The following is a 60,948-nucleotide window of genomic DNA, read 5'->3' on the forward strand; positions in this document are numbered from 1 at the left end:
AACATGTGAGTCTCTTACAGTTACTGAGGCCGGTAAACCTAAGCACTGAAAGCAGTGGAAGCTTTCAGTGCTTAGGTTGAAAAACCTTTAGTTTAATATTTCAAATGAGAATGAGCTTCTTTATTGGTTAGGAGGGCTACATACAACACATTGCATGATGTTCTTTATTTTACAGTTTTGATGGCATTTATCCATTCCAATATACTAAAACTGTTTTAGCTAAAGCACAACAGGAAATGGAGTATAGAAACGTCATAGCATTATTTTGTCAATTTTTTTTGTCTTGTTTATGCAGGCTGGGCTCCCACCTGAGTCCCTCTGGAACGGAGTGCTACATCACAATGGACATGTTTTATGTGGAGGTGCAGCTAGACACCAGTGGCCAGCTAGTGGATGTTAAAGTGGCTCATCAAGGAGAAAGCCCCACGGTCAGTCTAATCACTATGTAGTTCCATAAATTAGTAATAGAAGGCCTTGGTAACACAGGTCTAGAGACCATTCAGTGCACCATTGCAACCTCCACCTGCTAGGAAAAAAACTAACCAATCACAAGGAGGTTTCCAATAAAGCGCAGTGCCAGGAATCTTTGGCAACCGTTTGGAATACACATATTTTCCCTTACAACCAGTGGTTGCCGTGGGTTGCCAACTGGTCTCTAGGCTTGTGTGACTGGGAGAGGCAAATTACATTAATCTAATTCCACTAGTGAAGATTCAGTAATCTTTTTTTGCATTTAATTTTTGGTCACAGAGTTGTCCTGAGCTTTTTCAGCATTTAAGGTGAGTAGAAAGCACATGTGTAATTGAAACTCTTGTGGATGATAAGAGACAAACCTGTAGTGCATGGTGTTTCATTTCTGTTAATGATTAAAAGTTAAAATTGCAGTTACCTGTTAGAGATTCCTGTTTAATAGCTGATTGAGCCACTTTTGTTTTCTTTTTAACAGGGAAAAGAACTTTGAAGAGTTTTCTAAACATCTCAAGGGACTTGTTGATTTATACAAGCTTCCTGGAGACAAGTAAGTAGGCTTGCAGGCTTTGACGTTTGGTTTAGGCTTATCTAAAAGCACGAGTAGATATTTCGTTCCACGTATAAAATTGAATTTACATGTGCTATCTTCCAGATTATGAAAATTATCTTTTCTTAAATTGTTGAGTTATGAATATGTAATGTATTTAGGCTTTTTAACTGCTGAGAGACAGGAGAGCTGAAAAGAAAGCAATCAAAGACCAGATTAGTGATATTATTTTTTTTATAAGATGCATATGCCATACATCTCTGAATATTGTTTTCATATGTCTAATAATATTTCCTTTCTGTGTATCAGTAAACTGAAAACCAAGATGTACATAGCACTCCAGTCTTTGGAGCTTGATCTTACAAAGATGATGCACATGTTTAGGTAAGTTCAATAAGTCTTTGATTTACTGTTTAAGTTGCCTTTGGGATCTTTGGACTTTTCATATTCATCACATTTCTGAGGACTTTGGTTGTATGCTATATGTATGTGCTTCTAGAAAATGCATGTTAAATAATAAATCCCTGAAGATTTAATCAGTTTGAACCTGTGGTACTGTTAAAAGACTAAGTACACTAATTTTATGAGGTGTTGGGACACCTATTGTTAAAGATCGCAAGGGTCACCTCTTATTATAAGAGACTGTATCTCTGTACATTTGCCTAAATTGTATAAATTAATAATTATGACCGAAGCACTTAATTTGATCATCTCTATTTTAATGCAGTCTTCTTTGTTTTTATGTTTTTTAGGTTAGCTACCAATGCTAATACAGTAGAAACTATTCTGCATGGGAGTGTGGGCTTGCTGACAGCCAGAAGTGGTGGTCACCTTGTTTCTCTCCAGTGCTATGTGTCCCCTTATGACATATTTGAAGAGGGAACAGGCACACAGCTCAACCTAATGGACAACAATGGCAAGTGCATGCAGGGCATTGATGACCTTATCAAGAATCATCTACCAGTCACGACCTATGTAACTTACTGGATGCTTGTTGTTACAGTGCCGCGCTCTCTGGGTGTCAGTGTCTCTGTTACAATTGAAGGAACCTCCTCTGTCTATAAGCTCCCAATTGCTCCACTGATCACAGGATCCCACCCTGTTGACAACAAGGGGTAAGAACATGTTCACCAGTGTTTACAAAGTCCTCCAGTGAGCAACTCTAATCTGTGTAAAACCTGCAATTATGCTATACTGGGAATTGTTTACAAATTCACCACTCTTGCAAATATTAGGCAGTTATCATGGGTAATTGATTTTTTTCTCTTTATTTTAGGACACCTTCCTTTTCCACTGTGACCAACTCCAACTGTGTGGACCTGCCAGCTTGTTTTTTCCTTAAGATGAACCAACCCACACCCTTTTCACTCTCTTTTATCCAGAGGATGGGCAATGCTACTTGTGAGTTTACCTAATGCATGTTGTATTCACTATTCATTAACACACATAGAAAATATTATTCTTTATTTGAACGGTTTAACCTTAATCTCTGTCAATTTTTCCCCCAGCCATCCCAGTGTTTGAGACCCCACCAATCTTGTCACCTCTCTACCAGTTAATTGTCCAGAGCCAGCTCCAACGTCTTGAGGAGGGCAGCTCCCAGCCTCCACCCCCACACAACATGCACTTTTATTCTGTGAGCAGACATTACTTGCCTCCACAAATATCAGCGATGTGTTGTAAATCTCTAGAATCTTTCAACTTGCACATTATTTGGTTTAGTTAAAGGTCTGTCCACCCTCGGTGGTTACCCCCAACCTCTTCTTTTGGCTTTAGAATTGTCTCCATTACTTGTATTTATATATCACAATTATCACAATTTCTGTCATTGGAAGTATCTGAAAACTTCTATTTTGCTGTCTAAGGTGTTACCTGATCAGCAGCACTGTTACTTCCTGAATGGCGATGCTCCAGTGCAAGATGGTCGATCTCTTCAAGGAGCACTGGTGTCCAAGATCCCCTTCCGCCACCCGGCACAAGTACCATTCTTGTTGGATATCATTCGGCATCAGGCAGCCTATAACACCTTGATTGGCAGCTGTGTGAAGCGGACTTCTATCAAAGAAGGTAGGTGGCTTCTGATTTCCTGTATTTATCTTATTAACATGTGCTCTGTTTTCTATCATATTAAATTACTTATAATAAGTGTCATTGTTATTTCAGACAGTGCAGGCCTGCTGCAGTTTGAGGTGTGTCCTCTTACTGACTCAAGTTTCAGCGTTTCTTTCCAGCATCCAGTGAATGAGTCCCTGGTCTGTGGTAAGCACATACTTTTTCTCTTTTTTTTTTTTTTTCTTTCTTTTTTTTGGGAGGTTTCGGGGAATAAAGGTGTTTCACTAAGATAGATGCATTTAAAAAAACATCACAGCAAACATGATGTTTTGTAACAAGTGGATTTGACACAAATGTCTTTATACTACTTTTTTTTTCTCCCCAGTAGTCACTTGCTACAAATACTTGAAATCCTGATAGAGAGCTTGAAGTTGAACTTTAATTTGTTTATATTTCATATATTCATTTTTAAGTCAGAAGTTCTGACTACTGAAATTGATGTGACACTGTTGGAGTGGTTGATATTAATTAATTATGTGGGAAATTGGTCTTTTCTGATTGTATAGTGGTTTTACAGAGAACTGTTTTTTTACATGGTAAATTATCTTTGGTTGAGTATATAAAGGTTTCCCCAACTCATTGCCCAGAAACACAAAACCAACAATTGCAAAGTTTTTATAAAATTGCCATTGCGTTAAAGTTCAGCTAAACTGGTATTTATTATTTTAACTGGAGGACTCAACACATGACTGCAGCATGTTGAACCTTTATCTCAAACCTATGTTTGCTGTCTGTCTTTTCACTGTTGGCTAATATAAAATGTTGACTGAAAAAAAAAATCCTCTAAGTCACTTCAAGGTTGATTAGCAGGCAGCCACTTTACACTTTTAGCTTTGGAGTAGATTGCAGTCTAAAGGGGTTCATGTGTTAATCTGCTGGAATATCTTTTGTTTTTTGTGTAACTCTATTCTATGTGATCTTTTTCCTTTAGTGGTGATGGAGGTGATTGACTCCAGACAGGTATCCTGCAAGCTATATAAAGGAGTGTCAGATGCTCTAATCTGCACTGATGAATTCATCACCAAAGTGGTCCAGAGGTGAGATACTCACCATAACACCATAACTGTGTGGTTATGCACAGTTTAGTACATGGTTGGTAATTGTTTCCTTCCTCTTGTAGATGCATGTCCATCCCTGTAACCATGAGAGCAATTCGAAGGAAAGCAGAAACCATTCAAGCAGACACTCCAGCCCTTTCCCTAATTGCACAAACCGTGGAGACTATGGTGAAAAACAACCTTCCACCCTCTGGCAGTCCCACCTATAATATGGTAACAGCTGATGGATCTAATCCCATGGGACTGCCTGGGCTTACAGGGGGCAACACACCTACTGGAGGAGGGCCCAATTTTACAGGTCCAATCACTTCTCTGTATGGGATGTCCCGAACTGACAGGCAAGCTCAAGGAGGAGAGTGCCTAACCCCAGGAGCTGTGGCTAGCCAGCAACAGATGCAGCAACAACAGCAGCAAGGTCAAGGCCATTCAGATGACTATAGCAAAGTCACACAAAATCCCATACTAACAAGTCTGTTACAGATAACTGGAAGTGTGGGTTCTAGTCCCAGCTCCCAGAATGCACCACAGCCCCACCAAACTCCACCTCCAACATCTTCCCCTGCCAGCAACACCAAGAATCACCCCATGCTGATGAACTTGTTGAAAGACAATCCCACTCAAGATTTTGCTTCCCTGTATGGGTCTAGTCCATTAGAGAGACAGAATTCTTCTGGTTCTCCACGGACAGAAGGCATGGGCGGAACCTGCCCTGGAGGTAGCACGAAGGGAAAAAAGAAGCGCCCACGGGGGAATGAAAAGGGTGGCATGCTGCCTGGAACAGCTGCTGGTGTTGGAGGCGGTAGCTTAGGCATGAAATCTCAACAGTCATCTTCCATGCCACAGCACCACCAGCACCATCAAGTCACTCACGAGGATGATTTCCACCGTGAGCTCCTCTCTATGGATGTGGACGCATCTCAGAATTCTATCTATGATGTTAACCTGACCAGTGATGGCTTAGACACGCCCCATAGCATTACTCCTGCACCAAGCCAGTGTGGAACACCACCATCTGGTCCCAGCATGCCTTATTCACAGTCTCATGTCCAGTCTCAGCAACAGCAGCCACCAGGTACCGTACCACCTCGTATGGTCCGTCTCTCCAGCTCTGATAGTATTGGACCTGATATCACAGAAATCTTGTCAGATTTACCTGAACAAACTGGCAAAGGCAGTGGTGGGAGCCATGGGCAGCATCTAATGGGCAGCGGTGGGGAGGATGGAGGCGCACTAGGTACCCCTATCCGTGACTCTTCGAGTTCAGGTCAGGGTAGTGCAGTGTTTGACTCAGCAGATATTTTCAATACCAACAGCAATGAGAATCCCTTCACAGACCCCGCTGACCTGATTGCTGAGGCGGCCGGAACTGTTACCACTCCCACCAGTGACTCTTCTTCTACCAACTTCTTCCCTGATGCCGCGGACTTCAACCCTGACCTTCTTACCTCAGGCCATGGTTTCTCCCAGAGCTACTTTGATGACAGTTCTCCAAGTGCTGATGGAGACATGGACCTTGTCAAGAGTTTTGGGGGAGGTAGCCAGCAGAATACCCCATCAGGAACGCCTCAAAATCCTACTCCACATGGACAGAGCACTCCAGAGCCTTCACTAAAGGAGCCTTTTGATATTGGGATGGTGTTTGGAGGCAACAGTGGTAGTGGTAAACCACTTCTGGGACAAGCTCCTGATTTAGGAGACACACATGGTGGAGGGTCCCAGAGCCCCCTTTTGAGCATGGGCCTTGGAGGAGCATCTGGTGAACCAAAAGTTAAACAACAACAGGTTCTCATGCGGCCAAAAGATGAGAATGGGGGCAGCGGTGGGAGCAGTTCTGGGATGGGAATCGGGAGCAGCTCAACAGAGGGAAAACAGGTGAAGCGTAGCAGGACGCCATCCAGTGAGGGAAAATCTAAAGATAAACCTCCCAAACGCAAAAAGCTCGATCCTGATGGAAAATCCCCTTCTCACAGCTCAGGGGGACGGCCTTATACACCACCTAGTGGTGGCTCAGGCTCTGGTAGCAGCATAAGTGGAGGCGGTTCCAAGTCTCCTGGTAGCTCAGGACGGTCACAAACCCCCCCTGGAGGTGCCACACCTCCAATTCCCAAAATCACTATTCAGATCCCCAAAGGGACCATAACTGGGGGCAAAACCTCTTCCCATAGTGGATACACCTCCAGCAGTTCAGCCACAAGCAGCACAGGAGGAACTGGAGGAACCAGCAGCAGCAAAAGCCATCATTCACACTCATCGTCCTCTGGAAAGATCAAATCCAAGGAAGGCTCCATGACACAAGGCAACAGCTCCAAACCAGGGAGTGGAGGAAGTGGGCCATCCCAGTCTAAAGGCTCCTCCCAAGGGATGGGTGTTGGCAAGCCAGGATCTTCACCAATCACCAAACATGGCCTGTCTGGGCCTGGAGGTACTGGCGGAGGAATAGGAAGTAGTAATAAAGTTAAGCCTCAGGGGGGCAAGCCTCCTGGTTCACTTATGAATCCCAACATAAAGCCCAACATTTCACCTTCCCATTCTCGTTCCAGTAGCTCTGGTGAAAAATTATCCTCCCCTATGAAGATGCAGCAGTCCCAGGTTCCAGGAACTCCACCTTCTTCCAAGGCCAAATCCCCCATGGGCTCAGGAGGTGGCAGCTCCGGAGGGTCCAAGTCTTCTTCTGGTGGAGGCATGAGCTCACAGAAACCAGCTGGGGGAAGCTCTTCATCTGGTTCTTCATCTTCTTCATCATCCTCCAGTTCCTCGTCATCTTCAGGTTCAGTTGGCTTCTCAGGAGGCTCTCAGTCTCAGTATGGCAGTGGTGGAGGGGGAAGTGGTGGAGGTGGTGGAGGTGGTGGAGGAGGCAGTGCAAGTGGGGGTGGAGGTGGCAGTGGTGGAGGGGCTGGCCAGAATAATGCAAATAACCCAAACGCCAAAGGAAAGTCTCCTAGCCGTAACAAGAAACCCTCTCTAACAGCAGTCATAGACAAGCTGAAGAGTGTTGGAGGAGGAGGAGTAGGGGAGGATGGTTGTGAGGTAGGGCCACCAGTAGGGGGAGCTGGTTCGTCATCTACTCCTGGCGGTGGGTCTGGAAATGTTCCCAGTGGGCCTTCAAACATGGCACCATCCAAGCATGTCTCATCCTCTCAAAGTGGTGACTATAAGCGGGAAAAGTCTGATAAAGAGGCAAAGGCAAAAGTGTCAGTGTCAGGGGGGAGCAGTGGGGATAAAAAGTTGATGGACCCAAAAACAGGTGGGGTAGGTTCGACTGCTTTGGCCAAGATTATAATTAGCAAACCAGACGGTGGCTCTCCAAGTATCAAGGCTAAAGTGACCCTACAGAAAGCAGGAGAAGGATCTGGTGACAATATGCGTCCTCAGATTTCTAGCCTGAAAGCTTCTCCACTCTTCAGTGGCTCGACTCCCAAACATGACCGCTCCTCCCCCAGTCACAGCCGCTCACCAGGATATACCCCACTTAACCAGGATAGTGAGAGCGAGTCAGGAAGCAGCTCAGTGGCTGAAAAGTCTCACCAGAACAGCCCCAGCTCGGACGATGACCAGACCATGCGCCCACTTCCTCCCCAGGACTACATGAGCTCTATTCCCCTTAGCTCAGGTGAGAAACATAAGAAACACAAGAAGGAGAAAAAGAAGCAGAAGGAGAGGGAACGGGAGAGGGACAGAGACCGAGAACGGGACAGGGACAAAGAGAAAAAGAAATCTATGTCAATGGGGCCGTCTTCTCATCCAATAAAATCGGACAGTTGGTCAAGGTCTCCCATCTCAGCTTCAGATTCATCTTTGTCCATGTTAAGTTCAGATCGGCCTTCCCGGCCGAGCCCAATGTATATGAGAAATGAAGATGATGACCTCATGGACTCAGCCCTCACCGGCAACCTTTAATTTGATGTAGAAAGTGCTTTGATTTCACTCATTTGTTGTCAAATTTTAACCCATTCCTTTTAAAACGTAAAGTAAACTTCTATTTATTTCAATCAAGCTGCAGATTAGAGCTGGATATAGGAATATTAAAGCTCTGTAGCTGATCATTGAACTGTTAAAGCTGTATTTTAGTTTTGTATTTTACTGTATGAATACCGATGTATGATGTCGGGGTGGTTAGGATGCCAGGTGTATGTGAATGTGAACACTACACATAAAAAGCCACCTCCGAATTGAGAAATTAACCATTTTTGTCTTTCCTGTGATGTCAGATGTTTTTATTTTTTTTAGTACGTTTCCCCATTTCTTTATCCATGTAATCCATGTACATTCTGCTTCTGTCATAAAAAACAATGGGTTGCTATTATACAGTATGACATCTATTGGAAGTTATTGTAAAGACAGAAAGGTACAGCATTTACTTGCCTTGTTTTTCACAAAACCTTCAAATTTGTAGATTTTTGATACATTTTAAATTGTTAACGAGTAAATTAGTGAAGGTAAAAAGACTGTAACTGATAATGATGATGATGATGATGCTGATGGTGGAGTAAAAGAGACATGCAGTTATTTTTTATAACTGGAATTGTTTTTGAAGGTTGGAATAAAAATTTCACATGTGAACCCTATGTGGCACTAGATGGCAGCAGTGTATCAGGCTCTATTTCTGGCTGCAGAATTACAGGGTGCGTTATAATGAGTCATTTTCCCAAAGGTAATGTGTGGAGGTTAAATGGATTTTCACATCTTTATTCACAGGTATTATAAAGGATGATTTGTAGATTCAGAGTGCAACTAAAGGGTTTTTCTTTGCTCACAATGGGCTCATTTTGAGCCTCCAAATTGACAGAACTAAGAGATGTTTATACTGTCATGTTTAATATCAGCAAAAAATACTTGTGTTGAGGCAATCTTATTAGGAAACTAACCGGCATTAAGACCTAACAGTACAGATATGCCAGAATGAGTTGGTGTAGTTTTTTGATTTGGTGCTATAAAGTAGTATGACTTTGTAGCTCCAGATACATTTAAATCAAAGCAACGTCTGTGTATCACTGTATGCACAGTGGACATTTAATCTAAAGAGATTAAATGGCCACTGTGCGTTCTTTTTTTCGTCATTGCATTTTCTGCTTTGTCTTTGTGAAATGATTAGATGTAAGACATACAGTCTTTAACAAGCAGCTGAGGTGTACTCAGTAAAGCAAATATCTAATCAACCAATAAGATGGTAGCTCAACTCCATGAACTTATACATGTAGATGGCCTGCTGAAGTTCAAACTGAGCATCAGAATGAGGAAGAATAGTGACTGAAGGGACTTTGAATGTGGCACAGTTGTTGGTCTCGAGGGTTTAAAGTGAATGGTCTGAAAAAGAGGGTGGCGTAATGGTGTGGGAAATATTTTCTTGGCACGCTTTGGGCCCCTTATTATCAACTGAGCATTACTTAAACACAGCCTAGCTGAGTATTGTTGCTGACCATGTCCGTCTCTTTATAATCACAATGTACCCATTTTCTGATGGAGCTACATATAAAGCAAGGTGATCACCCAAGACTAAAGTTGTGGTCAGACCAACATCACCATCCATAGTAGCAAACTTCCAGCACAGCTCAAAAATGTGTTTGCTAAATTAGACTTTAAAAAATGGGGCAGTCTGAAATGTTGGGTTGCTGAGTACTCTGTAATAAAATTTGAAATTGTCAGGACTTTAAATTTGTATCTACATTGCACTGAAGAATGGGATTGTTCATGCCAAAGTAATCAATTAATAGAGGAGAAATATAAATAAATATTATGTGTCACATGACCAGTTCTAAACCTTCCAGTAACATTGCAGTCAAAGGAGCTTGGAAAAACTGACTGAGAACCTTCACAGACATATTCCAGTAACATTGCACGGACCTTTAGTCAACATCAGGCTTGTGCCCGAGAGACGATAAAAGACTTTGCACAGAATGAGAGGATTATGGGAAGAAAAGGAAATATGTGGATATATTCCAAGCAGTCAGAAAGTGTGAGTGACAGGGTCAACAATAGAGAAATTAGCTGTGCTGGAGAAAAAAGGCAGATCAGCAGTTTCAAAAGGTTGGTAGGGAATATAAAGTCAAAGAGCCACAAAGGGAGGAATGGAGAGAAGCTCGCAGCTGGAGGATGGCGAAAAGATGGCCTGGTAGAAATGAGAATGTTGATTATAAAAACTTTGACTGAAAATGCCACTTTAGAGGCTCAAAAAGGAGTTCAGCTCTGGGCTACTGTTCCCATAATGAGGGCACACATTCAACATATCGTTTTAGGATGCTGTTTTCTCTTTTGGTGTAAATGCAATGATTTACATTGATTCCCATGACTAAATATATAAACTGTGTTTAAGGCTATCAGCAAACTGTCTCTACAACATGTCTCTACATACACTGAATTAAATAAGGTGAAAATAAATGCATCTCACAGTTTTGTTTAGTTTTGAAGCCAAAATGTAAAAAAAAAAAAAAAACACAAGTCAAATTCCTAGCAGTCATGAAGAAAAGATGCAAATAGGTGCTTCTGAAAGCTGAGACAGAAGAGGAACAGACTGTGCTGCAGCTCAATAGCAGAAAGACTTGATTCCTTTATTATTCACAAGGACATGATAAACCACATTGGCAGTAATGACATTCAAGCAACCTCCTGCTGTGGTGTCGTAGGGTACTTAGCTGCATATGACACTCTGCATTTATCCTTTGCAAATATACAGTACAAAGGATCAGATGACTTTGCTTTGGGGCCCTTCAGATGGGGCACTGGGGACATAGACAGGAATGTGAAGCCAATCAAGGTGCACATGGTTGACAATAGCGTTTTTTCTTATTCTTTTTCTAAATCATTTTTTTAAATCATAAAATAACCCTATTAATTTGTGGAAGCTATAAAGTTTAGCACTGGCTTCTGGGGGGGAAAAAAATCTTCAAAAAACAGCCCAGTCAGCAAACCCAAGGAAAAGTGAGGTAATGTTTCAGAGGATCAGCTTGCTAAAAGGTTTGTATCAAAACTTGGTTTCATGTGTCATTTGAGACATGAGGGGAGGCAAAGGTTAAAAAGATATTTTTTCCATCCATACAGGAATATGTCTTATTGATTTTGTAGAATATCAGCAAAATGATGAAGTGATTTGATTCATCAAAGTGCTGAAACTTACTGAAAGTTACTGCAGATTTGTTGGCTGCACATCTGTGATGTGAATCTCCTATTCACCACAATCCAAATGTGATCTATTGGATTGAGATCTGGTGACTGTGGAGGTCATTTGAGTACATTGAACTCATAGTCATGTTCCAGAAACCAGTTTGAGATTATTTGAGCTTTGTGACATGGTGTGTTATCCTGCTGGAAGCAGCCATCAGAAGATCGGTACAGAGTGGTCATAAAGGGACAGACGCGGTCAGCAACAATACTCAGACTGTGGTGTTTAACAAATGCTTAATCTGTACTAAAGGAGTCAAATTGTGACAAGAAACTATCCACCACACCATCAAACCACCTGGAGCCTGAACCACTGATACAAACTACAATGGATCCACGCTTTCATCTTGTTAACACTAGATTCTTACCCTACCAACTAAATATTAAACACTGATGTAGACCAGGCAATGTTTTTCCAGTCTTTTGTTCTTAAATTTGGTGAGGCTTCAACATGCATACCATTCTTTCTCCTTTGTGATTATTATGTGGAAAAATCTCAGCAGCAGTTTCTGAAAAATTAAACCATGCTACACTTAACGTCACTAAAATCACCCTTTTTTTTTTATCCATTTTGATGCTCAGTTTGAACTTCAGCAGGTTGTCCTGACCGAATCTATATGCTTATAGTGAAAACACCAAATGTAAAAAGGCTCATTTACACCACTGAACCCTGCTCTCAAAAACTGACATAGACATAACACTAACTTTCACCACTTATTTCTCAAATCCAGATACACAAAGTTTTAAAAACATGTTTAGTGACTTCTTCTGTAAGTTTGGAGCTTTACGTCACCGTCTTGGTTGGCTGGTTGCGGTCAATAGACTTACATCAGCTAGCTTCTGTTACCTACCTAGTAACAGAACCAATAACTTGGGGGGATATAAGGACACTAAAACTAAAAATCAGCTTAAGGGGATCACTTTTGTGCTGTCCCTGGCTGCAACCAAGGTTAAATATAACCCTGGTGTCCACTTTAACACTCTGTCTCTTAAGCAGTAAGTGTTGTTTCGTTGTTTGGCTTGATGCACTGACAGGGGAAACTACACCTGGATGATTAGATACTATTTTGTGTCCCCTGGAGCTTTATTCTTTTACTCTGCAGCACCACCACCAGCCAAAAGCTTAATGACAAGATACAAATTACCTGCCAATTGTTAGCATTCTGATGTTGTTGTTAAGCTAGTGCCACTGTAGCTGATTGCAGCCTGGGGTGCTAAGAATCTTTGCAGCCCAGAAAGGATGCTGGCCAGATTTCATGTTCTGCTGATTCTCTTCACTCCTGATCCTGTAGTACTCATAATTAATTTCATTTCTAATTCCACCATTATTCTGTTCTACATAATATGATTAAAAATTCACTCTCCTCTCCTTTTGAGTTCCCACGTCTGTTTGGTTTCTTCCTGTAGCTCATCCTACACCATCCCTCTCTCCTTCAGTGGCTCTACTTTTGGTTTCTTTTGGACTCCTTGCCTGTCTTCGTGTGCTGCAGTCAGGCTCATCTGTCTCACTTGCTGTTATGCAGCACTGTGCATCATTTTCTTTTCTTCCCAGTTGTAGCAGATTCCTTCAATTTCAGGTGTGTAAGACACATAAGGTGCAGGAGATGACTTCAGCAAACTGCGGTTTACCCTCGAGCACACAAGGAAGAGCTGCAGTTCACGACTGTTGATGAGCTGTATAGCATGGAAATAACCTCCCAGCTTATCCTGTAGATAAGCAAGCAAGAGGGAGGCAGTCATTTGCCAGTTAGTTAAGCTTTATAGCTGCACACAGTCAGCTTTTGGAGGCAATGGAGGAGGAGAAGGGGTTAGAAGAGGATGAAAAGAAGTAAGAAGTCAAAGGAAAGATGGAGGAGAAGAGAGAGATTTATTTATGCTGCATCCTTAACTAGGGATGTTATTATAGCACAATAAGAGCTGCAGACAAAGTCCAGATTATACTGTTTGGAGTATGCAGCAGCTTATAGGCTGAATCATTTTATCAGTACTGAGCGTAACCCGCCAAAAAAAGAGTTTTATATTTATCAAGAATATTCTTAATTTTTCTCCATGTTGCAGTGGTTTCACTGTGCCAGTAATTTACATATTTGTGTGTGCAGAGATGTAGATCAGCATCACTGAATATTAATTGTTCTGTTGAGAAAGGGTAACTGAATGGGCTGCAAGTGAAATTGAATTTAACCGCTTTTCTTAGGCAAGTTGCTGCAACTGAAGCATGAAAGCTGTGGATTAATTTGTTGATGCGAATTCCATTATTCAAACCGCTTATGCAAGTTCATCAGCCGTTTGCAATTTCATTTTCTGTCCGATAGTAAAGTAATCATTCTTGCTTTGACCGAAAAACAACGGCGAGCAGAATCACGTTTCCTTCATGGCATAACATGCTTTGAGGGAAAAATTTATGGTTGTGTAGCTTTGCAGGTCTTTTTAAAATGCTGTGCTGAGGAAATTTTCCCTAACTGCATCAAGTTTTCAAGTAATGCTGAGGCAAACTGAAGTAAGCGGCTGTAAAACTGTGTCGCTTGTGAAACATCAGCAAAAAGGAAGGAAGTGAAGGTACATCTACAGTTCATAGCCACCGTGTCACTATGCATTTCACTGTGTGCTTTCCCTTTTTTAAGAGCTGTTTACAGTGAGAAATCAGGATGAAATATGCACATGACTCAGTTAAGTGACTGTAATACTAGTCTATACTGTCATGAGTGGCAGAAGAGGACCTAAATGTAGACTTCTGAGGCAAAAAGCAATAAACAAACAAACAAACAAAATCAACATTTATTTAGCTGGACTATTGAGTCCATAGCAGAAAATTAATTGCAGAATCCAAAGAAGCCTAACAAACAATAAAACAAAGGCAGACAGCAACTCTGCAAACACAGAATAGCAATTGGGGCAGAGTGGAGACATCTGAGAGACACAGCTGAACTAAATCAGATAACAAGAGGTGGTGAGGTAAAACTAAAACATGGCACCGGAGACAAATGACTATCAAAATAAAAACAGGAAGTAACAAGACAGAAAAACACCACACAGAGACTCTAAGACTTGACAGGGAACAGAGGGCAGGTAAAACACAATGTAGCCTCAAGGACTTAAATCTATTTTATGATAACACAAAAAACCCCAAAATGGATAATCCAGAAACACAATTACACAAATCACAAATAAGAAAACTGTTAACAAAGGACTAAGAACAGCCCAAAAACCCAAAGCGCTGGGTCAAAGAACCCAGGACCACATAAACACACAGAATCATTAACAAGCTCTAAGAGTCAGACTCATTATACTTTTTCTCTTGTATAGTGCTTAACAAATTTGTTTGACCACCACACAGTGGAAGGCTTATATCACATCGGCCCAAAATGAAAATTTTAATGATTCTGTGATGGTTAATCCTATACTATGTGCTGAGCACATACTAATGCACTAATACTCAAATCTAACATTTATCGGTAACCACAAATGTTCAAATTTACTGTTTTACAAAATCCTAAAAAATGGTAAAGCACATTATTTTTTTTAGTAAGATACTTGTATTTCTGAATAGATGAACTAGTTTTACTGGCTAAATGTTGTGCTTGAAGTCCAGTGTGCCGTCTCAAATTTGGGTATCAACACGTGAATTCAGATTGTTTTTTGTTTAATAAATAGCAATATATGTCTCAGTTCTGAACACAAATGTTCAGAAACCTCTGAAAATGTTTGCATTTCCTGTTTTTATTACAGGTGGTCTAATAAATGAATTAAGCAAATGTTTATATGCAGCATTATATCTCTCCATCTCTTTCTCAAAACCTAAAGAGCCGTGGGCACCTGTTTAAACTAAAAGGCAGGTATTTGTGTCAGAGTGGGTCACTTGGCCCTTACACCACGTGTTTGGGAGTCTATTGTCTCTATACTCCCAGTGAGGCTGGGGTGTGAGTCAGCGAGTGGCAGTGCCAACCCTTTTTGGCATGTTGAACACAAATCTCAGTGTCATTCTGGCCAGCTGCCTATCCTCTCCACCTAGCCTTTTCTTTAGCCATCTCATCCCTGACTCGCTCACAGAATCACTGCTGCTGACAATCTGGTTTTTCTTTCAGTTGCTCTATTGCTGTGTACTGCAGACGCATAATGTACTGTGTCCTGCTCCAGAGTGAGTTCGATCGACTTTACAAGAAGACATCTTTTCAAAGTCTATCATATTAGTTATATTTTGCTCTCGTGAGAAAGAAAATATTGCTAAAATGTAAAGATATATTAAAGACTCTCTCCACTTAAAATTACGTTTATAACTTTTCACTAACATAGTGATACCAAAAGCTTGTGTTACCTACAGTTAGCGGTGCTTTTTAGGTACACAGCAAGTATATCATGTATTTTAAAAAGCTGTTGTGATTGCATCTCATAATGTCTTCTGCCAGCATTTATCAGACTCATGGCTAAAATGATAAAGATTCCTACCTTCCACTGCCAACATCACCTCAAAATGCAAAAAGGAGTTTGCATCATTATCCAAAGTAAGAAACCGAGTGGGTGTAATTGTGGACGTGACAAATTTTCACTTAGTTATGACCTTACTCAGTATGAGCAAATGACATTTTGTTATTGTTGACACACACACACACACACACACACACACACACACACACACACACACACACACACACACACACACACACACACACACACACACACACACACTGTAAACACTTTCATTCCACATCTCTAAAATGTTTTCTTGAACCCTCAGCCTTAAAGCTGTAATGACCAAACAAAATAGCTTTCATATTGGGCTGGATTTTGAGCTGGATCTCACAGGGAAAGAAAAACACATGTAATCATTGGCATAGAGTAAATCTTTAGGCAACAGCAGTCTGTGAAGAGACACTGTTTGGCACAGTAGAACTGCCTGTGAAGCTAAATATAGCTGCCACATTTGTTTAGCGAATTATTCCTATGCAGCATCAGCAATCGAATCTAGTTTTGTATGTCACATCTTCTTCTTCTTCTTCTCCCCCCTTTAGGGATCACCACCGTGGATGATCTGCCTCTGTCTCACTCTGTCTCTCTGTCTCACTCTGCATATCCTCCTTCAGTGCATCCATGAACCTTCTCTGATTTATTCATCTCTCGGCCGCTCCATATTCAATCTATCCTTTGTCCAGTATATCCCCTACCCCCTCTTCTGCACATGTCTTAACCTTGTCTTCAAACTAGTCAACCTGAGCTGTCCCTCTGAAATATTGATTTGTAAACTTGTCAGTCCTGATCACTACCAATAACAATCTGAGCATCTTCAGCTCTGCCACCTTTAGCACCAAACTCCTGTCTTGTTAGCGCCACCGTCACTAAACCATACATCCAAGCAGGTCTCACTACCATTTTATAAACCTTCCCTTTCCTTCTTGCTGCTATCCTTCTGACACAAATCACACCTGACACTCCACCCACTCCACCCTGCTTACATGCACTTCTTACCTCTATTGCGCACTGTCCATTGCTCTGGATGGTTGACCCCATTCGACCCTCACTATCTCTACTGCCTGCATGCTCACCTTTCTGTACATCTTCCTCTCATTCACACACATGCATTCTGCGTGGGCTTTCATTCCTCTGCAAACATCATAGTCCACGGAGACTCCTGCCTGACCTCATCTGCCAACTTGTCCTTCAGCACTGTAAACAATAAGGTTCTCAGAGCCGATCTCTGATGTAATCCCAACCCCACCTTGAACCATCCATCGCTCTTACCTCACCCTGTCTCGCTGTCCTCATACATGTCCTGTACCACCCTCACATATTTCTCTGCCACTCTGGCCTTTCTCATGCAGTACCACAGCTTCACTCTTGGGACCCTATCATATGCTTTTTCTAGATCCACAAAGACACAGTGCAGCTTCTTCTGATATCCTCAATACTTCTCCATCACCACTTTCAAAGCAACAAAAGCACCAATTGAAACATTTGAAGCTGAAGTACTGAAAATGGTTTCTAAATGAAGTTATGATGATGATTATTTGACTTGTCTGCTTCTTTACAACGATACCAACATCCCCTCTGGCCAGGAGTTTGTTCAGTTAACTCAGCGGTCCCAACCTTTTTTGCGCCACGGACCGGTTTATGTCCGACAATATTTTCACGGACCGGCCTTTAAGGTGTCGCGGATAAATACAATAAAATAAAATTAGTACCGGTACCGAAAAAAGAAGATTTATTCATAACACACGTGAAAAGACCCAGGAAAACCAAGTTAACGATAAAAACGATAACAAAATAACGCTGAAAACCGATAAAAACCCTGAAAACCATACATTTCACACCTGAGCCTCAACTCTCGAGGCCCGGTACCAAACAACCCACGGTCCGAGGCCCGGGGGTTGGGGACCGCTGAGTTAACTGACGGCCTACGGTTCCCAGGAGGGAGAGCATTTCACATTTTTTGGTGAAATAAAAACCAAATATTTGATGGTTCACCATCAAATTGATGACTTTCATCAGATGTAAACCTTGGGCTGAATTGGGTTTGAATTATATTTGATCCCCTGTCTTTTCACCACTATCAACACCGTTAGGTCAAATTGTAGATAATATAAGTTATTGACAATAAATACTTTACTGTATGTTTATCTATCATGTAATGGCCGTTCATTTCTTTTTCATGTCCTGCTCCCTGAGCTTGTAGTGAGCTGTGTTGCTCAGCAGGTAATATGCTTTCTTGCTCCAATTAGGTCAGAATCATTTTCACATAATCAGATTATAGTCAGACAATTTAATTTCTTGTTGTTAATAACTTCTAAAATTGTTATTAAATTATACCGTAGTTAAAGACAGGTCTGCGTTTGCTCCACCTGTCACCGTGTCTGTTTGCTTCTGCCTCGTAACACAAGAAAGGATGAGTGTGAGTCTTTGATTCATCTTACAGTCAGTTACCTGAATAGTGTCGCACTGATGTTCACAACTGCTTTTTACTGCAGGGAAAATGACACATTCCTTGTGACCTCATGACAGTTGTGGTGTATAAATAAATCATACTGTTTTTAGCAAAGTTTGACATCTCTTTCTTTATATTTATATTTAAAAAATCTTTTTAGAGGACCGCATCTACAGTGTGATCATTCTGAATGAAATAAGATTTCATTCTCTACACTTGACTTGGTTCCTTCTCTCATTTCACCATCGCTACTCTCTCACCCCGAAAGTCTCACTTGGATCCTTTTTTTTTCATGATAGCTCACACTTATATATTTCATAGTTCACACCTGACCTGGTAGAGCAAACACTGGGGACTCTGTGTTTTCACATTGTCATTAAATACTGTCACTTTGTAAATAGAATGAAAATAGAGAACCACACGTGAAGTTGGAATAAAAGAAAGGAAATAGATCCGCTACAAGGCAAAAAAATAAAAAATAAAAAAATAAAATCCACACAGAAAAAGTGGGCCATGTATTCCATGTGGATCAAACTAGCAATGAAAAACTCTTCAAAGTGATAAATAAAAAAACAAGGCTGTTTCACACACGAGCAAACGTTTGCTTGTTATATCATGAAAGAGATTTGTCTCCTATCAGGAATTAGTAGGTTAACATTTGACCCAGATACAGCGGAGATCTGAGGTTGTTCATTACATCAAAGACTTTAAATTAAGCTTTCTCATTTAAAAAGAAAATGATCTTTAAAATAACACACTTTTTCACTGAGTGGCTTTAAGGCTGAGTTGGCCTCATGAGACAACTGAAATATGCAACTTGTCTCCTATTTTCTTATTGCAGGCTATTCAGATTCTTAATAATCTTCCAAAGCTTGTTGCACTTGGCAACTTTTTGTGCTACAGTGTCCAGCATTGTTATTTCCGTCTCTTCATGGAGAACCTTTAGACCTGTATGACATGTTTTTATTCTGTGAGCAGTTTTCTAAAGATACCAAGTCCTACATACTTCCCATTACACAAAACCATTTAAAACTACAGCATCTCTTAGAGATTAGTTTAGTTTCCAAGAAGTAAGTTTGTGTTGTGATAGCTATTTCTGCTCTCGGGCTGTGTTGGCAGCAAAGAGATTTGCACTGTGTGCAGCACACGAGATAACATGTGACTGTCCTTAGTGACCTGCACAGGCTGGCAGATACTCTCAGACTTTGCTATGTAACTGCTGAAAGTGTCTGTTAATCTATGCTTAGTCTGATCAACGAATTTAGCATTTCAATCCTATGACTGTCATCGCTTTTATAATTGTCACACTCACAGTGGTAAGGTTTTATTTAAAGGAACAAGTGGACCCAAAGGAACTAGAGATACTTTCTTTCTATATTTATACTAATATAAATATAGAAAGAAAGTATCTCTAGTTCCTTGTGGCCTTAAGGCGATGCAGTGGTTAGTACTGCCATTTCACAGCAAGAAGGTCCTGGATTTGAATCCAGCCTTGAGCCTTTCTGTGAGGAGTTTGCATGTTCTCCCCGTGTCTGGGTTGTCTCCAGGTATTCTGGCTTTGTCCTACAATCCAAAGTAATGCATGGGGTTATCTAAACCGGCTAAAGGTATTAATGTGGATTTAAATATTTGTCTGTCTCTATGTGTTAGCCTTGTGACAGACTGGGATAGTGATCATTGGGTTACAAAAAAAATCAGATAAAAAATCCCTGCAGTCAGTCACCAGCCAGTGGTTTTTTGTGGTCCCTCACAGTTGTTGACATATTTTTTTCCCTTCTGTGACTGGGACCTAAATGGGAGGCTTATTTGAGACAATCTATCAGGTTTTCTGTTGCATCATTTAAGGCTTTTTTTAAAAGGCTTTATACAGATTTTCCTTTTTTACATATGCAATACGCTTTTGCTGCTGAGAATACAAATAAACAGACTTCAGTATGAATGAAGTGCAGCTGAACAAATACATAATGTAGTTCAATCATACTATTTATTCTTATAATTATATTTGACTTCTTTAATATGACATGGATGAGGCAGAGTGATAAAATAGATATTGGTGTTGCATTTATCTGGTGTGATTCCTTGGTTTTGAAGATAGAAGCAGCATTCAAAAACTGTGGGTGTATAATGGATGCAAGTGGGTGACAATGATAATTAATCTTTTGGTCTACACTGACATGATGGCATTGCACAGCTGCTGTAGATTCATGATGTGTTTGAACTTCACCAGGTTATGTCGACCATGTGTGCATGAAAGAATGGTGAATGAACTGGTACTTTTACAACACATTTTAAGTCAGGTAAGCAATCAAAGCACATTCTACTACAAGTTTAATTCACCCAGTTACTCATATATTCATACAGAACTTTGTGACTTCTATGTCTTTGAAAAGCACTATATAAATAAACCTTACTTACTTGAGCCACAGCTGACCCATACATTGATGCATCCAGTGGCTGGTTGGATATTTGCATCATCAAGCAGTACTTAATATAGAGGCCGGTAAGTGTATATCACTTTTTCAAAATTTAAGTTCTTTTTGCTTCTGAGACCAATAAAAACATTTTAGCTGACAAGGTCAGCAGATGACTAATGCATTCATTACAACTCAATGTTACCCAGATGAATTCTGGGGTATAATGCTTGTTTAATGCTTAATAAAAGCTGTTGGCCACATACAGAGAAACCCCCCGGCCTGAGCAATGTGTGCATTCTTTTGAAGTCGAGGGTCTAATGATAGAAAGATAAAACTTGCATCAGGAAGGTCATATGCAGCATAATCTTCCAATAATGGCATATAAGGACAATGACTAAAGAATTTTGATTGTGCTTTACAATGACAGCAACCCAGCAAACTTACAGTAATCCTCCTGAGGATTATGATAATGTTGACACTATTATCCATGAGTTCAATAAAGTCCAAAAAGTGGATTGAAGAGCAGATAAAAAACAAGGTTGAGTGGTAGGTGTTACAAGAAAAGGTGCTTTAACTGAAAACGTACCTAACAAATCTTTAATCTAAAACAGGGAGCTAGCAATGACCTGATAAAGACAGAGGGAGAAGAAAAGGCTAAATACAGATTAACACAAAGTCAGTGATAGAGAGAATGAGAACCCCGACTAAAACCAATCCAGTTCTTCATCTGTTTCTTACTATATGTAATAAATTGTACTTATTGGTGGCTGAATGGCACCACAAGCTCTGGAGGCAACAAACACAGCCCAAGCAGAGCCCAACTGAAGCATTTCAGAGCAAAACCAAAACTGTCTGGCCACCCAGTGCTGGGAAGCAGCTGAAGTCAGCTGTCTCTCCAGACTGCCTGCTGGGAAAATACAGTTTTACTCCTGGAAACAGATGAGAATCAAAGTATAGATGACAAATGATAATTTGGAAATGAGAGGGAGCGTGCAGATTGACAGATTTAAAAATGGGAGAGGAGAAGGAAGAGAGGCTAGATAGAGGGGAAGCAAAAGAGAAAATAGGGTTATGCTAATTTGAATGGATGGGGAGATTAAATAGAGGCATATCAGGTCATGTGCCTTCTAGAGACAGGGCCCTAATCCCCTTCTCCTGCTTCTTGCAGCTCTACTTCGCAAACATACAGTACAAATGCACACACTCGCACATATTCACATACACAAGATGACGTAAAAAGACTGGTGCACTGTGGAGAGCATTTTAGATGACAGTCGGGAAAATGGAGTAAGACATCTGGAACTGCAGGGAAAAGAAGAAAGAGTGAAGAAACAACATGTGTAAAATATTTTATTTTACTTTTTTCTTCTGTTACCAGTGCACGCTGTTGGTCCTTCTGGAATATTTACTTTGAGCAAACTTCACATGTGATAAGGATTTGTTTTATTTTTTATCTTTTGCAAAGTCAAGGCTTGTAATCAAACACATATTTACCTTTAAACCTGAATTAGACATCAAAAATACACGCTGAGAGACAGAGAATCAGCAAGCATATGGAAGACAGAGTATCATAAGTAGAATGAAAAAGTACTTCCTTAAGCAAATATTAAAAGATGATGCTTTAAAATAGATATCAGCAAGAATCCTGCCATGACATGACAGCAAAGGACATCAACTATGTCTAATAATAATTATTTGGCAACCAAGTGTTTTCAGTGGCTAATAAATGTAGCAAAAATATCCATACAAATGTGGACATTCAGTTGTACATACTTATTTGATGCTCAGCTGATGATATTTGCAAAACAAGAAATAGATAAAAAGCACAGATGAGTTCTGTGACATGTAAAAGGGCAAAAAAATCTTAATCATCAGGAAATGATTACATATACCTATGAAGTATCAAAATGTATGCACGAAGGTCATAACCTCACTCTGTTCATTTCTAGAGCTGATACTAGCTCACACACACAGTTACGCAGAGGAGCCCTTGAGAGTCCTTATCAGCTTTTTCATGCATTTAAGATAAGATAATATGGTCTTCAATTTACATAATTTCCTGCTCCAAAATAACACAACATTGCAGCAGAAATTGACAAAGGCAGGCTCTGTCAGTGTGCTGTTAAACTGCTCAAGGCCAGCTATGATTATTTCAGACAACTGCCACTAAAAAAACTGGGACATGGTGTACAAACATCATCTTCCTCAGATAGAATATTTTGGTGAAGATAGATAAATAGGTAGAAAATATTGTATAAAAACATTTCATTGTGTATATTTTTAAATGTGCACATAAATAAAACTAGACAGGGCAGCATCGCAGCGTGATATGTTTCCCCTATGCTCATTGTCAAAGTGTTTAGTTTTCAGTACAGTATCTAAATATTAATGAATCATTAGCAGTCGGTGCCACTGCTTTGTTCTGAGTCCTTTCTATAATTAGCTTGTTTTTATGGAATACATTACACGCTGTATACAGGTTGTTGCAACAAACACAAACGACCTTGCATGATAAGAGAAGTTCTATTATTGGAATGAAAAGAACTTGTCAACTATAAAACCAGACAGTTTCACATGTAAGGCTGATAATAAGTGACAGACACACACACATAGAGGCAGGCAAGAGAGGGGAGGAGCTGTCCTTGGTGCTGAATCAGCCACCTGTGCTTTGCTGCTGGTGCTCTTTGTGAACTGTCTACGCACATAGTATTGTATTGTTTTAAAATATATTCTTATTTTCTTCTTGTTCAATTTTTTTAATTGGACTTTAATTTTAAATACATAAGATAAAATCTATAAAATCAAATACTTGCACATATTTATGAGAAATAACTTGGTATAAGAATAGTATGCAAGTACAAGATAAATCAGTCCTGGGTATGCATCAGATAATTTGCTGATTTGTATCCATACGCATGTGCAGACACCTGCTCACAAAATTTAGAAGTGCAAACCTTTTATAAACACGGTTGTATTTGCCTCCATACCTCCACTATGCTACTTTAGTGCCCCTTTAGCTTTAACCATTGTTCTTGTGGTGTACAAATAAACATTGTATTGCACGAAATTCAGCCTTATTGCCTTTCATTTTTCATCAACCCCTGCATATTGCCCCAGTAGTGAATGCAGTCTTGCTTTCAGGAAACTGAATGAGATCATATTGTACGCAACCGTTTTCAGTGGGGGAAGAAGTTTCATTTCACTAATGAAGTAATAATATTACATTTGCAGGCTTGCTACCAATATCCTGTGCATCAGGAGAAGTGTATTAGCATCGCACCGCACTTAAACATCAACAACATAATCATGCTATTTTTATATGCGATATATTGGAATTTTCTACCACGTGCAATATTGTGGAGATAATCTACTGTTTGCTGGAGCAAATTTAAACAAGTCAAAGTTGACAAAGTTTAATTCCAAATAATAAAACCACTTTTTATAAACACAGTTAGCTAAGAAATCTTTCACTGAAGGAAAATAAGCTGTCGAAACACATCATTACAATGTTGAGCGACCATTCGAGACATTTACACTATTTTATTGGCCCTTACTCTCCATTGTAGGCAAAAGCGTAACAACAACATAGACGCTGAATATCTAAATACGATGCTTATAAGGAGAATTCAACAGCTTTCACCTGAATCTGGTACTGCCCCTTCATCATCATCATTTTCCAGCCTATAGAATTCAGCTCCTCTGCTGCTTTTGGCGTAGTTTCGTTGGTCTCGACCAATCAGGACGAGCGGAGCACTTGTGACGGTGAAATCAAAGTTGTTGTAGGAGCGCGTGTGCAAGTGAGCGAGCGAGCGGAGAAAAACTGGCCGGTGTGAGAGAGAGGAGAGAGGCGGCGGAGGGAAGTGGACGAACCGGCTGGCTGCAGCTGTTGGATATTTTTCCCACCGTGTCTTCAGAGCGAAAAAAAAAGGACAGAGAGAGCTTTAAAGCGTATTCCTAGATGGCTGCTGTCCACAAGTTAGCAGTCAGAATCGGTCCAGGGTCGCTGCACGAGAGACCGTAGGGATGCTTGCACCTCTGCATGCGTAGTTTCCAGATTCCTCTGTCGCTGTGGACTTGCCAGTTTGGTTGAGTTTTCCTGAGGAAGGAAGTTTTTTTTTTAAACAGAAAATGACAGAAATAAGCGAAAAGGAGAACGAACCTCAAAACCGGGACCTTCACCGACCACAGGCTACTGTGCCTAGTCAACAAGAATCAAAGGTAACGGAACACACCTGTGTAAAAACTGCAGGATTTTTTTTTAAAAGCAATAATCTGTTACTGATAGAGGAATGTTTTTATATCATTTTCTTTACTGTTTTATTTAGTGGTCTTTCAGTTTAAAAGAAATAATTTTTAATATGTAAATTGGGACTAAGTGCGAGTATTTACTTTCCCACGAGGCTAATTCTGTGGCGGCTTGCATAACAACCCCAACCCGCTTTAATTCAGGTAATTAGCTTGGCCTCAGAGTTGGAGAGCAGAGATTACACAGAGGGGTGTAAGCGTTGTCTGGTATGTGTGCACAAAATATCAAAAGCTGCAAGTAAACAAAGAAGAAAGGTCCTTATTGCTTGTTTAGCTTAGGTCAGAGAAGGATGTCCACAGTCGTTTTGTGTACATGCTGTAAATATTAGAAGTACAGTGTCCCAGAAGAGGAGTCCTCCCTGCTGCCAAACATGGAATCCAGTCGCCCTTTTATAACACCTCGTGTCTAGTTAAATGGATGTGCCAACACTTCTTCTGTGCTTTATCTGCTAATGTTGGCTGTTATTTGATTAAGTACATTAATTTAGGCATTGGCAGTTTGCAGACATATGAGATTACTAGACATACAGTGCATTAGTTATCACTAATGTACACATGGAGGCTGGGAAGAGAGACTGCAGCAGCCAGCTTTAATAGTCTGGAAATAGAATTAAACAAGTCTCCCCTTGAAGTAGGTTTAATTTTGTTCCACTCATTTGTGCTCCAGTTCTCTCACTTAAATCTATGCCCTGAGAATACCTGAACAAGGTTTGGATGCTAATGCTTGTTTTCAGGGACCCTGCTTGTTTTGAGGTTAAATTGATGAGTCCAATATCCTTGGCTAAATTCAGAACCATTGTCATCGCCATTACTACTGCTCCTGCGATTAGCCTTATTTTAATCTTGTAATATGAGTTCATTGTAGTTCTTTCTGATGTAGTGTTTTGGTTTTCAGCCTTGTATACTGTCATCTTGGCTAAACTTCCAACCTCAGTAGGATTTTCCCAAATAAGTGGGGGGAAAAGTGAAAATAGAAAATTTAAGGTCAGCTTTTTATGGCAAATGGCCTTTCGGATGCAACCCTGAAGGCTTCTGTGTCCTCCAGGATAATAATAATAATAATAATGTTAATATTAATATTAATAATAATAATGGTAATAATAATAATAGTAGTAGTAACTAAGAACAACTAAATTTTTTTTTTAAAAGGACATGGAAAACCCTCTTTAAAATAGGACCAAATGATCTGGAAAACAGAGTGGTGCTCACATCAAGGCATCGAAAGCATGGAGGAGACAAACATCTGATGACATGAAGACTCTAGTGACACTTAAAGTACAGGGTGGGCCATTTATATGGATACACCGTAATAAAATGGGAATGGTTGGTGATATTAAAGTCCTGTTTGTGGCACATTAGTATACGTGAGGGGGCAAACTCCTCAAGATGGGTGGTGACCATGGTGGCCATTTAGAAGTCGGCCATCTTGGATACAACTTTTGTTTCTTTCAATAGGAAGAGGGCCATGTGACATATCAAACTTATTGGTAATGTCACAAGAAAAACAATGGTGTGCTTGGTTTCAATGTAACTTTATTCTTTCATGAGTTATTTACAAGTTTCTGACCATTTATAAAATGTGTTCAATGTGCTGCCCATTGTGTTGGATTGTCAATGCAACCCTCTTCACACGCTGATAGCAACACCACAGGAGAAATGCCAGCACAGGCATGCAGTATCCATAGTTTCAGGTGCTGCACATCTCGTATCTTCAAACCATAGACAATTGCCTTCAGATGACCCCAAAGATAAAAGTCTTAAGGGGGTCAGATCGGAAGACCTTGGGGGCCAATTAACTGGCCCACGATGACCAGTCCAGGAAACTGTTCATCTAGGAATGCTTGGACCTGGCACCCATAATGTGGTGGTGCACCATCTTGCTGGAAAAACTCAGGGAACGTGCCAGCTTCAGTGCATAAAGAGGGAAACACATCATCATGTAGCAATTTCAAATATCCAGTGGCCTTGAAGTTTCCATTGATGAAGAATGGACCCACTATCGTTGTACCCCATATACCACACCAAACCCTCACTTTTGTTGTTCCAACAGTCTTGGAGGGATCCATCCAATGTGGGTTAGTGTCAGACCAATAGCGGTGGTTTTGTTTGTTAACTTCACCATTCACATAAAAGTTTGCCTCATGACTGAACAAAATCTTCTGCGTGAACTGAGGGTCCTGTTCCAATTTTTGTTTTGCCCATTCTGCAAATTCTGTGCGCCGATCTGGGTCATCCTCGTCGAGATCCTGCAGTAGCTGGAGTTTGTAAGGGTGCCATTTGTGAGTAGCTAATATCCGCCGAAGGGATGTTCGACTAATGCCACTCTCCAGTGACATGCGGCGAGTGCTACGCTGTGGGCGCTTGCTGAATGAAGCTAGGACAGCCACTGATGTTTCTTCATTAGTGACAGTTTTCTTGCGTCCACATTTTGGCAAATCCAACACTGAACCAGTTTCGCGAAACTTAGCAAGCAGTTTGCTAACTGTAGCATGGGAGATGGGTGGTCTCGTAGGGTGTCTTGCATTGAAATCTGCTGTAATGACCCGGTTACTGCATTCACCAGATATCAACACAATTTCAATCCGCTCCTCACGTGTTAACCTCTTCGACATGTCAATGGCTGTGAACAAAGAGAAACTTGTAAATAACTCATGAAAGAATAAAGTTACATTGAAACCAAGCACACCATTGTTTTTCTTGTGACATTACCAATAGGTTTGATGTGTCACACGGCCCTCTTCCTATTGAAAAAACAAAAGTTGTATCCAAGATGGCCGACTTCTAAATGGCCACCATGGTCACCACCCATCTTGAGGAGTTTGCCCCCTCACGTATACTAATGTGCCACAAACAGGACTTTAATATCACCAACCATTCCCATTAGGGCTGCCACGATTTGTCGACTAGTCACGATTACGTCGACTATCAAAATCGTCGACGACAAATTTAATAGTCGACACGTCGTTTGAAGGTTTGTAAGATCGCAAAACACGCAGGAATAAAGTAGTAGGATTTAAGAGTGTAATAACGGACTGAAACAGAAGATGGCAGCACTGCATGTACAAGGATGCCAGCTGCCGTTAAACCCCGAAGAAGAAGAGAAGCAGCTGTGTCCCAGAATTCATAGCGCGGCCCAGCTTAGTTTCCAACAATGGCGGTAGCTAGTTAGTTTTAATATTACTCTTATTATTCTTTCTGGGTCACAAAATAAACGTATAACATATTTTCAGGCGAGAATGTAGCTGTGTAAACCTCAAATATCGGCTCAGTTTATCAGGACACCACATATTTTCAAAAGCGCTCCGACATTTTCGGAGACGTCTGTTACCCACTAGCTCGATAGCTAGCCGGGGGCTAGGTCACTAGCGTTGTGAGAACACCGGACTCCCGGCAAATTGTTTTCAACCCCACCGCCGTCTTTCGCTACTCAGGTTAAATATATATGAGTCACTTAGATAAATTAAAAATGTTGTTGTTTGGCTTTTTTTTTTTTAGTATTTTATTTGTTCCTGAGTAAATCGGTTTGTCTGAGATTAAAGTTCTAGTTTTTACACAGCTGAATAAACGTCAAGCAGACAGCTGATTATCAGAAGTGTGAGATGCTGGAGAATTTACTCCGGTGTCCTGTTATATTTTAGATAGCAAGGAGTTTATTAAACTTTACCGAAACAATCTGCAAATTTCCTTAAAATTTAATAAACTATCATCTTGTCTTTATTTTTAGTTAGCACCTTAAAAGCTTAAAGCTGTAAGCTAATGATAGTTATATAAGAGCAGATGCTGCTGGTGCAATAAGCTGTAGTTTTACGTCCAGTGGATGATGATCTGATTAGTCGACTAATCGCATAAATAATCGGTGACTAGTCGACTATCAAAATAATCGTTTGTGGCAGCCCTAATTCCCATGTTATTACGGTGTATCCATTTAAATGGCCCACTCTGTATTATGGAACAACTTTATTACGCACATCTATTTACACATCAAGGCATCTGCCATTTTTCATTTTTCACTAACTAGACTTCAACCAAATTTGCTCTGACTAGTATTTCTTAAACTTGTGCCCTGGAGTGCTAATGTATACTCAACTACATTTAAATCTAGTTTATGGTCTCTGCACTGGTAATGTCACACCAAACGTGACATTACTACAGCACCGTATCCATTTATGCTGGTGCTTGAGGCACTGGACTTGCTGCAGTCTTAAAATGAAGGTGTTACCATTCAGAAGAAAGCTCTGCACCAGCTCTGGAGCAGGAGTAAAAGTTGGGAGGCAAGTTTTCCCTAGAAAGTCTTTTTAAGCTGTATACAGGGTAACAACAGCGAGCATAAACTAGGTGTCATGCTTCTGCCTGCCTTGCTCTGCAGTTTTGTCACCAAAGTTGTGTCGTTGTGAGGTGTAGTTAAATTTTTTTGTCATGTAAGGTAAAGTGGAGGGTTTCAGAAGAGTTTGTTGTGTTTGCTTGTGTTGTACCTCTGGTTTAGATTTAACAGAGGGTTGTTGCCTGCTTTGTAACTCCGAAGTTTTATTTTATTTTTAAATGGATTTGCCAATCCGTTTTTCTCCGAATTGAATCAGAGTAAATTTTCAGTGACTAAACCAGCTTAAATCCCTCACCAACATGGATCTAAATCTCCAACGACAGCTTTAATTGCAGCAAATATCACAATAACAAATCACATTATACTCGTCTTTTGTTGGTCATCACCACAGGGACCTGAAACAGGCCTGGCAGGAAGGGCTCTTTGTTGTTGTTACTTGACTACAGACGGCACAATGGATGGTGGGCAGTGAGGTGCGGCGTGAATTTATGAGACAATCAGCTAGCATATGTTTGCTGTGTCCTGCTAGTGGCTGGGTCATAATTCATGCGAATGCTTGTCCAGACAAAACAAAAATGGGAGGAAACAATCCTCTGAGCTACGTCAGCCATGTCACCCCGTTGTTTGCAAAACCAGCTGCTGGCACCGTGACCTATTCCCATCTCACAGAAGAATAAGGAAGAGGAAAGGGGAGGGGAAAGATTAAATATGTGTTACAACTGGGGTCTCTTTAAGAGTAATCTACTTGAGAGTATCTGTAGAGATTTACTTGCTTTTTTTTCTTCTGTCACTCTGAATATTTTTACTTAAATCTTTTAATTTCATAACAGTTTCTTCCTTCTGCTCTCGCCCTGTTTCCCCCGTTCTGACTTCTAACAACCAATCTTTTTATTCTTTCTCATCTCTTTAGCAGCTCTCCCTTATGTCTCACTCATTTTCCCCTCTCTCACTCTCTCTCTCCTCACTGTCCCTCAGCTCTCAGAGTATTTATTGCACCGCTAAGTGGGCCCACTGGCTTTCTTGAGTGCTTCTAATAGAGCTAGTGACAGAGAATGAGTAGTTATTCCACCTCCTCCACCTACGGGCAAGGTGATTGCTCCAAAAATATTATTATTCCTCTCTACTCACTTGGAGCACATGTTGTACAAGTTTATTCGGTATTGAATTTGCTTTTGCTTTTGGCTTGTTGTGTCATGTAAATGCACTTTACATTAAGCTTAGTTTAAAATTAAGACTAAAAACAGGGAACTCGACATCCTGGCGCTGTCCAGAAGCAGCAAAATCAATCCTTCTAGCACCTCTATGAAGACCAACAACTCAACAATTATGGCACACAACAGTCTCATCGCGGCACGAGTTGTTAAAAACTGTAGTTTATCATGTCTGTAAGGTTGCACGTAGTTATAAGGCTCCAGGCTTTTTTGCCAACCTCTGTATAAAAGGCACCTTTAAGGTTTTCCACTACTGTTTTTTAGCATCACAGATTCTGGAAGCAGCTGAATTTAGCAACCAATTTAGTAACCTTTTAACAAAAGTAAGCTAGCAATTTGCTCCATATTTAGTTATTGTGCTCATTCTATAGCACATTTGATCATGCACACACAGGTATGGAGAGGTCCAAAAGTTGAAGTCCATCCCAGCTAGTTGTCATCTCAAACATAATACTCCCGAGGAACTAAAGACCCAGTCGATTACTTTACATTTGGGTGTTAATGTCTTCCCAATAACAGGAAAATCCTTAATGTTAGCATATAGCTCATAATCTAAAATTCTAATCTGATTATTATCTGATATTCCCATGTAGTATCATTATGTAGTGTTGGCTTTGGCCCATCAGCTGACCCGTCCATTCATCCATCCATGGTGACCATAGCTCAGTAGGTAGAGCAGGTTGTCTATTAATTGGAAGGTTGGTTGACTGGCTGTTCTAGTCTGCATGCCAAAGTATTCTTGTGCAAGATGCTGACCCTCAAGTTGCTCTGCAATGTGTTCATTGGAGTGTGAATGTGTGACTGTTAAATAGAAGGTGCATAGGAAGGAAAAAAGCTGCTTGTATGAATGGGTGAAAGAGGCATGTAAAGCGCTTTGTGCTCAAGTAGAATAGAAACGTGCTCTATAAGCACCAGTCCATTATTGTTATGACTGCTTATAACACAGTTACCTCTTATTTCCATCCGGGTTACTGGGGCAGCAGTTTAAGCAGAGACGTCCAGACCTCCCTCTCCTTGGACACTTCCTCTAAATTTCTGGTAAAGCACTGAGGTCTTCCAACACTAGCTGAAAAACAATTTCCCCGGCTTGTTCTAGGACTGCCCCGGGACCCCTCCCTGTAGGACACGCTGAAAATGCCTCATGCAGGACATACTTAGGAGGCATCCTTGTCAGATGCCTGAACCAATTCAGTTGGCTCCTTTCAATGTGGAGTAGTGGCTCTATTCTGAGGTGTAATGAACTCCTCACCCTTTCTTAGCCCAGAATACTCTACAGAGGAAGCTTGATTCTGCGATTGTAACCATGATCTTTCAGTATCTACCCTCTGCTTGTGACCATTAAATGTTAAATACCTAACTATAAACCATAAATTATAAATGCCAGTTGAATATGTAATGACTTACACAAAGTGGGTGTCGTGCAGTATTGTGCATCTGCAGATAAGACTTATTATTATTATTATTATTATAATTATCATTATTATCATTATTATTATATTAACTTCGTGCGGACTTCTGTCACTCTTTGTAGTTTTTTTTTTTTTTTTTGCACTTTTTAATGGATTTTTTGGATGTGGGGGGGGCTTAAAATATCCCAGGAGAAAAACACGGTGTCACAAGTACAATATGAAAAAAAAGAATGTATTTTTTTTTTATATCAGAGCATGTAAACCTATTGCTGTAGAAAAATAAAATTTAAAACATGTAACTGTTCATAATATGGGTTCTTTAAAACACCACTTTTGTTAAGTAGTGGATAAAATGAGAGCTGTGCTCAGAATCAGCTGCTACATAAAGTTTAATATTCACATTAGACTTTGCGTGCAAATGCTGACAGTGCTTGGTGCCCCGGTCCATAGGGAGTTACACAGACCACCAAATTTTCAGCCAACACAGAAGACATTTTTATGGAGGTAAAGTTATAGCGCAATTTCTGTCTGACTTTGCCCTTCAGTCACTTCTCAGAGCTCTCCTCCTTCTGCTGTTCCTCTCACTAACTTGCTTATCAGCTTTTTTTCCTCCTCTTTAACTAATTAATTGTTTGCTCTCCTCTTAGAATATCACTTTCCTTTCTCTTTCATAATTACTCTGGGCAATTTAAATAAACTTGTAGTTGAAGTTCATCTGTATATCTTTCTTTTTTAGCGTTTCCTGTGCCATAGCTCCCTATTTCTGTATATGATGACTTTTTCCAAAGTTCAGAGTAGATAGATAGTTATGGGTGGTTGGAAGGATAAAGATGAATTAGGGACTGGATTTCAAGCCGGAGTTAGCAGAATTGACTGAACAAGAGGAAAAGCAAAAAAGAGAAGCGTGACAGTGATCATCATATTATCAATAGCCAGAATTTAGATGGTTAAACTAAACTATAGGTTGCACTTATTTTTGATCAAGACTTTCTTTAAAGTGTTCATTAGAAACATGAATTTTAAGATTAGCAATATTTCCACTTCATGAAACAAACCGCACATAAATGCACTGCAGCAAATTGGATAATGATGATCTTCTTCAATAACATTTTGTATAACTAAACTCCTTTTAATGAGCACTCAGTTCATACAGCCTGATTATACTGTGTAGATGATGTTTCTGGACAAAGTGTATTCCGTCTCCTTGTGTTTGTTTCAGCTGCATTCCTGCTGGAAATATCATTCAATTAAAAGTGAGTGAATGATGCATCTTCCTCCTGACAGTCTGTGATGTGTTGTTTTTTGTCTGTAAGATAGATGGATTTGTCCTTCTGACCTTTGAAAATAACTAGAGAGAAGCTTGCAGGGAAGGCAGATAAATGGTTGGGAGACACAGATATTGACAACAGCAGGATTCTCCACAAACTGCAAACTAATAAAACAACTTCTCATTCTTTACAGCCTCACTGTTATACTTATGTATCTCGCATTGTTTTGATTGATGATGAAGTCAGTAAATTACTGCCCTTGATTGGGTTCAGAAATGCTGCTGATTCAGCAGAGTCCCGTGTACAATGTCAGCGAGGAATAAGCAGGGACTTTGTTTAGTACTGACCTTAGGTTATTGCTTTAGGGATAGGGAACTTCTAGGTTATTTTCTCTTTTCAAATATAAAGCTGTTAATGTAATGAGATGGAAGAATTGAAAGTTCATAATGAATAGTTTTCATCTTCAGCTCTAAATGGCAGACTTGCCTTGACCAAATGTGGGGATATGTGTACATGTGTGATGTAAAATAAGATGAATTTATAACAATTACTTATCCTTAAGTTGCTTGTGTTGCTTGGCAACTATGATGTAACTTAGTCATCTACTGAAGAGGGTACTTCTAGTACTGCATTGACATTAAATTAATAAAAATACAGCCTTGACTTTTTCTCCAAGACTGAGACAAGTTTATCAGAGTAGGACGTTTCTCTTTCCGTGTACAACCCCAATTCCAATAAAATTGATGCGGTGTAAACAAAAACAGAATTCAATGATTTGCAAGTCCCATAAACTTGCATTTGGTCAAATTAGAACATATGAAATTTATCAAATGCTTAAACTTTGAAATTTCACTATTTCATGCCAAACAGTTTGACTCAGTTTAAATTTGATGCAGCAACATATCTTAGGACATAGTTAGGACAGGGGCAACAAAAGGCTGCAAATATGGTGGCCCTGAGAGGTCAAGTGCACTGCAGCCTAAGAAAATGCCAACAAATAGAAAAATACCGCAAAGGCACACAAAGCACAATCCAAGTTGAATAAAACACAACAGAAGCAGAAAATATCAAAACCTCACAAAATATATGGAAGTAATTTAGGGGAAATGATGTGTTGATAAGAAGTGGAGGCCTCGTTGGTGTTCAGCAATCCACACAAAACTGGATCTTGGAGATTCTAGAGCAACTTTTAAAGCAAGTGGGCAATAATTTGTTGACAGGTGTATATGCAGCTATTTTGGCTGCAACCCCAAAATTATAATGACTAGATCCTGATGCGCTCTTCCTTTCATGATCCTTGTTATGAATATTGATCTTGTACAACAAGCTAATGGAACAGGACTGTAGAGGCTTCAAAACTTGACTTTGAGTCCTTTAAGATTTCTTTAGCATTAAAGCAATCCAGCGCTAGTTGTCAATACTTCCACATGTACACAGAAAAAAAACTTTTAATGGTTCATTCAGCTTCTTTATCTTCCAGTAGCTTATGTTGCTATCACAGTATAACTTGGTTTACCACATTCAGATGAACCTGTCAGTCACAGAGGTTGTGTGTGCACTGAATCTGACAAATCACTTAAGTCCCCCTTCTTTCTTTGGACTTTGGCCTCGTAAACTGTCAAAAGTCTGAGTAATTTGTGTAAACAGAATTCAGCTTTCAAAGCAGAGCTGCCTGCAAGAGCACAAATCTGCTGCAGCGTTAACCAAGCAGAAGCTCTCACCAGCGTGATGGCTATTTTGTGTGCTTGGGCTGCTGAGTTCTGCATGTGCAGAACTTAACTACGTAAGTGGCAACGAAAACCTGTACCCGTGTAATTAAATTATTTGCTCATGATTACATTTAATCTTATGTGGGACTTTTGACACGATATAACTCCACAGTCTGCAAAGAAGATGAACAGAAATGTAGAAAATGCAGGTTTTCCAAGATCCCATCAGCCTTACTTTCCATCTAGCTGGTTTAAAAAGGCTGAATAATAGCAGAGGGGTGGTTAGACTGCATATTAATTATTGCTTTAACCAATTAGTTCTTCTTGTGGTTACTGTTTATTTAATGAACTAATTGTGCATATGCCCACCTACAATGGTGCCTTAGTGTTAAGAGGCTTATGTTTGGCCCTTTTTTTTTCCTTTTTTTTTTGCACATAAATACTGTCACATGCGATGTACCTCAGTGAAATGATAGGAAAGTATTGGAGAAAAATGATGAACATATATAATTAGTAAAGAAAACTGCGTGACTTCATTGTCAGAAATGGTGTAATTTTAAAATGAAGCATCTTTTGGAAACCTGTGCTTTGGATTTCACAAGTGTCAAGAAAATTGCAGTTTTGTATTGACGTTACATCAAAGTAACACCTTGCGATAAGTGTTTTTCCTTAGCATTGTGTGAACATCAAAGAGCCATTGTGATTGTCACCTCATACTAACTACAAAGCTGCTTGTGCAGTTAAGCCCTTTAAATGGCTGGATTTGGAGATGCAAGCTGCTTTTGCTGCACAGTTTGGCAGACAGGCTTGTGGGCTCGTGGAGTCTGCTTGCATGGATTGCTAAAACATAGGACTTCAAACAATAGCCAGATATTTTGAAGCCACACACAGAGCTGTGAATGTCATGAAAATGAAAAGACGGGAGAATTTGCCTTGAGTCTGGCCTATTTCTAATCTTTACTGTCTTATTTCTTATTGGTTGATGGACACAGCCAAATGCCTAATACAGTCAAAATAACTTGAGTAATGTCTGGAAAATTTATAAGCCCTCCAATTTTAACAACTTTCTTTTCTTTGCCATGATTTCATCTTTTTTTGTGGATGTGTGAGTGTGTGTCTTTCTCCAATTTTGGCAGGTCAGCTACATAACCCTTTTACTACCACTTATAGGGTGATAATGCAGATCAGGGCAGATTACTTATCGGATTATAACCACTCTTTTAAAAAAGAAAATAATTACTAGGATGGATCCAACACCTAGCCCTGGAAACAGGTTTGATCTGTAAGCTTATTATAAAGGTTATTTTAGGGAGCTTTAAATTTATCTGCGTCTGACTCAAAATTATATCGTGATTCTTCAAGAAAATTTGTAATACTATTTCTAACATTATAGCTAAAAAATAATGAGCTTTTAGTTGATGCTTGCTCGCAGCAGCATTTATAAATGTAAGTAAATGAAAGGAAATTTCCATCCTCCTTTTCCAGTGAGATTCTGTCACTGATGACACGCTCCCTAATTAGAAGTGTGAATCTACCCAAACAAGGTGCCAGCACCAGCATTATAGTGCAATAGTAGTGACACAGCATGAGTGAAATGTAAGCACAAAAGTCACCTATGTTGTGTTTTCCTTGGGTATTTTAACTGAAAGTATGACATGACTTCTTCATACTTTAATTTAACAATGACTAATGTAAATTAATCTTTCAGTTCTACAGGAGCTGAACAATATTATCACATAATAAAACTGAAAACTATTTTCTACCTGGGCTTTTTAAACCAGCTGCATACAGCTCTGCTTTTCCATCATGCAGCTGCATCAGTCACTTCCATTCATCGTTTGCTCTTCCTGTCATGTGGAGTGTAACTGCTCTAGCAATGCTCAGTGGAGTCATTTGGTTACTTTTGGGTGGCACGTCATCGGCTGCTAGTATCTCCTCTTCATAGTCTGGCTATGCTTGTTTTATGATTGTTGTTGTTGATGTTTTTGTTTTATTTTTTCCAATTTTAGCAGGTACTAAAGGTACAAAATCATTATTGGAAGATGACATGCTGATCTTGCTCTCAGACATTTCCAACCTTTTCCGGTTGTGTGCACTATAGAATGTAAGCAATGATAGCAATTATCTTGCAAGACGACACTAAAAATAAAAAATCTATACTGTTACTACTGTGTCATGGTACTGCCATAATACATACATTTTGTGATGCATCACACTGAACTGTGAAAGGTGGGAAAGTTTAAGGTCCTATGGCAGGCAGGTTGAAGATTGCAGCCCTGGTATAAATGTGAATGTGTGAGGGTCTCCATTGATGTCAAAAGGAGTCAGGTAGGGAGAAATAAGCAGGACACAGGCAGTAATTTATGACACATTGAGATAAAAGTAAATGCTGTTTCATCTGAATAGGACTCTTGATTATAAACAATGGGCATTAACAACAAAACCGACAATTTTACCTCTCGGAGTGTTCTTTTTAAAATAAAGTGACAGAACTTTAAGCGAAGGCTCCTTACACATATACACATGGAAAAACTAGAGTTTGGACTTGTTTGGGAAGTTTGTTCTAATCAATGTGACCTGTGCTGCGGTTTGTTCTGGGAGGCATTTCCATTTGCACAAAAGGTTGTTTGAGTAGATGCATTTTTCCCTAATAAGGGCCAACTAATGGAGTGCCTAATGAGGTCACCTTTAATTCACATCTCGGGTCACTGCAAGAGCGCCAAACATCAGACCCCCACTGTGTTTAATGAGACTTTGAGAATCACAAGCAGGCAGAGATCTCCTGAGAACAACACTGCAGTGGGCTTGAGATGCGCAAAGGCTACAAGACACTACAACTGTCCTCGTTTGTACAGACAGAAACGATACCAGACCACATTAAACAAGCATTTCTACATAAATAAAATGGTGTGCAGTTATAAAGTGTGACTACTGAAAAATATATGTTTGTCAAGATAACAAGAAGACTAAAGACTAATTGAGCTACTTGGGGTTCAGTCATTCGTCAGCTCTTAGCGCTTTAATCTTATTGGCCCAAACTGAAGAGAAAGAAGAATTTAATAACCAAACCAGGCTCATAAACCTGATCTAATAAATGCCTATGGATATATTTACGACCAAATCACATAGTTTTATGTATTTGCACCCAGTTCACACTAGGACAGCTTCTTGTCAGAGGAGCCCAGCCAGATTTAAGGCAGCTAAAACTGAATGGGCGGATGTACTGAAATGCTTACAAATAATTACATTTTTAAATTTATTTCATCTACTTCCATCCATCCATCCATCTTCATCCGCTTTGTCCGGGGCCGGGTCGCGGGGGCAGCAGCCTAAGCAAAGAGGCCCAGACCTCCCTCTCCCCAGCCACCTCCTCCAGCTTATCCGGGGGAATACCAAGGCGTTCCCAGGCCAGCCGAGAGATATAATCTCTCCAGCGTGTCCTGGGTCTGCCCCGGGGCCTCCTCCCGGTGGGACATGCCTGGAACACCTCACCCAGGAGGCGCCCAGGGGGCATCCTTGTCAGATGCCCGAACCACCTCAGCTGGCTCCTTTTGATGTGGAGCAGCAGCTGCTCTACTCTGAGCCCCTCCCGGATGGCCGAACTTCTCACCCTATCTCTAAGGGAGAGGCCAGCCACCCTTCGGAGGAAGCTCATTTCTGCCGCTTGTATCCGCGATCTCGTTCTTTCGGTCACTACCCACAGCTCGTGGCCATAGGTGAGGGTAGGGACGTAGACCGACCGGTAAATTGAGAGCTTCGCTTTTACACTCAGCTCCCTCTTCACCACGACGGACCGGTGCAGCGTCCGCATTACTGCAGCTGCAGCCCCAATCCGTCTGTCGATCTCCGGCTCCCTTCTCCCATCACTCTCATCTACTTTCTTAGTAAAATAAATATCAGCTTTATACATGCTAGATGACCTGGGCATATTATGTAATCTGCCACCAGCTGCTGGTTCAGTTGAATAATCTGTTACTAGAAGGTTTTTACAAACAAATGATGACACCCAGCAGGGATTTTGTCTTCAAAAAAAGCTATCAAAGTTATTTTGAGGCATTACATATACCTAGCTTAAATTTCAATGTCAATAAAAACTGTTTTAAAAACTGTCATATAATGTATCCCAGTCATTTCAGATTTTAAAAAAGTGCATAAAAGTTCTGCTTGTTTTCTGCGAAAATAAGAATTTAAGAGCCTTTTCCCCCTTTATTAATAATTATGATGCCGTCTTCATTGGTGTGTGAGTAATAAATACATTTAACTTTATATTTGACTAAATATTCACTTGATGCTGTGTTGCGGGGGTAATTAGCTGACAGTCATAGACTTTGCCGGTTCATCAGGATTGGAGGACAAGCTTATAGACATATGCAGATGCTCTGTAACAATAAAAATGGAATTTAAGCTAACATCTTACCTACCAGTCTTCCCAGATGAATAGATGTGCCCCCCAAAAATGTAAGTAAAGTATAAAAAGAAAAAGAAAAATCAGACACCGCCTCAGTGTGTGTGCACATGCAATATAAGGTCAGCAAGCGCAAACAGCTTCATACAGAACAATAAAATTGTGAAACTGTTTGCAGCTGATGCTGAAAAAGTCGAGGAATAAGATTTAAAGTTGCATTTAATTATTTATTTATAGCACTCATCATCTAGGAAATGCAGAGACTTTAAATGCTGAAAAATGTCTTAGTGTTTTTCACAAACTTTAGACGCTCTTACACTCTGAACAAAGGTTCAGAGGATATTCCAGGAATGGCGCTATTTTCCAGAGAACTTACTGGTCAGTAGGTAGTAATTTCATACCTGTTGATCTGTAATCTAGAATCAATAGGTAATGTGTCAAAAACATTTTTAGTCTTTTGCCAGTAAGTTAAAGCTTATCTCAATTATGATAAACCTTTCTCTCTGAAGTTGATTGGTGTCAGATTTGTTAATAATTCGTCAATATTTAGGACCACGGTCATAAAATTCACATTAAAATACCATGTTTTTGTAAGGAACCAAGATAAATGATTTCTGATTTTTGTTTTTCACTTTTGTGACCTTTAACCTGCACAATGAAACTGACAAAACAAAAATAAATGTAACTAATATGGTTACATAAGTGTACACACTCTTATAAGTAGGGGTGTAGGTAATTTCAGAATTAATCCAACCTAAACACTTGTCAGTACACACCTGTCATCGGTTAAAGTGACTCTGTTTAAAGTTAAATGAATTCCAGTTGTTCTAGTTGGACTTTCATGACATTTATTTAGCTGCATCTTACAATTTCAAATGGATCTCACGTTTAAATGAGGAGGAGGGTACAAAAGAAGTTTAGATAAAGTCTTTTAAAGTTACTGTGATCCAGGGAATCAGGTGATGGCTACTTTTTGAAAAGAATCAGGAGACTCTTTTCCGTTATTGTGCCAGATTTCAGTTTTTTACTGTAAGGTATAGCAGAGGAAGAAAAGCATTGCATAAGAAAGGGTCGAAATATTGTTCCTTTTCTGCTCAGCCCCACAAAAAGCGCAGGAGCATTAACTCCATCTTGGTGGCAGCAGGATGATTTTACCTCACACAGGCATCTTGTCTGCATGCCCACACCTCCCTTCTTAATAATTAATTTATCCAAGTATTCCCTACAACAGCCTATTTATAGAAGGCTTCACCAAACATCTCTGTGCTCATTTTCAAAGTGCAGCTGAAATACAAGGCAGAGTCTAGGCGGTGGTGCGATATTTTCTTCTCTTAACGTGTTCTTTCCTCCATTTCTTGCTTCTGTTTCACTAATTCTTTCAGTTTCTTTGACTACACACATAGTTTACATGTGTTCTTTCACAGACCGCAGCCTGTTCTAATACACTACATCATAAATGCTGTGATGAAGTAATTGCTGTCAGCTGTGTAGTGTGATAGCTTTCCAGTTCTGTGATCTAAAAATAGACTTTTCACCACCTTCGGAGAGTAATTACAGACAGTAACTGTAATTAATAGGATATTGCTTTTGAATTGTTCTTTCAGAGGGTTGTTATAAGATGTATAAAATCTGTAAAACAGCAGCTGTTCTAACATTATTCAATAATAGATAATAAGAGTTATAAAGCCTAGGAGATCATGAGGATAGTGGTGCATATCCAGCAGAATGCACTGCAGACCCCTAATTTCAGAAGGTCAGGCAGCTGTAATTTTTTTAAATTACTTGATGTATAGATACATTCATTAAATAATTATTTATACCAATTTAATCAGTCAGGATGCTTGAATATTCACAGAGCATGATCAATGCCCCCTGACATGTATTATGAAGTCAGCAGAGCTTAAATCAGACTGAACCCAGTGTGCATCTCAGGTAATGATTGTTCACACTGTGTGGCTGTGATGCATAAATGCACACTGCCCATGTGCATGTGGACTGAATATTTATGGACCAGCACTGACCTGGGCCTTGAAAGTCAGTTTGATATATTCGAGTATGTGGAGAACCAAATAGTAAATGCATATGTGATTAGTGTGCTGGTTTCACAGCCTCCACTCTTCAGATGGCTTTTGACAAGATTTTGTAACCTTGATGCCAAAATGCGATTAGTGAGGTCAGCCCCTGATGTTTGACAATACGGTCATACCTTGATGGGATTTAAGTCAGGCCAGTAAAAATTCTCTTCAGCAAACTGGAAAAAACGTTTTGTTATGGGCTTTGCTTAAACCCTGAGGACACTGAAGCAGGAGAAAGTATTCCTCAAACTGTTGCTGTATGCCATAGTGTTTACATTTCCCTTAGCCGCAAGGGTAAATTTGTTGTATTTGTAATGATTTGACTTATTATTTCAATGAAATACGTGTTTGAGGGAGTTATAAGTAGCTTGTTTCATGTGAAAGAAGAGAAGGATTAAATCTTGAGTGTCTGTTTTAACCATGTGCAGTCAAAAAAATGCAGAAAATGGATGTGTTGACAACTATCAGCAAATGTGGAACATGCTGTCGTTATCATTTCTTAGATAAAAGATAATCACTTTTTTTTTTCAGGCCACATAATATATTGCCATTTTTTTAGATGTGAAATTGATAAGACAATGGAATTCAAATTTGGATGAACAACATTATGATTTTTCTTTTTTGTTTTATTCAGGCAGATCTATAACCAGACTCTTGTCAGTATGCTGTTGTAATTTGGAGTACTAATGCCCAGATTTCATGATTACTGAACCATGTAAAGCTACGTACCAGATATGTTTGGCAGTCAACTAGCTATTCTTTCACTTTTTAAAATTGGCTCTGAATCCCAGCTTCTGTCTGTTTTTATTTAATCTCTTTAAAAGCTTGGGGAGATAAATAAAGCCATTGATTATCGGACATGTGTTGTCTAGTTTGTGCTCGAAGAAGTTGTTCCTTTTCCTTGGATGTGAAGCAAAGACAGGCATTCACTACAAAGAAGATTAACAAAGTCAGACAAGTTAAAAATCTAATAGAGAGGAACATCCATTACTGAATGGGCCACCAGTCATGCCAAGAAAAGGCCATTAAGGAAAGCATGGACTCAGCTCCCTGTAGAAAACATTTGCGAGAGGAGCTCACTAATGGGTCAACAGAGAGGACTGTTTTCATCACTCAAACTAATTGGCATCTGTGAATCTGTAGCTTGAAGAAGGAAAAAAGGAACATGCTCAATGATATTGATTGGGTTTTCTGTGAAGGAGTGCAGCTGGATGATTTCAAAGCCCAGAGACGCAATAAACCTGATGAAGAGCCTCTCCACATTTGAACATAAAGAGGTCCAGTGAAGCTGCAATGCTGGTCTTACTGGCTTTGAAGAAATGTCTCACCTTTTGCTGGAAATGGTTACACAGGAAGAAAACTAATGCTTAGAAGTAACAAGAATCCAGAATTTAATATAAATTTTGATAGGCTTCAAGTTTGAGGCACTGCTCTGTATATCGCAATGGTATCTTCAACCAAGTCACAAACACAGACCGCTAATGAGCTCTGTGCAAATTGAGGAGGTCTCACGGATCCATTATGTCCTTGCTCCCATTCTCCAGGCCGTTCTGTGTATGAATCCATATCAGTTATTATTTTCCATAAATTGAGTTCCATCACTCCCAAGTCCCTGTAATTATTTGTCATTCTCAGTTCCACTTTATTGTGGCCAAAAGCGCTGGATGGCAAGCATGCAAGAAATTGAGGAAAGTGAAGCCAAAGATGAATACAGTGCTTGCCATGCATCACTGACTGCATCAAATGCATAGCTGCAGTCTGCTCAATAAAACTAATCAAACATGAATTTTAAAGGGTATTGACTTGGGTGGATTTGCAAGGGAAAGCATATTTGCCATCTAAGGAAAAGAGAATAGTGGAGTGGGGTGGGCTGAATATGGAAGATCAGAAGTCAGCCTAGTAGTGCAAGGACAGAAAGGGTACAACTATTTTTAACAGACTAATATTTAAACAAGGCACATACACTTTAGCTGGTTTCCTGTTTGTTGTATCAAAACCCACTGCTATTGTTCCTACTTTAAATCTGCTGCCACCGTACAACATACACGATCCTCAATTAAATACAAGGTGGGTGTTTTAACATTTGAAGTTGCAGTCATTGTTCTAAAAGCACTTGGAAAAAGTATAATAGTCCTTACCTAATCTTTAGTAAGGACATAGAAGTCCATATTAAAGAAGAAATGATTGAAATTATGAATACATTCAAAGATGAAATGGATTGCATTTACATTTTGAAAGAAGTTGTGTTGTCAGCAAATCTCAGCTCTAGGCATCTTTTTTAGGATGTTTTAGCTCACTGTTTTTGGTCCACCGTGTTACTGTTTTGGTTCCACACTGCTCACCACCGACCAGCAAACGACCACCAAAAGCCTAGTGGATGCTAGTGACTGGATGATCAGTATAGGACATTATCATTACAGGCACAAATATATACATATACATTAAACCCCACAAATATTTGGTTAAATGTCCCTTAGCAAGTTGCACCTCAACCAGACACTTTTGGTAGTCATCAGCAAGCTTCTGAAAGGATTCTGTCTGGATATTTGGCCACTCTTCTTTTCAGAATTGAGTAGGGTCGTAGGGTTTCCTTTCTTTGAAACTCCCTTCATTGTGGACAGTGATGCTGGTTTTCCACCACTCCCAGTTCATAGCAGGCTTGAACCTTGGTGGTTTCCTGGGTTGTTCCTAAACATCCTAACCAATTTCCTCAATCATGATAACTAATGAACCTAATAAAGACTGACCTTGTCAAATTAAAACACTGTAATCTTCAGAATCACTTACTAAATGATGTTAAGTGCATGCTTGTCTATATTTGAGACATGTATGATTTTGACCCCGTGTGGATTATCGAAAAATTAAAATTGTGTACTCAGTTCTTGTTTTAGCATGTATGCTGTGCAGTCATTCCACTCTGGGCCTTTTAGTACTTTTGTCGCTTGCTTTCTCAGTTTTCTTGAAAACAGTTATAATCTTTCGTGCTGTTGAAGCCTGACTAAATATCTTTAATGTTTTTTGTTCTAGCTGCAGCGGCTGAAACGCTCCCTCTCCTTCAAATCGGTCATACGCAGCAAGAGTGTGGACAACTTTTTCCAGCGCAGCAACGGTGAATCACAGCCACCTTTATGCCTAACTGCCACATCAGCACCACCGGCATCTCCTCCCCCCATGTCTGAGTCCCCTCTGGCCTATGAACACTCTCCCTCTCTCTCTCCATCTATCAGTCCTAACCCTTCGTTGTCATCACACTCCCCGTCTGTTAGTCCTTCAATATATGGGACTTCCAAGATCCAGCCAAAGTGTCAGGCCCAGCCAGTGCAGCCAGTCAAGACCCACTGTTTCCAGGAGCATGTCTTCCGTAGGCCTACCAGCTGCCAGCGATGCAAACATACAATCCAAGGTAGGTCAGTTGTTCCACTTCAAGAACATCGTATTCACAGCAAAAAGATGCAACCATGTTGGCTCAGGGTGTAGGAATTAGATTGTTATCAATCTGTTTTCTGACATTTACCTTGATTTATAATGTTTGGGGCTTTTTTTTGTTTTTTTGTTATTTGTATCTGTCCATGGTGGAAATAAACATGACAAAGAAAAAAGGCAAATGCCACTTGAAATTCAAAGACAAACTGATATTCTTGAGTGTTAGAATTGAATTGTAGAATTTCTTTACTGTCCCTGTCATGATAATTCATAAAATATCTGAATGATCTGTTTCAACAGATATTCTACCTTTGTGTCAATGTGTGTGAGCAAATATTCCTAAAATGGTCATCTCAGACACAAGCCACACTCAGGACAGGCAGCCAGTCGTAAGAAAGCTGGATTAAAGTCAGGAGACTGAGAGTTAAAGTGGCTTGTTTTAGACAGAGTATGATGTGGAGGAGTGCCAGGATAAATAAGGATTAGTTTGAATTGCTATCATGCAAAGTTATCTGTCTAGATATAAAAACATGAAACTGGAAATGAGCATAATAGGTACCCTGTAATGGACTATAGCTCATTTCTTATTATTGCCCAGTCACTGTGGGCAGTTTGCAGTCTATTTGCTCATTGGTCCCAATGAAATCATCCGACAGCAGGCTTTATGGACCTCTGTACATGCTTCCACTGGGAGTTGTTTTGCCTTCTTGTTCTGTTGGCATGCTGACCTATCTCAGCAGTGCTGTTTATGTAAAATGGGATTACCAGTAACATCCACCAAACTGATGTCTTTGTGTCCCTTTGTCTTTGGATGGTCATCAGTGTAGACCAATTTAAAACCATGTCAGTTTATGCACAAAGGCCATTTCTGAAGGTGGATATACTAACTGTGCCTAATATGAAACATTAGTTTTCTGTAACATTTTGCACACAAACTACAATGTATGTGAGTGACAGAGCTGGTTTATTTTATACTTGATACAGGAACCACAAATGAGGCACACATCTGGCACACCTCATCTTTGCTACCATTAGAATACCATCGCTAGCTAACGATTGATTCAAAGCTACAGAAATATTTCCTGACAGGCTTATGGTAACATGTGTAATGTTTGGTGTTAATGCAGGAAACTCCAAGCAGGGCCTACGTTGTAAATCTTGCAAGATGGCCACCCACCTCTGGTGCTCCTCCGAGCTCTCCCAGCAGCCCTGTAATGGCAAGGTAAGGCTCTTTGCACCTTCATCAGATTGTTACACTTTAAGGATTGATTGAATGATAGCATACAATCTCAGTGGAAGTGTCTGAAATACCAAGATTTAAATATTTCACAGGTATAAAGTACTACTCAATCACTGGTTGGTTGGCTTTGTCTGAATATTATTTTCAGTGTACCTTAGTTGCTTTGCTCTTTACTGCCATCATCTCCCAACAGCTCTGCTTGATGTAGCCAAAAATTCTTGTCACTTAGTTAATTACCTTTCTATATGATGTGTTCTTGCATAGAGAATTTACTGAAAACGAGCACGTTCTCTGTAGAATGGAGACTAACACAGATTGCATTGTGCCAGCAGCTTTAAACAGCATCTGGATGCTGTAATTGTCTCTGTCACCTGGCATAGTGTTTTGTCTTGGTAATATGCTTAGCCTCAGATCCCTCCGTCTTGTTAAAAGAGGATAAAAGCCTTTTTCAAACCAAACCACCAAAGACAAAAAGGTATGGGTTATAATTGGAATCTTTATTGATGATGTTTTCACAGTAGACTGAGACTAAGTGTGAAGCCCGAGGGGAATAAAAGCTGTGGATGACACCTAGAATATACATGGCCAGGTCCAAATATTTTTCACTCTGCCTCTTTGCCCTTCCTCACACATGTGCTGCTCTTCTCACATGACGTCCTCTTCTCTCCCTCTCTCTTGTCTGGATGCTACATTTCCTTCCTCCCTTCTCAACTCAGTTGGAAAATCAATATCTCTCTGTACCAGCTGGTCTGGCTAATTCAGTGTGAAATTCAGTGTGTTTGAGGCGTACAATCCCTTGAGGATATGACACGGCAGGCTTTCGCCAAGCCTTCGGCAGTGTCCTTTTCGATCACTGCGCGGTCATCAAAGCAGGGATTAGGCATTTTACTGAAACTGAATGGAGTTCAAGGCTACATCGACGTACATTAAGGGGTTCACTGACTCCGAACAAAAGCATGCCACCCAAAAGTTTTGTGTACAAAACATACTCTTCAATGTAAATTGCAGTTGGATTACAATTACAGTGTGTCAATTTCTCAGGTACAATTCATAAATGATTTAAAATTGGAGAAATAATGTAAAGGGAACAAATTAAAGTCGGAAAAACTTACATGTGTGGCAATTCATGTAAAGTAGCCAGGTTTCCAATTTTGTATACATGTTACTAAAGTTAAGTCCCCAAAAAACAGGAGCTCTGGTGCAATCGTAAGTCCTTCCAGGCGTGAACTCCACTGTCTTTTAAGGACATTTAAAATAATAAATCTGTTTAAAAAATCACTTAACATATTCTGCGTTTTGTTTTTGTTTGTTTTTTTTATTCATTTTTACACTTTAAAATGTTTCATTTATATTTATGCCCAAGTCTTCAGTGCGTTTATCTGTTCTAGGGCTGCAGCCAGAACAGTAATAACTAACAGAGCCTAACGATACCACCATGGAAATTTATAGTTACTGCTTTTTAATCCTTCTTGACTGGAAATTAATCATAAGTGATCCCAGAAGTATTATTTTTTTAATTTAATGTCATATCATTGTTATAAGAGTTACGTGACCCAGAAGAAGAAAGGAAAAAATTCAAAGCTTAACAAATGAACAGTATATTTTTTCCTTTGAAATTTATTCTCTTGGGTTTGAGTAATGAAAAAAAATCTTAAACAAGCATTATTACATGAGGAGAATGGTCAAACAAAAAAATCTGAGTGGCTTAGACCTTAGAAAGCACAAGAGAGATATTGATGACTGCGCTCTTCTTGGCTCACTCTCAACCCATTTGCTGAGTGCACCGATATATGACCAATTACTTTAAAACGTCTCCAGAATCAAGCAGCTTTAAATTGGCTTGGAATCATGACAACTTTTTGCTAATCAATGCTAATTTGAATTAAAGATGAATTACAGTATTATTAGAACTAGGCCTGCTGCATTGCACAAAATCGTTGCTTCTGTGTGAAGTCTTTATACAGTTCAGAAATCTGAATCCAGTTTTGATCTTAAATAGGTGTGAACTTTCAGCTTGTCTGCTCCCCTAAAGACTAAGCCATTCCAGTAATACTGTCACAATCGTAAGATATTGTGATACTTAAACAAAAACCTGTTTTCAGTTAAAAGAAAATATGATAAGGGTTAAATACAAATAAATAAAGGCTGGGTAAAAATTTAAAACATCTGGGGTTCACAGCTGTCCTTGTCTTAGAGACAGTAGGTATGTGTAAAGTGATGGCCTGCTTGCTTTTGAAATATGGAGATGTGCATAGAGATTTAAGCTACTGAGTGATCCGGGTTCTGGATAAATAAAGTTACCGCTCACTCTTTAATGTGAAAGAAAGGTTTGTGTGCTTAAGAACATTTTCTACCTACAGTTTTGAGCACAGTTTATTTTAATTGGGAGCATTTGTTGTATAGTTGAGCCCAGTTGTCTCTCAGTAATTAGCAAAAGTGTGAGAGTGAAGCATTTGCTATATTTATTTACTGAGACGTGTGTGTGTGTGTGTGTGTGTGTGTGTGTGTGTGTGTGTGTGTGTGTGTGTGTGTGTCCAAATTCCTGTAAAGAACCTTGTGATAAACAGATTAAAAAAGGGTTGATATTTAAAATATTCAGTGAAAGACAGCATTAATACCTGGACTTGGCTTTAGTTGCTTATCTGTGTCTCTATGCTAAAGGTACAACAATGCATAAAAAGAAGATTAATGGCATAGACTTAAAAAAACAAATTGTGAATTGAATAATTTAGGCAGTTTAGGAGATGGCACACAGATTCATTAATAATAAAAATACAAAAAGTACAAATGTAACGATTTTATTGAGAACTTATGACTTAGCTTTATTAATGCACATAAGGACAGAGATAATCTGCTAACCTGTAGTTAGTACTAGCAACAGGAAGTACTAATAAGTACTACAAATGACATAATTCTGGGAGTAAAACTATATATTACCGTTGTTAATAAGGAGGTTTGGTAATAATTGGCCTTTTTTCATCAGTGTATGATCATCTGATCTATAGAAGTCTATAGGAGACTATCCAGGGTAAGCTCATTAGCTAATGAGCAATTCAATGAGCAGTTTCACATTCAGATGTGCCCCGTAATCAGACCCAGATTCAAAACAAAACACTGGGTGACATCATGGTAGCTACATCCATCTTTTATCCTGTCTATGGTGCACTTTTATGCTGAACACAGCACGAGTCTATGACTAATAGCAGGGCACAGTGGACGAAGTCACCTCACCGAGAAGGTGTGCATCCGCAGCATTCAGCTCCTTTTTTTGTTCCTGTAATGTCTGATCAACTTTCAGAAAGTGCAGTAATGATCATTGTTTAGTTTTGTAGACCCACCGATAGCTGTGCACACTGTCAAACAGGTTTCATTTCGTTATAAAAGTCAACTAATATTTTGCCAGTCAAATGCCATCAATGGCTGTAATGTTAAAATACAGTGAGAGTAAACATTTGATTTGCATCCCTCCCCCCGTAACTGTTACCACATGCATTCAGTCTGTAATACTTCAAATACACAAACTGCACAAACTAAATCTCATTAGTGGGTTTGATTAGGCAGATATGTTCAGATATTTATCTCAATGTGTATTTCTGATATTGTCCCTTTTAACAAAAAGCTTCACTGTTCAGTTTTATGCAGTCATTTCTGTCTAGAGCTGAAGGTTATTTTCTGGGAACAAGCAGATTAAAAAAGAAATAAAAAATTCTGGGCAAGATCTTGTCTGTCTGGCCTGAAAATAGCCATCATCTCCTTCTGTACCTTAAAACTGGTGGTGGTCAGAGTCCGGCAGCCTCGCCTCTGTCAGTGCGCCCCAGGGTGGCTGTGGCTACAATAAATGATCACAGCTGCCAGTTTCTTTTATTATTTTTAAAATTGTAGATCCTGGAATAAATCATTTAGTGATAATTGGGGTTGGTAGATGGCAATTGTTTATCAGTAATTTCTGGTATGGTGTGCTTTGACCTTGTGAAATATTTTTGTATAGAAAAACATCTCGTGAATTTTCATGAGATTGTTTTAATCTAAAAATAAAACACAACCTTGAAAGTGTTGTGTTTTTTTTTTAAGTACAACTGTGCTAAAAGTAATTCAGAGATTAAAGCGATTTACCTGATATATTATTTTCAGCATATATCACAAAAAGATGAAAGAAGAAAAAAATCTAAGAGCTTAAATAAAGCTGAGATTCTTTAGAAACTGTTTCTATTTTGTGTCCCTTTCATGAAAAACAAGGCTTTGAAATTTATCTCTGAGTCACGTCTTGTAGCTAAACATGTTTCTCTTACTAAATAAAGAAACACAATCAGATATCAAAGGAGTACAGTATCAGATCTGTACTGGCAAGCTTCAGTTTGACAGTGACAAACCTTTGTGACGAATTAATGCAGACACCACGTGATTAAATCTTCCTGAAGGCAGGCATATAAAAGGTACAGCAGTGTTTTTAGACATTTCTCCAACAAATCATCTAATGCTTAGTGTAGTGCTAACACACTTTGCTTGTAAACGTCATGCTAACAAAAATTAACACCTTGTCAGATGTTGACTGCCACTGGTTAGTCAGGGGGGGGGGTCAGTACTGAACCACTGCCTGCTCATTCATCAGGAATGCATTCCTTCATGCTACAATCCATAAAATTTAAGCCTCTGATGGAAAAATATGAACAATATTTTGCATTTATTGCGTTCAAGACACATGAACTACCTTAGTATGTGCTTTGATAAATATCCCTTCATTTTTGCCATATTTTAAGGTGCACCTTTATAGTCTGTTGTCTCACACGACATCCCAGCAGTAATATTTTGCCTTTGTTACTTTGGACCATTATGCTTTCAGTCACCAGATATGTGTGCATATCTCTGTGATGCTAGTGTCATCTGACAGAAGAGTTGTATTTGATTGCCTGCATGCAAATGTGCTGCAGCAGCAGAAGACCACAGCCGGTGCCACTCCTGGTAGTTAAGAAGAGGAAAAATGAGGCTCTCAAATAGAGTGGTTCACCAAAATTGAACAATAGAGGACTGAAAGACATTGTCTGTTCTGTTGAGCACAAACAACATGAAAGCATGGAGCTATCCTGCCTTCAGCTTTTGGTGGTTTATGGCGGTGATGGTGTGGGGGAAGTTTTCTTGGCACATTTGGGCCCCTCAGTACAAAGTGAGCGTCATTTAAACCCCACAGCCTGCCTAAGTATTGTTGCTGATCGTGTCCATCCCTATTAAGACCACAGTGTACGCATCCTTTGATGGCTGCTTCCAGCAGGATGACACACCATGTCACAAAGCTCAAATAATGTCAAAGTGGTTCCCTGAATACGACAATGAGTTTGGTCTGCGTAAATTGCTTCCAGAGCCACCACATTTGAATCCAATAGAGTACCTTTAAGCTGTCGTGTAACAAGAGATTTGTATCACAGATGAGCAGCAACTGTGGGAGGCTGTCATGTCAATACAGACCAAAATCTCGGAGGAATGTTTCCAGCACCTTGTTGAATCTAAGCCTTGAAGCGCTTCTAAAGGCAAAAGAGGTCTCGTAGGTGTAATAAAACACGTTTTGCGTTTTATTTACTGCAGTATGTTTTAGTATTTTTCACATGGGTAAAAATTAGTTTTATTTAATTTGAATAAAACTCAAAGAAAATATATAATTTGCAGTTTTGAAAAGCACAAACAAGATTCTTTTGAGTGCATTCACATTTGAACCTTTTCAATTACTCAGAGTTCATGAGTATTTTCTGTAAGTATGTATAAGTATGTTCTGCTTTTCTTTGATAAAGCCTACAAAAGCATTTTTCCACTTCAAGTAACATTTCTCCCTTTCTCTTTCCTTCTCTGCTGTCTCTCTCCTGGTATGTCAGACAGGAGCTTTTAAAAGAAACTTCAGCTCTCCTCTTCTTACCATTGATCCACTGGGTGTGGTTAGAGAGGCTCCTGCTGCGCAGGGTGAGTGATGGAAGCACAGACTGATTTATCTCAGCAGCAAATAACTAGACTCCGAGGATGACTAATCACCATGTCTGCGGCCTTTAATGCTTTATACATGAGAGGCGTGCGTGTGTGCGTGTGTCTCAGTATAGTGTCATCTATAAAACTGCACATATGATGATCTTTTCCTTTTCGTCTGGTCATATGTAGAAGCAGATAATAGCACTGTTGATCCTGTGTATGAGGCCTTGCGCTACGGAATGACACTGGCTCAGTTGAGTCAATCCAGCTTCAGCAGTATCTCAGAATCACCCTGTCATGAGGTATAAATGCACACAGGCAGACACACACACATAAAATACACTGACAACCCTCATCATTCAGAAAAATCTATGTTGATATAACTTCTTGCAAGAATATTGTTCTTCCTGTCTTTATCATAGGAAGAAAAACTGCAAGACAAACTAGAAAACCAGCCTATAGCTGAAGAGGATCACATCCCAGGAAGTAAGTTAAATATTTTCTTGAATACAGGAAATGCATTTTGTTATGTTGTCATGCTAAAATTCCTTGAGGATTATTCTTAACATAACATCAGATCTCAATAGGGGAAAACAATCATGCTGGGTATCTGTTTTAATTGTAATGAAAAGTATCAACTTACAGAGGACTTGATTCAAAAACACACTGAAAATCAAAGTGAAAAAATTGATGTTTATTTTGCCAAAATTTAATTTCAGCAACTAATTTAATTGTATAGCCTCCTCAACATTGTCAGGCATGCTTCTAATGAGATGATGGATGGTGTTCTGGAGGTTCTCCTCCCAGATCTGGACCAGGACATCACTGAGCTCCTGGACAGTCTGAGTCAGGGTGCTGTTGCCTGGGCTGTATATGTTTGTGCCTCCCTCTCAAACCATCACTGACCCACCACCAAAACTGATCATGCTGCATTATGTGTTACAGGCAGCATAACATTCTCCAGCTCTTCTCCAGACCTTTTGACATCTCTCATGTGTGCTCAGTATGAACATGCTTATTTCTTTGAAAATCACAAGGCAGTGGACCTGCTTTTATTCTATGGCAAATGCCGGTCGAGCTCCATGGGTAATGAGCACAGGGCAACTAGGATACTGGGTTCTCAGGAACAGACTTCATGAGGGTGGCCTGACTGTTTGGTCAGAAGCATTCACACCAGTGTCCTGCTGGAGGTCATTTTTTTTTAGCTCTGGCATCATCCTGTTCCTCTTTGCACAAAGGAACAGATACCGGTCTTTCTGATGGGTTAAGGACCTTCTACCACCCTGTTCAGCTCTCCTAACTGCCAGTCTCCTGGAATCTCTTCCAAGCTCTTGAGACTGCGCTGGGAGACACGGTGAACCTCCTGGAAAATGGTGCATATTAATGTGCCATCCTAGAGGAGGTGGACTACCTGTGCATACTCTGTAGGATGCAGGTATTGTCTCATGCTACCAGTAGTTTCTTATTCAGTAACAATTTCCCTTTAAAAAAAAAGACTGGTTAAAATCTCATGCTGGACAGATATAGACATTAGTTGAGTATTTGTTCATCACTGTTGGGTAACTGGTCCAGAGTCCAGGGACGTCACTGTGCTTAGCCAAGAAATAGTCCCTTGAATAACCCACCTTCTTTTCTTTTAAAGCTATTTTTAATTTCAAGCTAACACTAAACAAATGAGACAGAGCATGTCCATGTGTGAGCTTTAGAGCTTCTGGTAGATGTAGTTTACTCTTTTTCTTTTTTAAGTTTTGACATTTTTCCTTGCTTCTGGCAGCTGGGCTCTAGTTTCAGATTGCGTTGCTTCAGACTCGTACTGATTGTTTACAAAAACAAACAACCCCCCCCCCCCCCCCCAAAGTATTCCTTGTGTAGGGTCTTTGTGTAACATTTTATGACTACATACTGACAAAAGAAAAAACATGCACCAGTACATTGGTCCTGAAAGTGATACTGTATAGGTATTGTTAATGGATTAATCTAGAATTTGTCATTAAAACAACTTTATAGAATATCTGAATACTGAGTGAAAAAATGTAATGCATAAAAACACGTTTTGAAACAATACGTTACACAGTTTGAGTATTTAAAGAACAAATGTTCAGCTCTAATACATTGTGATGTGTTTCTGGTAAAGGACAATTGCTAAATAAATGTCAAAGAGTTAAAGGACCACATTAACATAATATACAGTACAGTGTAGAGGTGGTAGTGTGTGTCTTCTGCACTTTTCCTCTTTGACTTTAGTCCCAGGAGAAGAGTTCATCTCTGTTTGTACTGCTGCCACTTTATAGTGAATGACCTTCCCTTCTGCCTTACTTGTTTGCCACAAAGTGACAAGAGCTCTCCCTCTTCCTGTGTCTTGTCTTTTCTTTCTTTCTCTTACACCACCCCTCTTTCTTGATTTTTTTTCCTTTTTTTTTTTCTATGTGACCTTTCTTTGTCTCATGCATATTATCTGTCTTTGGTTTCTGTGTCTGTCTCTCCAGTGCTCACCCCTCCTGAAAGCGAGAAGGCTGATTCAGAAGAACGGGTCAGTCTAAAAGTGTGTAGTCAGCATTCCTCTGTTATTTCAGCTTCTTTTTTTTTAATTATTACAAATGCATTCTGTCAAAAAATATTTTTATGTTTGATGATTCCACAAGAGAAGCATGCAAAAAAGCAATCTTGATTTTCCATCTGGTTTTTGTTTTGTTAGACTCCAAAACGAGTGGAGGTTCGCTCTATTCACACCTATGTGGCGCTCTACAAGTTTCTGCCTCAGGAGAAGAACGATTTGGAGCTGCAGTTAGTAAAATTCCTTTGTTTACTGTTTGTGTGTGTGTGTCATTTGTTATCAATATTGTTCAGTTCCGAGAGATGAGAAAATGTGTACCTGGACAAAATTTTACTGACATTCACCCACCATCTGCCTGCCCAGCAGGATGATTGTAGGGGGTTGCATGGTTCGGTTGGAAAGGGAGAGCTTGCTGGGAGGTCAGGAAGGACAAACAGCTGCACTATGTGTTTAAAAAAAAAAGGAGTTTTTGTATGTCAGTAGATGCAGGAATCTGCTGAGTGTAGAATTACACCCAACAGTAATCTGGAGGATAATTCTGTGCAAGAAGACAGCACATCAGGAATTTCTTTACATGGACAACAGTCCACTAAGAAAGCTCAGTAATGTTATAAGTGTTCAGACATTGCTGGATTCATCAGTCTGGTAAATTTATGGCATTCACTTACATTTCACTTAAATGTTATGTTTCTTATGGCTTTATATAGACAAAGTAGTTGTGTTTCTATTAATGAATATTATCTGAAGAAACTCTAATTAACTGCATTTTTCTTGGGATTTCAGCACACATGTCTATGTTTGTACTGTACTGCATCAGCCACTCACAGTAAAAGCTCAGACAAACCGATATCTCTACTAGGTTGGGAATACCAGAACTATATGATAGACAAGTATTCTAATCTTTTTTTTTTTTTTTTTAAATAGCAACAGTTTATTAGACATCAGAGACTGCTGACTGTGCTGTTGTAATTTTATTTGATAAGTGTGCAGACACAAGTCAGAAGTGATAAGTAAATGTTGGTTGGAATAAAATAGCCTTTTATTGTTACTGTATATGTAAGGTGGAATTATGGGTGCTTAGTGCCAACTGTGCAGGAGTTTAAAAAAAATCAGGAATAAATAGCAAACAGAAGAAATATATACAAACTAGAAGAATACATATACAAAGCAAAAGAAAGGCACACTTTGGAGAGCAAAGTGTTTGGAAGCAGTGAAAAGGACTGTCTGAGTATAGAGTCTGTGTGTGAGCGGCCTGAGTGATGAGGGTTACTCAGACCATGACTCAGATTAATGAGATGGGTGGGCTGTGGTGTGGTGTGGGGGGTTAGTGTTTTTTAACAGTCTGAATGACCCAGGGGAAGAAGCTGTTGGTGAGTCTGGAGGTGTGGGAGCTGATTGACATGAGGCACCGACCAGAGGGCAGCAGGTCAAACAGGTGGTGGGCGGGGTCACCTATGATGGCCCTGGGTTTTCTGAGACAGAAGGATCTGGCGATGGCCTCCAGGGGTGGCAGAGAGCAGTCAATGATTTTTTTTATTTATTTTTGGGGGGGGGGGGGGCATTGTTAATTACCCTAATTACCCTTCCTGTTCTCATTTGTGGCCCCTGCGTACCAAACACCAAGGCAGTAGTAGAGCACACTCGCCACTGAGGAGCCAGTAGAAGGCCAGCAGCATCTTCCGGTCCAGGTTATTCTTTCTAAGGACACGGAGGAAGTTTAGCCACTGTTGGGCCTTAATAAGGTCAGCTCATTAAAGTTAGGTCAGCCTATTAAGATTGCTGTTGTGACTTTAATGGAAAACTGACCAAAGTACACAGTCCGGCATGAAGCCAGCTATTTCAGTTGCCTTCAGACTAATGGAAAGAAGCGTCTCAGGCTGCTGTGATATTTACAGGATTATACATAATAGAAGAGTGAACAATTACATAGTGAAGTCCATTTTCGTTATATAGCACATTAACAAAAACCCCACCAAGACACAAATGGTTGATCAAAAGTGTTCCAGTTCAGGCAAACCCTTTAACACACACGCTAGCCTGAAAATGGTCAGTGTTATTCTGCTGCTGTATACTTACTGCTATTATTAGTATTTTGAATGACATTTGAAAAACTCTAAATGGTTTACATCAATGTAAAAATACCACCTCCACCTCCAGTTCTTACTTTGTAATAAGGGTTGATAAACAGCAGAAGTATTGTATCTTGTATTTCCTGTTGTCTATAGGTGCCAATATGCGTCGAATTAGTTTTCACTGTATGCCTGTGTGTGTTAGCCCTGCGACAGACTGGCGACCTGTCCAGGGTGTACCCCACCTCTCGCCCTATGACAGCTGGGATAGGCTCCAGCACCCCCCGCGACCCTAAAAAGAATAAGCGGAAGCGAATGGATTGATGGATGTTTATCTAACACTAACTGTTTTTTTGGGGGGTTTTTTGGGGTTTTTTTTGGTAAAAATAGAATAAAATTACAAGTGAACATCAAACCTGACACTATTGCTTTTAAAGTGGTAAAAATCAGCTCACTGCACTCTGGTCTATATTCTATTTTCTCTGCAGGCCTGGTGACAGAATTCAAGTGACAGATGATTCCAATGAAGACTGGTGGAAGGTAGGCTTTATAAAACAGACTTTATATTGAAATGCACCGAAGTGTTATCTATTCACTAAGTCATTCAGAAGCATTACATTTTCTTTCTTTTTAACTGAGCCAGTGCTTTTGTAAATAACATATTTACTTATCCAGGGTATCTCAATATATTTATCAGAATCACACATGGGACCCTCAGCTCGACATCTGAACTTCCTTTCAAAGCAGAGCTGTTTGGTCACAGTAACAGAGTTGATAGTTGAGCCCTGAAGTAAGGCAGGTGTGACTGTTAGCAGAGCTAGTTAACATGAAGAGGAAGAGGACAGATTGCAATCTGTGTTTTAATGAGACGGCAGGCGATTTTAACCTTGACCAGCAGAAGGACAGACAAATCTTCACATAACAAAACATCAGGGAAAAGTAAAAGCTTGTCTTACCCGACACGGTGGCAGCAGAGGAACTATTTTCCTGCGGCTAATTTTAGTTAACGAAGAAGCCTCAATTAAATGAATGAAAAGATCATCAAGGGGCTCATTTAAAATTGACTGTAAATAAATATTTTTGTTGGATTTTTCTATTTTCCTTTTTAAAGAGTACAAACCAAATTACTTCAGAAAACAATATTTGTGACTTGATTTAAACGCAGTACAATTCTTCATTCAGAATGTGTTTAAACTGATTCAGGACAGTCTAGTGACTTCAGCTACAAATGCACAAACAGTGCTACTGTTATTTCAACAAAAAAAACAAAAAAAAACATACAAACCACCTTCCAAAAGAGATACTTACACTCTGCAGAAATCTGCTGTTTCCCTTTTATATATGCTTTCAGTTTAAGCAAGGACTCAGCCAAGCCAGCAAAATGGGTAAATTTTGAGTTGTGCAACTCCAGCATTCCATTCCTGGGTTTTGTATGCTTGTGTGCCAGAGTCTCTGAAGAGAATAGCAGGGGATTAGGGCTTCACAAATACAAAAATGCTTTTTGGTCTAGTGGCTGTGTTGCTAATTAGGGAACAAAAACTCAGAAATCTCTTTTTAATTCCAGATTTCTTGCTAATTGTGACGGTTCATTCTAATTCATTTTTCTTATTGTGCTACAAATGTGATGCTTATTTGAGGGCTGCAGAGGAAGCTGCCTCTGAATAACATACTCGTGTTGGAACATAAGCGGACATGATATGAAATAATTTACCTTAAGCGAGTGAGCAAAGTTGAGTGAAAACCCAGTGAGTGAGATCTATTTTTATACTACAACCAGTGCAGACCTTTTTTTCCTCTCTGTTTAGACTAACGGGCTAAATGTTTGTGCATGTGTGTGTCCTTGGTTGGGTGTGTTTGCCAGGGGAAAAGCAGAAACAAGGTGGGATTTTTTCCGGCCAACTTTGTGCAGCGTATCCGCCCTGGTGAGAGGGTGTGGAAGGTCACTACTGGTTTCCACGGCAACCGAGACAAAGGCCAGATGACTGTGAAAGAGTCCCAGGTGAGACTGTAAAATACACACAGTTTCTCTTGCACGCTGAAAGCCTTTTCAAAATCTATGCAAATGAATGCAAAAAACTGCTGAGATTACCGAGGACTGCATGTTATGACTGTTTTTTTTTTTTTGTTTGTTTTTTTTTGCCTCAGTCCAGAAACTCACATATATTTATTTATTTTTATTTCACTTGCCCTTCCACCTGCTCCATTGTCCTCTCTTCTTGCCTTTCCTCACCGTCTGACTCTCCCTCTGCAGATCTGTATCGGGAAGAACGAGGAGATTGACGGCTTCCTCCGGCTGAGCAGCGGGAAGAAGAGGGGCCTGGTTCCTGTGAAGTGTCTGCTAGAAATATGACGGTGCTGCTTTCGCCTTGACCCTCATTTTGTTACAGTGATGGAGGAATACTCAGGAGTGTTTAGCCAACACCTCACTGACCACCAACCACCCGCCTCCATCTCAAAAATGTGGCAGTGAAAGCAGTGTGAGTGGAAGATAACTCACAACTTTGCTTTTTACTGCAGTTTAAGACCTAAAGGATGCAGGGGCTTCCTTGCAATTATTTAGAGCTACTTTTCTTGTAGCACAGCTTTCCTTTTTTATACCCTCACAAATGAAATGTAGCATTATGTGGAAGAGGATAAGTGTGCAGGAAGTCTGGCTACCTCAATAGCCATCTCCATTGGCCATCTGTTTGTGAGAAAGAAGAGAGGACTTTTTAATTATGATGTCGAGGCTTGTCCAAGCCTAAAGAGACATTGTAAGCAAACTGTCTTAATGTCATTGTTTTTGTAGAGGAAACGAGACATTGTGAAAGTCTGTAGCTGTTTATTGTGGTGCGTTGTGCAAACACACTGTCTGGCTGTTTGTTTGAAACCCTGTTAAACCGCCTGGATTTGATAGATTTAGCTGAGAATTTAAACCATATTTGGATGTCCACACTGCAGCTCTATATGAGCACATTTTACATCATGATATGGATATGTGTCACTTCTGCTCCGAGTAGAAAAAGATTCAGGTATTACATAATATATAAAAGTAAGTCTTCTCGGCTACATCTTTTATTAATGACACACACAGATTCTGAGGTTTTTACATTTCAGACTGCTCTCCGGTGATTGGAATATCGTACATTTGTGCTCTTCACAGCTCTGATGTGACAAATGCTTTACGTGCACCTCGGGGAGTTTCTTTGTCAGTGTGCCCTTCAGTCGCACTTTCTTTACACACACAGATTTCATAATTCACTCTGTTCAGTGTAGCGTTAAAAACCATCCACTAGAATCTGCTTTCTTCATCATATAAACACCAAGCCATGTCTATCTGTATGTAATGTCCTGTAATATTCGCGGTCATATCTAGTTGTGTACTTCAGCATGAGGATGGTGTCAATGTTAGGACTTTTTGATGTGCTTGCTTTTCCTCCTGGACAGAGCAGAGCAAAGAAATAATCCAGGATGATTTATTAAACTCTTCCAACTTTCAGTCTCTCAGACACTCAAAAGTTTATGTTATTTTAAATCAATGGCAAGTTTCTCCCAGCACACATAAGTGATAAGTATTAAAGAGAGACCAGGGTTAGGAAAAAGACTAAATCACCTCACGACACTTGGTTTATTGCTCTGTCATTTGAAAACAATAAGGCAGTCACGGACTGCCTTTGTTGTGGCAATAACTGTAAATACAATTATGACAGTATTTGTAAATAGCCTTAAAAATATTGTATATAGCGGCTCTGAATAGCACTCTGGTTAAGAGGTTTGCAGCTATCCAGGACCCAACTAAGGGCATTAATTTCAGTTACAACTTACGGGAAATTACTATTTATTGTCTTACTTACCTATGTATGCATCTCTTTGCTCAATTAACAACTACCCCTGTCAGCACAAGTCTTTTCAGATACTATGCACAACAGTTCTAGTCACTCACCTTATTTTATACTCTGCTTATTTCCAGTGTATCCACACGTGTGTCGGTGTGCTTTTGCAAGGATTTGAATTTGGACTTGCTTTTACATCTTGAATTAGTCTGTACCATGCTACTCTTAAACATTATCCTCACTGACTAGAACCAAAATTGGCTCAGGATCAGTATTACCAGGTGAATCTAAAATCTAAATGCGCACTACCAGGCTAGTTCTCTGCATGGCTAGCTGCTCTGTGACCTTCACAGCTCTCAATAAAGTTAAATGAACTCTAAAATGCTGTGTCTTTTTGTCTTTGTTATCCAATTTTGTGCTTTCAGTTTGAAGTCAGCAATAGTTGTGGAGAGTAAATATTTGGTAGTATAACCTATTTCTCTGCGACTCTTTGGTTTTATCACTAAAGGCAGAAAATTGCTGCTTTAA

General features: G+C 39.7%; 2 protein-coding genes across 4 annotated transcripts in view; both read left to right on the forward strand.

Annotated features, from left to right (window-relative positions):
• med1 (mediator complex subunit 1) overlaps window positions 1–8,770 on the forward strand; it is an 11,576-nt gene extending 2,806 nt beyond the window's left edge. For both annotated transcript variants that reach the window (XM_026178634.1, XM_026178635.1), the window contains exons 4-16: window positions 1–5; window positions 296–428; window positions 751–779; window positions 947–1,018; window positions 1,328–1,402; window positions 1,771–1,934; window positions 2,022–2,133; window positions 2,295–2,419; window positions 2,527–2,654; window positions 2,884–3,085; window positions 3,182–3,277; window positions 4,062–4,167; window positions 4,251–8,770. The exon at window positions 1–5 is cut by the window's left edge and continues 50 nt beyond it. In XM_026178634.1, coding sequence (XP_026034419.1) covers window positions 1–5; window positions 296–428; window positions 751–779; window positions 947–1,018; window positions 1,328–1,402; window positions 1,771–1,934; window positions 2,022–2,133; window positions 2,295–2,419; window positions 2,527–2,654; window positions 2,884–3,085; window positions 3,182–3,277; window positions 4,062–4,167; window positions 4,251–8,085 — 5,082 coding nt within the window. In that variant the 3' untranslated portion in view covers window positions 8,086–8,770. The remainder of the gene's footprint in view (window positions 6–295; window positions 429–750; window positions 780–946; window positions 1,019–1,327; window positions 1,403–1,770; window positions 1,935–2,021; window positions 2,134–2,294; window positions 2,420–2,526; window positions 2,655–2,883; window positions 3,086–3,181; window positions 3,278–4,061; window positions 4,168–4,250) is intronic.
• Window positions 8,771–24,391: 15,621 nt separating this feature from the next.
• LOC113028396 (SH3 and cysteine-rich domain-containing protein 2-like) lies at window positions 24,392–60,105 on the forward strand. Of its 2 annotated transcripts, none has more exons than XM_026178637.1 (11): window positions 24,392–24,888; window positions 44,401–44,776; window positions 45,924–46,018; window positions 51,898–51,982; window positions 52,175–52,287; window positions 52,408–52,471; window positions 54,472–54,527; window positions 54,681–54,769; window positions 57,097–57,148; window positions 58,470–58,607; window positions 58,860–60,105. In XM_026178637.1, the coding sequence occupies exons 1-11, from the start codon at window positions 24,799–24,801 to the stop codon at window positions 58,956–58,958; spliced, it is 1,257 nt and encodes a 418-aa protein (XP_026034422.1). In that variant the 5' UTR covers window positions 24,392–24,798; the 3' UTR covers window positions 58,959–60,105. The 2 variants fall into 2 exon arrangements, with proteins under 2 accessions (XP_026034422.1, XP_026034423.1); XM_026178638.1 differs by having other exon boundaries at window positions 54,472–54,515.
• The last annotated feature ends 843 nt before the right edge of the window (window positions 60,106–60,948 follow it).

The sequence above is a fragment of the Astatotilapia calliptera genome, chromosome 8, assembly GCF_900246225.1.
Source record: "Astatotilapia calliptera chromosome 8, fAstCal1.2, whole genome shotgun sequence".
Lineage (NCBI taxonomy): Eukaryota > Metazoa > Chordata > Actinopteri > Cichliformes > Cichlidae > Astatotilapia > Astatotilapia calliptera.

Coding starts and splice junctions, on each gene's coding strand:
- LOC113028396 (XM_026178637.1), top strand. CDS start 24,799: ATGACAGAAATAAGCGAAAAGGAGAACGAACCTCAAAACCGGGACCTT. Junction 46,019..51,897: donor AGCAGCCCTGTAATGGCAAG/GTAAGGCTCTTT, acceptor CTGGTATGTCAG/ACAGGAGCTTTTAAAAGAAA. Junction 52,472..54,471: donor AGAGGATCACATCCCAGGAA/GTAAGTTAAATA, acceptor CTGTCTCTCCAG/TGCTCACCCCTCCTGAAAGC.